Source organism: Sebastes umbrosus, chromosome 14, assembly GCF_015220745.1.
Source record: "Sebastes umbrosus isolate fSebUmb1 chromosome 14, fSebUmb1.pri, whole genome shotgun sequence".
In the NCBI taxonomy this organism is placed as follows: Eukaryota; Metazoa; Chordata; class Actinopteri; order Perciformes; family Sebastidae; genus Sebastes; species Sebastes umbrosus.
The window spans coordinates 1,829,794-1,890,741 of NC_051282.1; the positions used below are offsets into that span (position 1 = coordinate 1,829,794).

A 60,948-nucleotide genomic window follows, 5' to 3' on the forward strand; every position below is an offset into this window, starting at 1 on the left:
TTTCACCACCTCTAATTTCTTAACGCATTAACGCAATAGATCTTTTGGAGGCTGTAGTGGGCTCAGTTTTAAAGCTAGAGTAGAATACGCAGGTATCATGAAACTAGAAATCCCAAGGAAACCATCGGTACCCCACCATGTCACTAGCTTGTCGAGAAGGAGGTTTAACTGACGCTCCAAACTTGCGCTAAATTTTGGTGAGGAAAAACTGTCATGGCCATTTTCCAAAAGGGTCCTTGACCTCTGACCTCAGATCAGTGAATGTAAATGGGTTCTATGGGTACCCACGAGTCTCCCCTTTACAGACGTGCCACTTTATGATAATCACATGCAGTTTGGGGCTAAGTCATAGTCAAGTCAGCACACTGACACACTGACAGCTGTTGTTGAATGTTAGGCTAATTTTAACCATTATTTTTTAAATCGTCTCTTACAAGTTGCACAATTTAATGAAAATGCGAAAGACGAATGAAAGTGCAATGATACATTTTCCTAAAGCTAACTAAGTAGTTTTTGTCACGTAACTTCCTGCGCTTCCAGAGTTATTCTAAACCCAAACCTTGATCTTTTCCTAAACCTAAGTAGTTTTTGTCACGTAAACTTCTGTATTTACGTTTACGTCACTTTTGGTGTTATTTGAATCTAAACCGCGATCTTTTCATAAATATAACTAAGTAGTTTTTCTGCCTAAGCCAAGCTAAAGTCATCTTTTTCCTAAGCCTAACTAAGTAGTTTTTTTTTGTTGCCTAATCCTAACCAAGCCGATCTATTCCTAAACGTAACTAAATGAAGATGCGAAAGAAGAATGAAGAATGAAAGTGCAATGATAAATTGCTGGAGTTTTAAATCAGTTATTTTTGCTAAGGCAACCTCTAAAATGTGGATAATCAAAACTCTACAACTCTAGAACGGGTTTACGTCCCACGACATCCTTGCTTTTTTGTCTCAGAACAAATTCAGCACTACTATCAGCAGCAAAATCACACACAAAAAGAAAAACAAATGTTAAGAATGAATGAGTTGTATGTCTAGAAAACTAACACTCTGAAGATAATAATCCCAATGAAACCCTGCCGACACCCCCTGGCTTTGTGTGTGACGAGTGAGACCACTGCAGACGGAGGAATGCCTCCTTTGCCAGCGATGCCCAGCCCTGTGCCCCTCTCTCTGCCCCCTGTAGCACCCTGTAACCCCCCCACCCTTCCCCCCTGCTCACCCATCTCTGCATCCCCTGCATGGGGCCCCAATGCTGGCTGCCATCCCTCCATTACTCCCCCCTCTCCCTTCCCCATGTCTCTCTCCTCACCCCCCCTCCTCACCCCCTACCATGGCAGAGGGTCCAGCTCTGCCCTACATAGCGGCGAGCGCAGCAGGCTGGCGCTGAGAGGAACCCTCGGGTTTTACAAACCTGTGTCCGGCCTCGAGACGCCTCGTGATCAACACCGAACGCCACATGAGGGGAAATAATAAAGCAACTGATACGCAGAGATCGGAGTGATTGATGTTGTCAATATGTGAGATCTGGAATAAATGAGCTCTCTGATGTGATCCAAACTGTGGCTGTTGTGTCACAAAAAAGCTGAAGGTCAAAAGCGCAGCAGACAGCAGCTACAGCGATAGCTTTTTACGTTAACACAAGTCCAACACAGATGAGATGGTTTGCAGTTATACTGGAATTCAAGTCAAAAATAATCAATAATATATTGCTACATAGAAATGTCTGAATCTGAAGTGAATGCACGACAGGTAAGGATTAATCAATGAGGTTTAAAATAGTGCTAGTCATAAGAAAAAAAACACACACATCTCTGTTGCCCCAGAAGTCTATCATGGCCTTAATAAATTCTGAATCATTTCCTCTGGTGGCAAAAGCAGGTTTTTTAATTTACAAGCCCCCATCCTTTGGGATAAGGTCCTAGATATCTTTTGATGGAGTTCAATCACACAAATTATCTTGTGATTAGAATTTAGGAAGAAAACTATTTGGAGGGAGTGTCTCCGCATGCTTGAAGACATTTGCCAAATGTTCAGCCAGTCAGCACGACAGTTCGAGAAAAATAGTCACGAAATTTAATGTATTGATTTGTGTAAAAAACTAATTGTGATGGTCAGCACAAAATCAAATTCTTATGTAATCCATTGTAATTGTGAACCGGGAAGTATAAAGAGCGGCCTAAACCTTAATAAGTAGTTCTTGTCACGTGACTGCCGTACTTAAGTTACAGCACTTTCTGTGTTATTTTCACCCAAACTGCGATCTTTTCCTAAATCTAACTAATTAGTTTTTGTCACGTAACTTCCTGCACTTCCAGATTTATTTGAACCCAAATTTTGAACCAAACCACATATCTTCTGAACATTACAGTGGGTACGCCACTTCCGGTTTATTTAAACACCGGATAGTGGCGTATATAACACAGGAAGTGGGCGTAACGGTGTTATTTACACCACTTCCGGTGTTATTTAAACCCTACACCATGTTTTTTCCTAAAACTAACTAAGTTAGTTTTGTCACGTAACTTCCTGCACTTCCAGAGTTATTCTAACCCAAACCTCGATTTGTTTCCTAAACCTAAGTAGTTTTGTCACGTAACTTCTGTACTTATGTACGTCACTTCTGGTGTTATTTTAATATAAACCGCGATCTTTTCCTAAACCTAACTAGGTAGTTTTTTCTGCCTAAACCCAACAGGTCACTCTTTCCCTAAACCTAACTAAGTCGTTTTCCTGCCTAAACCAACCAGGCCAATCTTTTCCCTAAACCATAACTAAGTAATTTCTTTTGTTGCCTAATCCTAACAAAGTCAATCTTTTTCCTAAACTAACTAAGTAGTTTTGTTTTGAAAAGACTGGAGCGGAAATCAGCACATGCGTCACATGTTGCTTGCCATTCCACAGGAAAACGCACGAAAATACGTCGTTTGAAAGTCATGTTGAGCGTCACAAAAAAGGGAAATTCGTGTCTATTTACACAAATCAAATAAATTAAATTTTGTGACTATTCAGGAACTGCAGTGAGACTGTGTGAAGTTTTTAAATATATTGTAATATATACCACCATATCACTTCAATCACACATTTTAAATAAGTGAACTGCATCAGAATGTCACAAGGAGGCTCAACTTGCCTAAGACGCTATAGACTCTTTGGCCTTTAGGCACCAAACACCTTGAACACACACTTAGCAAGTGACTTGTCATTTTTAGATGCACAGTGTGGAAACATGCAGCTGGCACGACATGTAAACATTATGCCACATTCTGCAGCAGCGGGACATTTCATCCAAAAAACAAAAACAAGATGGAGAGCAGAAGAATGTGACAAAAAACAGACAGACGGATCGATGGATACAGAAAGAGGGAGAGACGGGGAGCATCCATCTACCATCCACCATGACCTGGCAGAGAAGTCATAACACAGCTGCCACCTGAGCCCGGGGTCACTCTGCCTCTCCCACGCCATTCCACACACTGCCACGCTGCCTCTCCCACGCCAGAATCCTCTTCCTGGGACTGCTGATAAATATATAAATATATAAAAACACACGGATGATGGAGTCACCAATCAGGAGCTATCTGTTACCAGGATGCTGCTGCGGTGTGAGTGATAGAGAGGGGGTGTGTATATGTGGGTATATACTGTATGTATGCTCTGGTGTGTGTGTGTGTGTGTGTGTGTGTGTGTGTTTGGGAGAGGGGGGACACAGACAGAGAAATGCCACGGAGCCCTCTCCAAGCAGCTGTGCCTCTCGCCTCGCCAGTCCAACTGCTCCCCGCTGCTGCTGCCATGTGCAGGCTTTAACTGAGCCACCAACTCTGCACCCAGCACACGAGCTCGAGTGTTTGCACACATTGTAGCGACTTGCGCGGTGTGTGGTATACGGTCATATCTTCGCAGTGTCCTAACCGCTTTATGAGTCACGTCGTCAGTCAAAAGCAATAATGTCAATGGGCTGTGCTGTGTGCTGATATAGATTTTCCAGGAGGCCCCGGGCCAAGCTCAGATGTGTGAGCCAGGTTACTGAAGGGCTTCCACTGCACACTGAAAACAAAGCTTGTTATGTCTACCCTTTTATCAATGTCTGATTTTCTCATTTTCTCAGTTACATCAGCTCAGTCACTATACTATAAAATACTAAAATATACCGCAGGGCCGGCTCTAGCCCTTTTGGTGGCCTTGGCGAAATTTGGATTTGGAGCCTCCCCGCTCTAGGGTTAGGGTTCCATCCCCCAGAACCCTAACCCTAGACCAGGGGTCTGCAACCTGCGTCTCTTCAGCCCCTCTCCAGTGGCTCCTTGTGGATTGTAAAAAAATGGAAATGTTTTTGTTTACATTTTCACTTTTATTTATCATTGTTGTAGGTCTATGGTACGATGGTACGACGGAGATTTAGGGCCACATTGAGGAAAAAAATCGGAGATTTCGTGAATTAAGTCATAATATTATGAGAATAAAGTCAGAAGTTTACGAGAAAAGAAAGTCGGAATATTATGAGAATAAAGTAAATAATAAATAAACATAAATCATTTTACGTGTTATTTTGTTTTATTTTCTCGTAAAGTTATGACTGTATTCTAGTAATATTACGACTTTTTGTCTCGTAAAGTTAGACTTAGTCTCGTAATATTACGACTTTTTTTTGTAAAGTTATGACTTTATTCTCATAATATTACGACTTTTTTCTCGTAAAGTTAGACTGTATTCTCGCAATATTATGACTTTTTTTTCTCGTAAAGTTATGACTGTATTCTCGTAATATTATGACTTTTATTCTCGTAAAGTTAGGACTTTATTCTCGTAATATTACGACTTTTTCTTGTAAAGTTATGACTTTATTTTCTGTAATATTATGACTTTTTTTCTCGTTAAAGTTATGATTTATTCTCTTAATATTATGACTTTTTCTCTTGTAAAGTATGAATTTATTCCCGTAATATTATGATTCTTTTCCCTCAATGTGGCCTAATACTCTGTAGTACATTGTCTCTTTGGCCCTCACTGCATTAGACTTATATTTCTATATACTTAGACTATAAGCTGTGTTACCTTCATCCAATGTTCAAATGTTTTGTGGCTCCAGACAGAATTTTTTTTGTTGTTTTTTTTTTTTTGCCTAAAATGGCTCTTTTGATAGTAAAGGTTGCTGACCCCTGCCTTAGACCCCTTAAACTGCAACACACATTGGACATCACAATGTTTTAAGACAAAAAGTAAGATTTTTATTTTCATAAATAACTAAATTCATTATAATTGGTCCCTGATATTGTCGGCTAAGTGTTTAATACGTTTCACTACGACGAGAGGTGTCTTTCTTTCTTATTATTTATCTATTTATTTCTTTTGTTACCTCAATGCAGAAAATGAGGACGGGTACCACCTGCATTTTTTTAAAATATTACATATATATATATACAGTATAGCACTGTATATATAGAAGGTGGCTCCCTAGGCGACCGCCTGTATCGCCGCCTTAAGCCGGCCCTGATCTATGTCTATTTTAACCTTAGATGCATAGGTCACTGGAACCTACGTCAAAATGACCATATATAGTAGTAGTTTTTGTTAATAATAAATATATCGTGTTTTCATAATATCATAATTAGTTCAATCCTACATTAAGAATTACTGGAGATTTGCTAGCTGCTGCTTTGTAATTTTATCAGCTTGTTAGTGCCACCTTTTTCATTTCACCACAAACTACCCGTTTCTGGCTATGATCAATGCACACATCTAGATTTCATTTTAGTTATTTTTATTTTAATGTTTATTTAAGATTTTTTTCTGGCAATTTTGGTTGAATGTAAAACAGTTATACATGCAAAAGCTACAATGTAGACAGATGAGGTGAAATTAAAGGACATTTTGTAACCAACCAATGTCATACTAGCATGTCTTACGCTAAATTTTGGTGAGGTAAAACTGTCATGTCCTCATTTTCAAAGGGGTCCCTTGACTCTGACCTCCAGATACCTGGGTTACCCACGACTCTCCCCCTTTACTGTTGTTGCATGTTGGGCTGCAGTTTGCCATGTTATGTGCATAGTGTTTATGCTAAATGCAGTACCTGTGAGGGTTTCTGGACAATATCTGTCATTGTTTTGTGTTGTTAACTGATTTCCAATAAAAATATATACATACATTTGCATAAAGCTGGATCATAAAATTGAAATGTTACTGAAATGTTTTTGTTTTTTGTCACCAAAAATATCTGAAAATAAAAGAGTCGTGCATGCACCTCTCTTTTGGTTGCCATGCGTTTTCTGTCCATGTTGCACTAAAAAAAGACTGTTTTATACTGATTAAAAAAAGAAGAAAAATCCCCTCCACCAAATAGTTTTCAGGAGCGTTCACGTCACCGGGCACACGTTTCTCTTCTCCTCGCCTGTCTGCGCATGCAAAACCAGAGGGAAATCTGTTGCTGATGAACGTAATAAAAACAAACGAAAGTCATTTTCTCTGTGGTGTAAACAGTTAGTCATTTCACATGAGGACGGCATTTATTTGGGATTTTATTTAGTCATGCCTATATGGAAAATAAAAAGAAACCGTCTGAGAGTAAAATTGGGTTTGCCCTTTTGTTTGGAGCTCTGAGCGCGATCCAATGGACCGGCAGATTTTAGCTGATGGATGGTATCTGTTGATCGGCCCGCCTGTCTCTGGCTGTCACGCTCGCCACATACGATGCCGTCTTTGCTTATCTGTCTCTCTGCTTTTTATTGTCCGTCCTCGGTGTCTGTCGGAGCTGTCTGTCCCTCCACCTCTCTGTCTGTCTGTCTGTCTGTCTCTACTGTCTGAAGGCAGACAGACCTCTATGTTATGTATGGCTTTCATAACAGGCATTGACAGCTTTGTGAGGAGAGCGCCATTAACATTACGTGTATTCCCAAGTGGTGATCCTGCCGCGAATGCTCTGTGTTTTACATGCGTGGTGGGTGACCACAGTGAAGGAGGGGGGTGGAGGGGGGACGAGTGGCAATTACAGGGCCGGTTATAGCGTGATAGCCTGCTCGACGGGCCACGCTTGGCATGGATCCCTATTTTAAGGGAATTTAAAAGCACTAGACAAGGCTCTATTGTGTGACCCCATCTCTCTGCCTCCTCCTCCTCCCTCCCTCCCTCCATCCATCCATCGCTACCTTACAGTCGTAATTCAACCCTGTTTTAATCTCGCCAGGCCTCAGCGGGGCCTAAAAGCACCGGGACTGGGCGCAATGCCTAGATGACCCCCGGTAATATGGAAATGGATGGAGCAACCCCACTCACAGTCCCTCACGGACCCACTCACACACACTAAAGGTGTTTACTTTATATACAGCCGGTCGACTTCACTTTCCATCAGAGATGCGTCACCTGAAACGTGTCTGCCAGCAGAGCAACACTTGACCCTCTTCGGAGCCCTTTTTGTCCTCTTTGCAGAAAGGTTGATGTTATGTAAATGCACCATGATCCCCCCCCCCACATGCTCACACCGCAGGTCAACAGCTCACACTGATCATCTCCGATGAAGTGCACCACTCAGAAAAGTTTGTCCGGTCAAACATGCACCACATAGACTCTTTACTTTTGCACTCCGGCTGAATAGATCTGCTGCATGTTTGCATTAAAGCTGCAGTAGTCCGTATATTTTTGGCATCATGGGGCAATAATCCCGTAATAACCTATTCAGCATATTGTAATTTCAAGTGTTCTGAGAGATAACTAGACTTCTGCTCCTCCTCATGGCTCTGTTTTTAGGCTTAGAAAATCTAGCCCGTGAAGGGAGACTTTGACCACTCACAGGTCATTTCAGAGAGAGAGAGCATTCCTATTGGCTGTGCCTCTGGTCATGTGACCAGAACCTTGCGTTCCTTCACCAGATTTCACAATGGCGGCGGCGTCACAAACGTCCTCATTTACAGCTAAACCGTGCACTACAAGATGATTCTGAGAACATGTGAGGAGAGAAATAGGCATTAACGTAACAGAATATTGATTCATATTTGATCAGCGTTGCCTAGTTTGACTGTTTGGTCGGACTGTGGCGAGTGATTGACAGCCGGCTCTCATAGACGGCAGCTGGACAGCAGACCTCAGATCAGCTCTTACTGACTTGTTTTTCCTCTGGTCTGTGAAATCTTGCAGATGCCGTTTAGGAGCACCGGAGGAACAGAGGACACAGAGGAACATCATTTTTTCAGGTTACCGTTTCATGTATACTGTCACCATATAGCAACCGTTATAAAAATAACTTTTTTTAATCACATTTGCTCCAATCTCGCCCTCACTCAGCTTTAAAGGAATACTTCACCCACAAAATGACATCTGCTATATCAATTAATCAACCTGTGTTACCTTGAATTCTTGAAGAAAATCGGTTTTTTCTTGCATGGAATCCGCAGTCAACGAAGCATCTGAAAACGGCTGAAAACGGAGAAAATTTGTGATGAATTGTCGTAAATGTGGGCCCCATTTAACAACAGCAAAACTATATCAAAACATCTGTTTACAAACTCTCACACAACTTGTGCAGTATAATCCAAGTCTCATTTACCAAACACATGCATCTTTGACAAAACTATTTATAACACCTCGGACTTGCACGGACTCGCAGCGCGGATACGCAAGTGTGAGATGGTAGTGGTGGAAGTGTTTTAAAGGGCGGGTCCATCTGCGTTCTTTTTCGTTTTTGTTTTTTTCAAATGGAAACGCCCACTCAGCTGTTAGCTAAAAGCAGTGACGTAGGTTCCACAGTAAGCTAATCAATAAGGTTATGAATAATGTGAACGCTAGCACTATCTGAGTCAACGTTAGCTGTGCTAAGTTTGGAAACAACTGAAAGGGTTAGTTCGGAATTTTTTGAGTAGGGTTGTATGTATACTCCCTCGTTTTGTGAGGTAAAATTACTGTTTTTGTGAATGTAGTCTGGTGGCTTTGAAGACAGCGATATAACGGCTTCAGTTCCCCGTTGGAAAGGGCTGTCTGATGGCGAGGTAAGCGGCTGTGGACAGGAGCAGCAGAAAAACATATCATAGCCACCTAAAAAACAATCAATATCAGTTTAAGGGTATGCTATATTCGGAATATTTTTCAACGTTTTACCTCGCCATCAGACAGCCCTTTCTGACGGGGCACTAAGCCGTGATATCGCTGTCGTCAAAGCCACCAGAGTCCATTGGCAAAAACAGTATTTTTACCTCACAGGACACAGGAGTGCTGGTCACTGCTGCCTCCATCGGTTTAGTTTGTTTATGTTATTGTGCGACTTTCAGATCTGAACTAACGTGGCGTCCAAAGCAGTACGTTGCTTCTCCAAACTGGGGAGCATGCCGTTACACTGACCATAAGGATGTACAGTATATATTGCTGTACCATGTAGCAGCGTCATCATGCAGGAACCTACGTCAGGTCACGCGGGGAACAGGTTTTTAGAAGGGCTTGGGAAAACATTTTGACACTAAAACATACATACATAAACATACATTTTAATGTTGGATTTGAATACATAAGGAATACCACTGGGAAGCTACAGAATGATAAGAAAAACTCAACAAAAAAAAACAATGGACCTGCCCTTTATATAGTAAAATTTTGGCAAGATGCATGTGTCTAGGAAGTAGTTATACGACTGGATCAATAAGTCTTGATTATACTGAGAGTTTGAAAACTGATGTTTTTGTATAGTTTTGCTGTTGTTGCCTCCATTTACTTCAATTCTTCAAAGACTTTTATCCGTTATCCGTTTAGGATTCTTCGTTCGCCATGGAGGCATGCAAAGAAAACAAAGTTTTGTTCAAGAATTGGAGGTAACACGGGGTGAAGTATTCCTATAAGTTCTGCTCTAATGAAGTTATACAGCCTTCACTACGCATTTCTGATCAGCCAGCATCATTTTCCACTCAAGGGTTAAATTTATGCTTGAGAAGACAGGATACACTAAAACTCCCAAAGTTGACCCTCTCCCTCCCGCTCTCCTCACACACTCCTGTCGTAATTTGTCTGCCCACTGGTTTTCACTTATTAAGTTTCAAAAGGTTTCTGGGCAACGTGGTTTGAGAAAGAGGAAAAAAAAAAAGGAACCATGGCATTTTTTTGGCACAGCGCTCTGCCCATCTTGCCCAGAACGAGGAGGTTACCATGGCATCAGCGGGCACCTCATAAAGCAGACCATTGTTGGTGCTTGTGTGTGTGCATGTGTGTCTGTGTGTGTGTGTGTGCCACATTGAGTTGCATGGCAACAACCTCTGGCACCACCAGCGCTAGCAAGAAGCTCAAATCTTGCACGGGGGTGTGGGGGGGCAGTGCCAGCCTGCAGCACAACATAAACATGAACTTTCCTCTGTCTTTACAATCGGTTTGATCTCTTCTTTAATCTGTCGCACACATTACTTCACACGCACAATTTCTCCAACCAAACCTGTAAGTCACGCTGCAAAAGAAAGTGAGAGGTCCAGTAATTGTTACTCAGATCATGATTCATCATCCCCCAAACACAAAAGCAACGCGCCGACAAAGGTTAGCGAATCAGGAACGATCTGGAGTGTGTTTTCTTTCCCCTGTGCGGTGGTGTGTGCACATTTTCATTAAAGCTAGAAAATGACCTGGGAACACGCATGCTTAAAGAATGGCCACCATAATTAGAAAATGAGCCCGCAATCTAAAATAACCTGAGGGGGAAAACAGAAACGTTTAATTTTCTTGTCTTTTCTAGTCAGGTCCATTAGCAGGGAGAGGGGGGATAATACAGGTTTGTTTGTAATTGTTTCAGTTCCAAATAGCCCAAAACACTAAGTTACTATGTGTGAAAATCTGGACACAATTGTGGTTCCCTTGGAAAAAAAAAAAAGAAGCGAGTGAGCGGGGGGGAAGGAAAGGAGCTATTTTCAGTTTATAAAAGTTTTGGTGGGAGTTGAAAGGCGTGGGTGACAACAATCTTTGACAGGTGTACGCTCTCTGGCTCTCCGGCTCTCTGGCTCTCTGGATCTCTGTCTGCAGCCTTTGTGTTGGAGTCGAGGCCTCGGTGTGTGCAGAGTTGTGAGCTGCAGACTAAATACTGAATAAAGACCAGGCGGTGTGAAGTGAGACGTGGGTCCTCTGGCTCTCTCTGCTGACGGGTTTGGAGAATTACAAACACTGGAGGAAAGGTTTTAAAGCAGGGAGGTTCGCCACGATTTGTCTGCTCTGAGGGTTGCCAAAATGAGATTTGCACATGTATAACTAAAATCATAATAACACGCTCACTGGATAATTTATAGTAAGTCTGTATATAAAACTATTTAAAAATATAATATACATTTTTAGGACTATCAATCGATTCAAATATTTAATCGCAATTAATCGCATGATTGTCAATAGTTAACCATGATTAATCACAAATTAATCACACATTTTTATCTGTTCAAAATGTACCTTAAAGGGAGATTAGTCAAGCATTTAATCCTCTTATCAACATGGGAGTGGGCAAATATGCTGCTTTATGCAAATGTAGGTATATATTTATTATTGTAAATCAATTAGAACAACACAAAACAATGACAGATATTGATCCAGAAACCCTCACAGGTACTGCATTTAGCATAAAACAATATGCTCAAATCATAACATGGCAAACTGCAGCCCAACAGACAACAACAGTTGTCAGTGTGTCAGTGTGCTGACTTGACTATGACTTGCCCCAAACTGCATGTGGTTATCATAAAGTGGACATGTCTGTAAAGGAGAGACTCGTGGGTACCCAGAGACCCCATTTACATTCACTGATCTGGAGGTCAGAGGTCAAGGGACCCCTTTGAAAATGCCATGTTTTTCCTCGCCAAAATTCATCATACGTTTAGAGCGTTATTTAACCTCCTTCTCGACTACCTAGTATGACATGGTTAGTACCAATGGATTCATCAGGTTTTTTAGTGTCATATGATACCAATATTTTAACTTTTAGCTAGCTTTAAAACTGACCACGCTACAACCTAATAACTGCAAGTGGCGTTAATGTGTTTAAGAAATTAGTGGCGTTAAAACTAATTTGCATTAACGCGTTATTATCGCGTCCTAAAAAAAAAATTTAAAAAATGTTTGCACTACTTGGTAGGCCACATTCTATTCAAACCTGGTATTTGTGCACAGTTGCAGATCAGGCTACACTAATATCATTAGTACTATACTATTTGTAGATTATATTCTAGTGGTGGCTGCGTAGGATTGTTGATGACTTGTGTGATCCAAACATTTCCAATAACTCACAGAACGTTGTAAAGTCTAAAAGTCAACATTATTGAACAAAGTTAGATGCAATCATTTACAAAATCCACAAAATGTTTTCATGTAACAAATATTTTCAGTCCATATTTGTTGGCGTTTAGCCTTTCAAAAATCACATTTTTGCTGTGGTCAAAATCCTATTGCTCTCCCGCTGTATTAACAGGGCGATCTGACAGCAATCAATTTATTTACCCACAATAACAATAAATCTATTTTGGCTCCAACTCTATTAAAGTAGATAAATTAAGTTGTTTAAAAAAAGAGATCATGTTATGTATCTCTATATAGACGTCATCAACTTTACTCATGTTGGACCAAACTGAATTCTATTCATTAAAGAACGTTGATTTACTTGAACTCATTTAATACACTGAATCTCCCTTCAAATTAAGGATTTGGATTTCTTTTCTTTTTTTTCAGCTTTTCTAAGATACAAGTAGGGGGGGCTTCAAGGAAAATAGGTTGGGAAGCGCTGGTTTAAAGCATTCGTGGTAACACTTTAAAACATATGCTTAACTAATGTTTAATCGATGCATGACTCAATGGCTCATGATGATTTAATGCATGAAGGAATGTATCCAGAGATCCTGTTGCTCACCAGTTACAAATTATCCACGTCACTATGAATTCATAAGATTAGGATTACGCTTAATGGCTGTTGATTCAGTACTTCATGCATTTATTTGTATCAGACAAATGATGAGACAAACCTGTGTAGATAGAGTTAACCCGTGGTACTTCCTCGTACCAACATGCACACTGTGTCCTCATAACTCACCCGAGTCGTTTCGTGTTAGCAATGTCCATATGTGATAATTGTTACAGTGACTATATGTCTGCTATACATGCCACCATTTACCCATTTGTTGTGTTATATTATCATCATGTTCCATCAATTAAGGCAACAATATTTGCATCCTACAACCACTTTTAATACAATTAATATAAAAAAAAAACAACACATTCATATTTGTATGAGAACAGGCACTGCTTTCAAAGAGGAGGTCGTGTTCCTGGAGGACAATGGTGGAACAGTGGAATACATCCATGGTGGAAATGCGAGTGCAAGCCGAGCAGTTTGTAGTGTTGGAGTACAGAAAGCGTAGCTTAGTGTTCTCTAAAATATATCTTCAATATCATGGTTGAATATTTAGATGATTTCCACAATGTGGATGAGCTCTTTGAATCCGATGGCCGCCCGTATTTATTTGAGTAGAAGCCAGAGTATACGAATATGATCAGGACTTGGACACAACAACAAACAGAGAAAGGTAAGAAAAAACTTTTATTTCTCTGTCGGGTCCTTTCCATAATGTTGTCAGACATTTAGAATAATAATAATCTGACCCTGTCAGTGGCAAAAAAAAGCTCTTAACGTTACACTGACGCTGCTCACTTGCCCTCGCAGCTCCTTTCACAGCTGCTGGTTACAGCGTTCTCCCTCAATACTGGACCAGTTTCAGAAAGTGTTGTCCCCATTAGTCACTTAGACATAAAACATTTTAACCTTACTTTACTTTAACCAATCCCATAAAAACTACTACAACATCAAATGAATGAATGCATCATGAGTCGTGCATTAGTTATATATTAGTTGAGAATATGTTTTGTACCCTTATTATACTGAGTTATCAAATTTGTTCAGACACTAGTGAGTTCTGGAGGTTTTACTGTTTTTTTTCTTTCAGATTATCAAATGTTTTTATTCTGTATTGCAGGCCATTGCTGGTTTTTCACTCATTCATATGGTTTGAAAATCAACAACTTGCAGATATTGAAATCACAGTTGCAGGCTCCCTGTGGATTTTTAAAAATAGAAATTGAATAACTGTTTTTTGTTTACATTTTCATTTTATTTATCATTGTTGTATGTCCTATGGTACGACGGTAAATAATCTTCGATTTCGAGAATAAAGTCATAATATTATAAAGTAATTTTACGAGTTATTTTCTTTTTTTCTCGTAAAGTTCTGACTTAATTCTCTTAATATTACAACTTTTTTCCCTTAAAGTTCTGACTTTATTCATGTAATATTACGACTTTTTTGTTCTCGTAATATTCTGACTTTATTGTGTAAATCTCAGATGTTTTTTCCCTCATTGTGGCCCTAATACTCCGTAGTACATTGTCTCTTTGGCTTTCCATGCAGTTAGACTTATATACTATATACTTAGACTATAAACTGTGTTATCTTCATCACAATGATCAAATGTTTTGCGGCTCCAAACTGATTTTTTTTTTTTTCTTTGCCTAAAATGTCTCTTCTGATAGTAAAGGTTGCTGACCCCTGGGTCAAACAAACACAGGACTTTCACCTGGGAGACTGTTGTTTGTGTCCCGTGTGAAACCAAAAGTCAACGTTTGTAACTTTTTTTACGTACTTCCATAATTAACTCCATACGTAACTTACATAACAAACGCACCTAGTTTAACCCAAACCACAATCTTTTCCTAAAACCGACCCAAGTAGTTTTGTTGCCGTAACAACAAGGTTCTGAATTTAGAGAGGATGTGCTCCTCTGCTCGGAGCAGAATGGAAGCCTTGCATACCTTGCTTTATGATGACTGTGTAAATGGGATGAAATTAGACATCGGTGTTTACTTGCTGTAGAAGAAACATTCTTATTTAATTTTTACATTTACTGTATATAATTCATTAATGTATTGTATATACTTTAATATATTTATTATTATTTATTTGTTTATTTTTCTTTTTAAAAAAGAAAAATCTATTATAAAATCTCCCAAACGATGGTATGTTTTACATGAGCCCTCAGGGACTAATATTTGTGATTAGCAGTAAATGAGCTCAAACGTATAAAAGCACCAGTATGGTACCTAAGAGAGTTCAAACTGATCACAACTTATATATTCGCCACCTGGAACAGACTTCCTCACTTGCCAAATACATGCCATGTTTAGCCTGGGCAAGCCTAGCTGCTCTGAGTGGTGTGTGTGTGTGTTGTGTGTGTGTGTGTTGTCAGGTCTGTTACTGTGGTGCTTGTTTGCTCCTCTGCTGTTGTGCAGCATGTGGCCCACAGATTAACGCTTTAAATGAGACTCTCTCCTGTTCTGAATGCCCCCTCTGTTTGCTTACAAGGCCCGGGTGAGACGGAGTGGAAGGATTTGAGAGGGGTTTTGTATCTCCTCCTGTTCAGAGGGGGGCATCCTATTATGAGTGAAAAGCTATAGGGAGGGCATGGTCACAAAGGGTTAAAACCTGAGAGTGTCTTTTTTGGCATAATATGCAGAATTGGCTTCTTTTTTTTTTTTAAGACATTGTGGAAAACGGCTCCAAACAGATTTTAGTGTAAGACAGGTGCCAGCTCTGCCATCTGCTTTCAGTTTTACCTCCCTCTCTGTCTGCTCCTCGGACAATCCCCTCCTCTCCCTGCAATCCTGATTCACCCATCCATCTCTCTCTCTCTCTCTCTCTCTCTCTCTCCTTCTCCCCCTTCCAACCAATCCCATCAGTCTGACACCCTCCACCATCATGTGCTGGCACACAACCCTTTAGGTACCTGGAAGACATTCATAGTGGAGAGAAATCAAATCAAGGGAAATTCATTAACTTCAGGTATGACATCTTTGGAAAATATTGGGTATTAAATGTGCAAGTGTGTGCATATACACAGATGGGTGGATTAGGGACTGAGTGTAAATATTAGGGAGGGAAGGGGTTAGAGAAAATGGGAGGGGGGGGGGGGCTTCTAGATTTTCTTTTGGTTGAAGGAAGGCAAGAAGGAAGGAAGGAAACTTTTTATGGGAGAGCAGGGGAGGTTGTTTTTCTTTTTCTTTTTCGCATTCCCTGATTTAATATGTATTTCAACCTTCCCCTGAGATATATGTTGTAAAAAGACACAAGACCTTCACCCATACACCGACAGTTTCAACCAACAGAATTACAGTTAAACTGCATAACGTTGAACTTTGTAAACAAATTTAAAATAGATTAAAGTTATCCACAGGCTCCTCTATTCTAAACTAAACTAAACAGAGTCAAATCTATCCATCAGATATCACCATTATGTGCTCTTTTATTTATATTAATTGGTTTAAATAATTCAGATGATTTTCTAGGGTCAACCAGATTTGTTCTTTTAGGTATTCTGAGATGAAAAAGAGTTTTTCGCTGAGCCTTCAATGAGGATTAATGCTTGGCAGGGTCGAAGCCAAACAATAAAATATTCTTTAGACAGGAAATTATCAGACTTTTCATGTTTAAACAAGATTATTTTCATCATTTAACTTTGAAACACAGTAAACTGTTTTGGTTGTTTGGGGGATCTATTTTTTTTCATCCATTGACTTTATCTTTTTATTTCTATTTTTCTTTTGTATCTTTCCTCCTTGTTTAACTCCTTTTTCTAAATTTTTTATTTATTTTGCTTTTCCTTAATAATGTATATGTTCTTATTTTCCTCACTGTTTCTCTATTACAATCTTTCCTCTTAATTTCTAAAACTAAAGATAAACCTGGGTGTAAATACAATTTTTAACACAAAAATACAAGAAAAGAGTTTTGCAATTTTGATATGACCTGGAAAATTAGCTAACATGATGTAAAAGAATTTAATTCTCCAAAAATGTATTTAACTGTACAACGTGCAAAACTGTTGTAAAAACTAGCAGCATGTAATTGTCTGTGAACAGCTGCTAACTGTTCCATTCAAACCTGCTCCTGCATGATATGTGTTGTAAGCATGTTGGTTCAACTCTAACAGTCTACCGAGTATTCCCAGAGCAACGGGAATTTAATTTTAGCGCAAGCATGTTTCTTTTTTTGGAAAAGATGCAAATTCAGTTGAAAAATATTAACTTAATGGCCAACTAGATGACTTATGAAAATACATAAAAGTGAAAACACATTGTTGGCTCCTCTCTCCGCAGCTTCCCCATGAGAAACGGGGCCAAGCCTCATTTAAAGTGCGGCGCCTGAGCCGTGTCGCTCGGGTTCACAAATGCGAGGCTTTAACCTGGTGGTTTCTTCCTGGAATGAGGCCGCTGCTAATGAGCCCGTCAGGACAAAGGTGAGTTCTAAATGAGCGGAAAGAAGAGTAAACAAGCCAGGTGACAAATTGCAAATAAGCGAACAGCAAGTGGCCTAGATGGAGATTCTGTCCACGAATACAAACTTGCTCAGAAGGAAAACCAGTGACTGTCGGCATTGTAAAGAGTTGTTGAGGCTAGGAGTTTTTGTTTTTGAGACTCTTATAGCATGCAGGTGCTCTTTTCAAAGGCAGCCCTCTCCGCCAGCCACTTCTTGGCCGCCGTTGAATGTTGGGCTCCCAGGGTGTTTGTTTGGGTTCTTTTTTGTATGCTTAGTGTCTATGCCTGCTTGATACCTATTCCTCTTTTCTTCTGTTATTTAAGTGCACATTTTCTCAGAGAACGCTTGCAAGGCTTTCCAAAAACATATAACCTGCTCACAAAGAGTGAGGGTCACTTTTTCCATTCACCAAAAGAAAAAGAAAAGAAGCAACAGGAGTCTTAGTCACAAGTTCCCAAGCCTTATATGGTCATGTAGCCGTCCTGAATGTACAGTTCATTACTATAAATCTACATGTTACTGATTTCATGGCTCGTTCTCTGGACAATATTTCCCTCTACATCCAGCCAGGAAAAAATGTTGGCTTAGTATGGATGTGTTGGATTTGGCCTTTTTTTTGCATTTGGTCAAGTGACGTAATACAACGAACGACAGAGCAGGCGACAAACTATATCAAGCGAGTGTTTTTGAAAGTTATGTATAATAACAGGTATAACAAAAAGAAACTAAGGGGTGGTGGATGGGTCAAACAAACACAGGACTTTCACCCAGTGTGTCCTGTGTGAAACCAAAAGTAGACGTTGACTTCACACTTTGGTAATGTCGTTACGCTTCTTACGCTTGTTACGCAATATTGTTACCCTTCTTACGCTTTTACGTAACGTTGTTATGCTTCTTAAGGTTGTTACGTAACTTTGTTAGTCTTCTTACGCTTGTTACGTTGTTATGCTTCTTACACTTATTATGGAACATTGTTATGTTTTTTATGCTTGTTACGTAATGTTACGTAAGAAAGTCTGCAAAGGGCAGTTGTTATTTATTTGTTTATTTGTTCATGGTAGTTATGTTACATTGTTACATTACGCTATTATTTTAACACAAACCATGACCTTTTTTCTAACCTTAACCAAGTAGTTTAGGTTTAGGTTAGGTTAGGTTTTATAAAAAGATTGTGGTTTGGGTAAAATGATACAAAACGTATTTATGAAACGTACTGTATTTTTGGTTCAGAAACATCAACATTCAATGCATCCCGTGGTTTGCAGAAATGGACAGTGCCAACATTGTTTCAGGTGACTGGGTTGCTACAACCCTGGTGAGTTAAGATCCCAATAAAAATAGGTTTTACAGTTTCACTCTACATGTCTGTGATTGTGGCCCACAAAATCTTTCATTGTGTGTGTTTGTTTGTGTGTGTGTGTGTGTGTGTGTGAAATCATCAGAGAGTCAGATGGAGCCTGTTGTGCCAGGCAGCCGGGCAGCAGCGGTGCCACTCTGTGTGGTCAGGGCACAGTTGTGTCCTCTCAGCTGCTGTTTCGAATTCACAACTAACTCGACAGCAGCATCCTCGCTCACTCGCCACAGCAGATGGCGGCGAGCTCGCTGTTCGCAGTGCGTGCATGTTTGCCCATTTCTTTTGGAGAGGCAGCTGTGGGAGGCAAAAGCTTTGCCCATTGCCGCGTCCAGCTTCCTGTGCAGGCAACAAAAGATGGAGGACAATTGAAAAATAAAACTCTGGAGTCTGAAAGATCAGAGAATCTCATAAAAGGATGCTCCCCAGCCTTCGCTTGTATAAAATCTCCCACATCACTCTGTATCGCCCAGAGAGGCTGGGGCCAGTTTCATCAGAGAGTAATCCTTGAGATTATATCCCTGCGTGGTGGACAATGAGCATATTGTTGTGATCTTGTTGCCGTAATCCAGCTCAGCACCATATGCAATAGACAGCGACGCTCTCTAGAGAGCTGCAGTGGTGAATAATACACTGTCCGGTCTTAACACAGCAATCCATCTGCCAGCGGAAAATATCTCCACTAGAATCAACTCTGAGGAAGCATATTATCTATATTCTCACTCGCATTCTGATCAGGATGAGGGCAGAGTACAAATCCAAATTTTGCTCATAATGGATGGTACAGCCATTCAAGTCTCCTGGAGTCTTTTAATATATGAATATGATTTCAATTTTGGTCATAACCTCGGGTGCGCAGAGAGGAGATAGATTAAAAATGAGGATGGGGGTGAAGCCATCTGTTTTGCGATAGAATCAGAGAGACAGAGGAGGAAAACATGGAGGAGCCGAGCAGGGACGCTGGAAGTCAGTCAGAGTTGGGGGTGCTGAGGGAGAGTCAATAATGACGTCATACTAAATGCTGCGTGACGTTCACGGTCTTTGCATTCATTTCAATGGCCAGGATGATTTATACCTGATGATTGAGTTTTACACCAATTTTAGAAGAAACACACCAACATACCAACACAGTCTCACAGCAGTTCTGGAAATAGTCATGGAATTGAATCTATTTGATTCGTGTACATAGACACCAATTTCCCTTTTTTTCCGTGATGCTCAGCATGACTTTCAACAACGCATTTTTTGCACGTTTTCCTACGAATGGCCAGCAACATGTGGCGCATGTGTCATAAAATTACTTAGATCGATTTGGTTAGGCTTAGGCAACAAAACGACTTAGTTAGGTTTAGGAAAAGATCACATTTTGGGTTAAAATAACTCCAGAAGTGCTGTAACTTAAGTACAGAAGTTACGTGACAAATAAATCAACTTTGACTTGTGGCTTCACACGGGACACGAACACCGGTCTCATGGACGAAAGTCCTTCGTTTTTTTACCAACCCATCCACCCGACCTCCTCCGTACGGCGTTCACCGCTCTTTATTCTTCCCGGTTCACAATTACGTGGATTACATACGAATTGATTTCGTGCTGACCGTCACGGTCTATGTACACAAATCAATACATTCAATTTTGGGACTTTTTCACAAACTGCTGTGTGACTGGGCTGGAACATACTGTGTGTCAAAGCAGCCACAGTAACTACAATGAAGTCATACATGAAAACAAATGAGAGAAAGAGGGAGTGAGAGAGAGTGATGATATATATATGTCGCATATATATATCTATATATATATATAGATATATATACATATAGATATATATATCATCATTTTCTCTGCATTGAGGTAAGAAATGCACAAATAAATAAATAAAGAAAAAAATACACTTTTCACCCCTGTAACTCTCTTTTTCACACTTTTTCATCTGCCCGCATGCAATTATTTGTTAATAAAAGTGTGAATTGTAGTGAAACTGACTAAACATGAAGCACCAAAAGGGCTAGAGCTGGCCCTGGGTCTGTGACAGGAAGTCCAGTGCCTGAACATCTTTGGTTACTTTGATTCACTTGAAAATCTCTTCAAAACACCTCGATGTGTTCCTGAGTAATAGAAAAGCTCCGACCTACATTATAAGTTTAAACTTTTTAATCACCTGATGGTTTTTATTATGCCTGATTTCTTTCGGCATCCGTGGAGCCGAGGCTCATAAAGAAACGGCAAACTCAAGCCAAATTGTCAGTTAGCAGATGAGATGTCATGCTAGCCAGACATGCTAGACAGGCGGGCGGCGTTGCCTGAGGAGGAATCCTACTATTTAATGTGCTTCTGCAACCCAGCTGATTCACCACTACGCCATCCAGTCTAATAGGTTTTGTTCTGGTGAATCACTCCAGGTTCCCTTAATGGAAAAGCCAAACATACTGCTCTAACATTGGGTGACAAGGGCACCTTGGGTTTGCAGATGTTCACGCAGATGACAGATGGCGCCGGCGTAGCTAAGGGAGCAATGGGAACGATGTCTGCGCCGGGCTGGTGCCACATGCACTCCCCCCCCCCCCTCTCCCTCCCTCCCCCTTTACTACAGAGTCCCCCATCCCCAAATCTCCTATAGCTGTGTGCATGTGTCTGTACATGTCTATCTGAATAGATAGACCTGCACATGCAGTGACTCAGCACCCCGCGGTCAGGGCTCAAGGGACGGCACAGCTACAACACAATGTCCTATGTGTCTGGGTCGTGGTGTTCCAGGTTAAATCAGGTGGCAGCTTGGGCTTTGTTCCCTTCAGAATCTCAACGTTCTGACAAGACGAGGTCACAGGAAGGTCATGAGGTCGAATTGACCATTTGCTAAGCCTAACCCCCTTAAGCCGGAGATATACTTGCTTTAACTGTGCGTTTGCTTGATGGTTGTCTCGCGTATCCTGCGTATGTTTGGAGCGTTGGTTGTGCATGTCCTCAGAAATGAATGTTACGTGTCTGCAAGATGCAATATATATGCAATAAATAATGATGTGAGGCACGTCAGCAGCAACAACAATGGTGGAACATTTTTTTAAGACAAGCTAATAGACCAAGTTCGCATTATGCTTGTCAAAATAGCTGGCGACAGATCAGTAGACTACCATTACCATTACAATAGAGGTCACCATGCTTGTTTTAGGGGCCTTACATATCATCTACGATGGCGCCGCTGTTGCTTTTTTTTACACTGGAAACCGTTTCTAGTGATCACGTCTATCCGGGTCAAATTGATCACTATAAGCGGATGATTATTATAACCAAATTGTTGTTGTTGTGATTCATTTCTCATGCAGATTACCATCTATTTGAAATCTGTATATTTATTACATGAAGTTATGAAACGGACCGCTTTGCTATTTACTGGCTCGCTGCCAATTATTCTGCTGATGTCTCACCAAGCGCGAGCGTGCATGCAGATGAACGGCGCCCCTTTGCCAGGACTCTTCGCTCCCTCGCCCGGTAGCGGCATGGAGGGAGACGGGAGCCGGTCTGCATGAGCTGCCAGATTGGCAGAGTTTCACTTTGGGGGCGTTACGTGACCAGGCGTTATCGATCCAACTTGATGAGGGCAGCTTCAACCACATTTCAGTGGATTGTTTAGACGGAATAACAGAGAGTTTACGAGCAGGCCGCCATGTTGTTTCCTGTTTGAAACCAGGCCCCCAGGAAGAGTACCGGCTGTCGATCCCGACTTTCGTAGAGGCCAAACGGCGGTACTGCAACTTCCGTGTTCGTCACGTGATGCCATTGGGCCCAAAAATACTTTTTCCTATAGACTTACATTGAGAGAGAGACGTCTGTAACTCAGCGGATCTTTTTTTTTTAGGTGAATCAACTCCCCAGTACGAACACCTAAATAGCCGTTATTTAAAAAATTTAGTTTTTAAAGTTGTAAAATGCACTAATAGCTGAATCCAGAGTTATTTCCCTTCCTCCGTTCATGTGAGTGAGACCCAGACTGAGGCTGGAGTGCAAGCCGTGACGACGGCATGATGTTAGGACGCCGTGACCGAGTCATGTGACTGAGTCATGTGACCGAGCGGACGCTACTCCGCCAATCATCTCGGACGCTACTCCGCCAACATCCGGGTACTTTTCCAGACGGAAGTCGAGCCATTTAGGCTTCATGCTCCAATGAACAACTCTCCTCCAACGCTGTATCTAGTTCTTTTAATACATCCATGTTTGAAACGGCGAGCAGAAAACCAGGAACCAATCAGGTGCATTCCACGTGAGGGTAAGTCACGGCGTGAACGGCCAGTTGAGAGGAGCAGCGTGTCCCCTAGTGTCCTCGCCAGACCTGGTGGACATGTAGGCCTACCGCTGGATTTAACATAGGGGTGTCGTGGTATTAAAAACATGAAAATAGTAATATTGTGTAAAAAATCCAGCCACAATATATCGTGTTTAATGCACGCAGTAAATAAAAGCTTATAGCAGACATGACGTCATACACGCACGCCACAAACAGACTATAAAGTGAAAAACACCATGAGCAAGTGCACGTCTTGTCTTCATGATTCTGTCAAAATGACGATGAATGGAAAGGAGATACTTTATCGCCCTGCTAAAAACGTTAACTCTGCAGTGTGGGAATTCTTCGGGTTGGTCAAGAAAAACCAAGTCCTTCATGATACTGCTCCAGTGTGCAGGGAATGTGAGGCTACAGTATTAGCCAAAGGAGGGAATACTTCAAACCTGCTGCATAGTCACCTTCACAATCATCATGCTGAACATTTCACCACCGTAGAGCGAGTAAGCTATAATGTTAGCATAACTATAAACATGTCAGTTGAGTTATACGAGTACAACGTTAGCATATCTTGGTTAGTGAATGACTACGTGCGCTAGCTGGCTAATGTTAGCTAGCCAGCTAAAGCTGGGTGGTGTTGGCTGGCTGGCTCGGCTAGATGAAGCCAAGCAATGCTAGCCGACGGAGACCCGCCAGCGATAGTGAACCGGTCGGCTGCCATTGCTTGGCTTTGGCTGGCTGGGTCGTTCGCTATTACTGGCGGGCTCCTGCTGGCCAACACCACCCGGCTCCAACCGGCCGAGCCATCCGTCACCACCGGCAGGTCCCGGCTGGCCAACACCACCCGGCTCCAACCGGCCGAGCCACCCGTCACCACCGGCGGGTCCCGGCTGGCCAACACCACCCGGCTCCAACCGGCCGAGCCATCCGTCACCACCGGCGAGTCCCGGCTGGCCAACACCACCCGGCTCCAACCGGCCGAGACACCCGTCACCACCGGCGGGTCCCGGCTGGCCGGCACTGCCCGGCTTCAACCGGCTGGAGCTGGGCGGTGTTAGCTAGTTCGGACCCCACCGGTGATAGTGAATGACTATGTTAGCTAGCTAGCTAATATATGTGCTAAGTAAAGTTGGATAACTTAATTGAGGTCCGTTCAACAAGACAGTGACAGCTGGTACTTTTCTTGTGGTCGTCAGGCAGCAGCATCCAAGAAATGTGAGAAATCATCAGGGAGAGAAAAAGGAGCAGGTCAGCTCAGCCTGTTTATTATATTCTATATGTTTATTCAGTTCAGACACATTCACTGACATGTAGAACACACTGCTATCTGTTGTTTTGGAAAGAAAACAAACAAACGTTGGACCAAATAAAGATAAAGATGTATTTTAAGTGATTGCATCCTTTTTCTAATGATATCGCGATAATATCGTTATTGTGATATTTTTGCCGTGATAATCGTATTGAGAAAAATGAATATCCCGACAGCACTAATTTAACACTATAGACAAGACCACTGACTATTTGTATAACAATTAAGCCACAGATTCACAGACTGACCGTACAGGGTCCAGACATATACTCGGTGTTGACCGAGTATCTGGAGCTCCGTTGTGCCAAAAGCATCTCTATTTCACTCACTGAGGTGAAAACCAGTAAAGGTGTCTCTGATTGTGCCAACAAGGAAATGAAACTCCATCACTGTAAAGGTTTCTGTCATATTATCCCTAACTGCTCTATCAGTGGTCACTACTCTGGTCATTTGGCAGCTAGAAAGCATATTGAGATTTCATAGAAACCAATGACATTTTACAACAATGCCAACTGGAAGTGCAAACAGTAATAACTCTGTTGACTGAGTGAGGGAGGTAGCACTTACAGCCCGGCAGTATCCAGAGGAGAAAGCCTAGTGATTAGATCATTTGGTACAGAATGAGACATTCAGTGTGGCACTCAGGCATTTTGTGTCAGGCGAGAGCAACAAAGCTGGTGCATTAGTTTAATGTGGAATAATCTCTCACTTCAGACTCGATTGAGATCTATCAGTAAAAAGAGGGATTCGATTTAAGCATTGTCTCTTCATGCAGACAGATTACGAGCCCTGGAACCGCAGGAAGCCGCGGAGAAGAGGAGGACGGCTGTGAACAGGTAAGCCAGATAATTACCTCCATTCATCTTCACTGGACCCCGGCACTGCTTTATGAAGGTGCATCAGAGTGCAGGCCCGCGTTTGATGAATCTCCCCTTAAATTAGCAGTCACTGGTGGATTGAGAGCCTCCGTCACTCCGTATGCTCCCATTCATCATCTCATTAGGACCCTGGGCTGGGCTGCACAGGCCCGACGACTCCCAAAGAGAAAGGAGAAACTATGAGCTCCATCATAACTAAACATTTTGGAGATGCTGTCGTTGTTTACAAATCTGTCATTCTTTTTTAATAAACCGCAATCTGTTCAATTCCCAAGGCCGTTTGATCATTTGTAGGGGAAAAAAAATCTTAATGTATCAGGGGCAGAAAGTGGCACAGTTGTTTACTACCGCGGGAATCCAGTGCCATTACAGACCTGGAACACATGCCAAATCCTTATGTAAACCCAGTGTGTGTGTTTATAGGAATGTGCTCCTCTTCAGGTGTTTACATGAATGTGAGATATAAAGATTTGTGATGCAAGATAATTTAGTTGCAGCCATTATGTGGCAGGAGAGTCGGGGGAATCCCAGCCTGCCGTTTTTAATGCACTCTTTGCTGCAAAGTGACAACACAGTCTCACGGCAGTTTGTAAATAGTCACGAAATTTAATCTATTTGATTTGTGTAAATAAACACGAATTTCCCTTTTCTTTTAGTGACGCTCAGCGTGACTTTCAACAACATATTTTTCTTGTGCTTTTTCCTACGATTGTCCAGCAGCACGTGACGCACGTTTCAATTTCAGCTCCAGTCTTTTCAAAACCAAACTACTTAGTTAGGTTTAGGAATAGATCGACTTGGTTAGGCTTAGGCAACAAACTACCTAGATAGGTTTAGGTTTATGAGATTGTGGTTTGGGTTTAAATAACTCCGGAAGAGGTGTAACTTAAGTACGGAAGTTACGTGACAAAAACTACTAAGTTAGGTTTAGGAATAGATCTACTTGGTTAGGCTTGGGCAACCTTGTTAGGTTTACAAAAAGATCAACTTGGTTAGGCTAAGGCAACAAAACTACTTAGTTAGGTTTAGGAAAAGATTGCGGTTTGGGTTGAAATAACACTGGAAGTGCCGTAATAGTACGGAATTTACGTGAAAAAAACTGCTTAGGTTTAGGAAAAGATTGCCGTTTTGGGTTAAAATATCTCCAGAAGTGCCATAACTTAAGTTACGTGACAAATAAATCAACTCAGACTTGTGACTTCCCACTGGACACGAACACCGGTCTCCTGGTCTCCTGTGGTTTTTGACCCACCCATCCACCCTGAGCTCCTCCATGCACAGTGTTCGCCGCTCTTTATACTTCCCGGTTCACAATTATGTGGATTACATGCAAATTGATTTCGTGCTGACCATCATGAAAAAAATGTGAAATTTGTGTCTATGTACATGAATCAATACATTACATTTCATGACTATTTCACGAACTGTTGTGCGACTGGTCTGATTTATAGGAATGTGCTCCTCTTCAGGTGTTTACATGAACGGGACGTATAAAGATTTGGGACACAAGATCATTTAGTTACAGCCGTTATGTGGCAGGAGATGCGGTGGGGAGCTCGCCATTTTCACTGTACTCTTTGCTGCAAAGTGAGCAGAAATAAAAGCTCTCTGGTGGTTAACGCTGGTCTCTCCATCACCCCTATACTCTGCCCAGGTGGATGAATCTTTCAGAAAGCCACAGCACACCCTTGCATTTTTCCACAAACTCAGTGGAGACTGCAGCAGGACACCGAGACCCCCACCCCCCGCCCCCCACCGCTCTACCCCTCTCAAACCCCCCGTCGCGCTCCAAACGCATCACTAACTGGATCTCCATGTGGTACATCCATTACCGTAAAATACTCTGCTGCTCCCCACTGAAGGCTCACCATCCTCCTCTGCCCTCTGTTTTCCCTCGCACACACGCATCAGCCCCCCCACCACCACCACCCCCCCAACCCCCTTCATAAGACCGCTTACGCTGGCAGTTCTGAATTGGGCTAAGTCCAAGTTTAACATTAGTGGGGGGGGGGGGGTGGTCGGGGTGTTTAAAAAGCAGCCTGCGGAGAGCTGCAAGAGTGATCACAGCCATGACTTATATGCTTTGTTGTGACCATGATGGCCTTTTTGTACCCACAAATTGAGAAATCAGGAAAGCCATACAGACGTTCAACGTTTACATGTTTGATGGGAAACGTATACCCACGTTGCCAAGGACAACATTAGTTACATTATTAATTTCCGTGTGATGTTCCCGCGGAAAGCTGTAATTCATCACCAGCGCTGTGGGGACTCGTCTTTTACCAAGGAGGCTTGGCTTTGTCCTTCCTTCTCGTCTTAGTTTGTGCAGTGAAGCCGCGGTGTTCTGTCATTACCAGGAAATGGAGATATTTTTGGGGCTCAGCTCTCTTTTATTTGGATTTTGTCCTCATCCCTTGTTCTGGGGGAAATGCTGACAAATGGAATTCTCTGTGCCAAAAAATTCAGAGCGAAAACCCCTGTCATTGTTTAAGGCCAACAAAAGAGCGGTTCATTTAGACTCAATTTATTATGATTTCTTCTTTGTGTCAACAAATAGTAACACTGGCTTGGCAAACTGCTTCATAGGAAAGACAACACCAAACCTTGGCTGCCTGTGTGTGTGTGTGTGTGTGTGTGTGTGTGTGCGTGCGTGCATGCGTGCGTGTGTGAGTGCGTGCATGCGTGCGTGCGCGTGTTTGAGAGAGAGAGAGAGAGAGAGAGAGAGTATTTTTTATTATTATTATCTCAATTATTATTATTTAAATAAATAGATATTTATCACATATATTATTAAAAATATGCCCGAGACTTTTTGTTGCAGTCTATTATCAAGTTCACAGAATTAGGCCTGGGACGATACACCTATGTCCCCATTCGATACTATAACGAATCGATACTTGGGTGCCAATTCGATATGTATTCCAATTTTTAAGTATTGCAATTCCATATTACGATTTATTGACATTTTTGTGAACTTTTTTTAACACTAGACCATGTGGAAAAAGTTGAATCATACACTTCTACACAGCTCCATTCTCTTCATCCATCCATGGTCACCTTCATCGGGGCCATTTGAATGCAGAGAGGAGAAATGTCAGTATATGGGTGCTCTACAGTTGTAGCGTCGGACGATTTGACCACGGAGACCGCGATACGATAACGTTTCCCGTTTGTGACAGAGTTAGCATGCAGCTTTAGCCGTGATGTCTAGCTCTGCTTTTCCTGTCAATGTGTGAAACCCAAAGTGTTTCCATCCTTTACTGGATGTGTAGTGCTGGTTTTTGACGGATACAGAACGGATATGATGTCACGTTCGTCAGACTACAACAATAAAAGTGGTAACTTCTTTCTACCTCCAAATAGACTCAAATGAAGCAAACATTTAAAGCATAAAAAAAAAATATTTCAAAATCTTTAAAAAAAAATCACGATACATAGGTGAATCGATTTTTTTCCCACCCCTAGAAGCTGTACGATATCTGGCGTCGCATCCTATTTAAACCACAGCTGCTCGGGGGCACCTCTTGTAAAGTCATGACCTGTTATAACCAGATTAAATGGGTGCAGTGAGGCAAAGGTCAAAGGTCACTGTTACAGTTACAGTATTTAAGCATAGATTTTGCACGTTTATAAAAATGTGTAGACGGTTAAAAGTTTATTGGGATGCCCCACATTGACAGCCACTGATGGCGCTTTCATTTAAAATGTGTCAACAGTTTATATTATGAGAAGGAGTGCATTAAAGCATGCACAACTACACATATGTCAAGGTTGACACTAGGGCTACAATTAACCATTATTTTCATCACTAATAGATTATTCAATTGGTCAATAAAATGTCAGAAAATAGAGGGAAAAAAGCCTTTTACAAGCTCCCAGAGGTGGTTTTAAAGGTGCAGTGTGTAGGATTTGGCAGCATCTAGCGGTGAGGTTGCAGATTGCAACCAACAGAAACTTCTCCCGTGTGCCGAGCACGTAGGAGAACTACGGTGGCCGACGAGAAAAAGCAAAAATGTGAAAATGTGAATGGCCCTATCTAGAGCCAGTGTTTGGTTTGTCCGTTCTGGGCTACTGTAGAAACATGGCGGCCGGCTCTGTGAAGAGGACCCGCTCACTATAGAGATAGAAACGGCTCATTCTAAGGTAGCGAAAACACAACCATTCTTATTTTCAGGTGATTATACACAAAAGAAAACATACTTATTAATATTATATTCCATTTCTGCCAACAGATCCCACTAAATGTTACACACTGTGCCTTTAAATGTCTTGTTTTGTTCTATTTAAATTCAAAGACATTTCAATTTACAGTGATATCCTGTAAAACAGAGTAAAGTGGCAAATCCTCGCATTTCAAAAGCTTGAGAAATATTTTGGGGCATTTTTGCTCAAAAAATAATTCAAATGATTATATATTGAGAATAACATGTTGAACAACTAATGGAATAATCATTTCAGCTCTGGATGACACAATAATGTCTGAGATGTTTTTCAAAAGACGGGGGACTTCAGGTGACTATAGGTGGTATACTACTACCATCAAACCAACATGTTAGATACTCATATCATCATCAATAAAATCACTCAAACATCCAAAACAAACAAATTACTAAAAAAATAACTGTGATTAGTATAGGTTAGTTAGTTAGTTAGCTAATAAGTTAGGGTTGTCTCCAACATCACTTTTTAGTTTAAAAAAACGCTCCATTTTGTGTCACTGCATCCGGGGCGACTTATAGGTACCAATAGAACCCATTTTCATTCAGATATCTGGAGGTCAGAGGTCAAGGGACCCCTTTGAAAATGGCCATGCCAGTTTTTCCTCGCCAAAATGTAGCATATCTTTGGAGCGTTATTTAGCCTCCTTCCCGGCAAGCTAGTATGATGCCTGAAATCTGTGGTTAACACAAGCTGAAGAGATTTTATCGTTTTGTTCCACGACATCAAATACATCAATAAATACCCCACTCGTGAATTTTGAAGCCTTTATGTGTCTTAAAAAAGGTGGTTGCTAACAAGTGGCTAAATGAGACTACTCAACAGCATTACGCCATTACAGACTCATCGCGTGTACTGGCGCTCATGCGACCGTGGTGTAGTTCCTTTATAGCCTAACGTTAGTTTTTTACTTCTGCCGATTGCATTCATGCTTCAAAAACCATAGAAGTGGTGTTGATTTGTGAAGATTATCTTGCTGAACAAAACGTGTCAGTATCATAAACGTGTTTGCCACAGAGCTGATTTTCTGCAATAATCCCAAACCCACTGGAACAACCCCATTGGCCTTTTGTTGAGGGAACCATGGCGATGCTAACTTCCTGATTGGCCCACAAAAATACGTCATCCCTGGAGCTGTTACAACTGGTTCAACACGTGGACCCAAACGCAGCACACAGACAACAGGTAAGTAAAGAACTAAAGGATTTATTGTAAAAATGAATGTTCTTTAAAGGGGCTGGGGCTGGGGTTTGGGCGTCCGTCTTGACACGGCTTGTATCTTCGAGAGGAGGAAGGGGGCAGACGAGGCACGAGGAAGAGGGCTCCAAGAATCCACACCAGGGTGAGTTGAATTGAATTGGGTTCCAAGGAAGAGGAATGGCGCTGGAGCGTGAGCAGGCAGGTAAGTCGCAAAGGGAATAGGACGGAGGCAGCTGGCAGGTAGGCAGACCTGAGCAGAGGAAAAGCAGCGTTACACAGGATCCAAAAACAAGCTAAGTAGGCCTGAATACGTGAAACTACCACGGAGGGTGACGGAACGATCTGGCGACGTCTGGGAGGAAAAGCGGAGTTGATATACTGCAGGGTTGTGGAATGATAGGCTGATTGGAATCAAGTGCACCCGCAGCAACCGCCCGGTAGGAGGAGAGGAGAGACCACGCCCACCTGCTCACAGACGCACAGAAGACAGACAGGGAAAACACACAGGAGACTAAAGGGCAGGGAAACAGAAGGAAACACTGGGGAAAACTAGGCTGGGAGGTGATATCCTAACAGGAGCACTTTATAACCTCTGAAAGACAGGATAGGCCGTCAGATTTTGAAGAGGTTAAACAATTTGGCAGTACCTCTGCGGCCCACCAGTAGGCCCGGATAGAATAGCAGACTTAGAGAACATCAAAATCTCTCAGTAGATACTCTGTACCACTGCATCTACTCATTACATCCAGTACAAATGTACCCTCTATGCAAATTAAACACATCTGTAAAAACAGATGCCATTTAAAGAGTCATAATTCAGGTGTTCTATATAACTTTCCCTAAACAAGTATTAATGCAGCACCCAGCCCTCCTACTCACACTCACTCAGAAATAGACCTGTCATCTTGCCACCGTGCCCTTATCGTCTAACTGCTAACAAGCCTATTTGCCTGTGACTGACGTTGATGTGATCCCCAAAGCCCCGGGCTTGGCACCAGATCGCTCCTAAGCCAAATTAAGCCTCTGTCATGCCCACCCCCACCCCCACCCCCCACCTCCCACCTCCAGCCTGGTGCTACCCCTGCCATGGGAACCCTAAATCTTTAATGACGATGGAGAGCTCCGCGGCGCTCCCACGACACAAAAGCGATGACATCTGTCTCTGTAAGTGCTGCACTCCAGAGCAACCCCATTTGTTCGATCTCCGCTTCTTGAAAAGAAATCAAAACTAAAAGTTGAGGGAGGGTGGAGGCTGCGAAAAGGAGGAAGGAGGAGGTGGAGCTAAGGGTGTTAAAACAAAAGATCCTCTCTTTCAAAGAAGGTATTAAAGAGTATCAGCTCCCCTTCTCGCTCTGGTGCTCTGGCTTCGGCCCACCTGCTCTCAACTACCTCCGAGTCAACGGGGATGTTTAGTGGAAAACATGTTCCCCGCCACCACTGATCTGGACTCCTGAATGTCACTTAAAGAACCTCTGAAAGTGATTAATTTCAAATAAAAATGTCTGAAACTGATGTGATATTAGCAAACTACAAGAATAAAGAGCATATGAAAGATTTGCCCCACATCTGAGAACCTTTATAGTTTTAAAATTTTAGTTCTCAATCTACTTAGACACAAACACTACCTTCCTTTATTTCTGTGTTCATCTCATTCCTTTAATCTGGAGCTACAACTAACAGTAATTTATCAATGATTCATCCGTCAATTATATTTATGATTGATTGTTGATCTATAAATGTATAGCTTTACGATGTCTTGGTTAGGGCTGTCAATAGATTCAAATATTTAATCGCGATTAATCGCACATTTTTTATCTGTTCAAAATGTACCTTAAAGGGAGATTTGTCAAGTATTTAATACTCTTATCAACATGGGAGTGGGCAAATATGCTGCTTTATGCAAATGTATGTATATATTTATTATTGTAAATCAATTAAAATACAAAACAATGACAGATATTGTCCAGAAACCCTCACAGGTACTGCATTTAGCATAAAACAATATACTCAAATCATAACATGGTAAACTGCAGCCCAACAGGCAACAACAGCTGTCAGTGTGTCAGTGTGCTGACTTGACTATGACTTGTCCCCAAACTGCATATGATTGTCATAAAGTGGGCATGTCTGTAAAGGGGAGACTCGTGGGTACCCATAGAACCCATTTACATTCACATATCTGGAGGTCAGAGGTCAAGGGACCCCTTTGAAGATGGCCATGCCAATTTTGTTTCCTTGACTTATATAGAGAAGTAGTGAATCTTCACATTTGAGAAGCTGTAAATAGACAATGGTTGGTATTTTTGTGACAAAAATGACAAACAATATTTTCATCATCAACAACATTTTGGTCGAATAATCTTCTCTTGATTAACTAGGCTAATTGATTAATAGTTTCAACACAACTTTCATTCTGTATTTTTATTTTTATGCCATATGCTCATTTTCTGATGTAATGTCTTTTATGTCTTACTAAAAGCACTCTGAACTACCTTTTTGTAATAAAATGCGCTATATAAATAAATGATCTTGCGTGTCCTAGTAAGATATTACCCAGTCAGCTATATGGCCTAACTGTAGATAAACCTTAATAACTTTTATTTATTTATTTTAGAAAACATATGAACATTAACAGTAGGCCTATTTATACACAAAATTGTCCATACCAGGGGTACATATACAAAGTAAAAAAACAAATAAAGAAAAATATAAATAAAGAAAAAGTTATACAATTTCAAAATAAAGTATCATCAGTCCATATAAATTTATCAAACACATAATTACTATTATTATTATTATTATAGTTCTCGATTTAAATTTTTTTTCTTCCAAAATCTCTTCTTGTGAATGTGGAATTTTCCCAATAATAAAATGATCAGTACAAAAAAAACAAACCTGTATTTTTTTACTTCTCATTTACCTTCAGAACATATCAAAATGTCTTTATCCTGAAATTGAATTGTTTGCCCAGTTTTTCCTGCTTGTTATATAATGTTGAACTCCGGTGTCTGAGAAGTGAAGCCAATGCTGAAGTGCCCTTAAACCTGCATTATTTCTAACAGCCAGCAGGGGGCGACTCCTCTGGTTGCAAAAAGAAGTCTGATTGTATAGAAGTCTATGAGAAAATGAGCCTACTTCTCACTTGATTTATTACCTCAGTAAACAAACGTTTCAAGTCTTCTTCAATACAGCATGATGTTCATTTAGTAAATTATGGTCCCATTTAGAGTCAAATAGACCATAAAGCAGGGGATGCTTTAGGGCGGGGCTACCTTGTGATTGACAGGTCGCTACCACGGCGTTGTCCATTGTGGTTGTCTTACAACTTTAACCCTTTCACAGTGTGCTTTCAGTTCATGAGTTCATTATAACCTTTTTGGTCGCCTAAAAATGTCTTCTTCAGCGTTCAGTTGTATAAACTCCACCCTCTCGTGTCACTTCTGGTTGAAAAAGACCAACATGGCGATGGCCAAATACCAAGATGCCAACGGTATAGAGTAGCCTTTAGAAGGAAAGGGACGAAACTCTGGTATTTGTTGACAAGAGCCGCTGCCACCATTTTGGACTGAAAACACTTTTTCTATTTATAATATTTTATTGATAAACACAGGCCATTTCAGTAGAATAGGACAATAGAATAGAAATAATTTTGTTTTACTTTTGTATGGCACTTTTTATGCGCACGTTTTACTGGCGTCCGGTAGACGCTTTCAGTCCAAAATGCGGGAGTGTAGCTTTGTTGCTGGGTGCTGATGTTGCAATGGAACCAACAATTGACTTTCACTTCTTGGCAACATACGTTCTTTGGCGACGGACAAAATGCGAAACTCAAGGCTTCAAAATGGCAGTCCACAAACCAATGGGTGACGTCCCGGTGACTACATCCACGTGTTATATACACTCTGTGTGTTGAACATCCACCCTAAATATTCTGGTATAAAACAAATCATAGATTGTTTCTCCTTGTAGTTCACAGAATGTGCAAGAATGCTCAATATACATTCTAAATATCTCGAAATTATTTTTTGCTGGATATATTCAATGCAAAAATGTAACTATAAATGTATTACAAAATGTGTCCCCAACAAGCCAAAAAGGCAAAGACCAATAAACATGTCAAACCATCCAAACATCCCAGAGCACATGGAGGACTCACTGAGTTCTGAACAGGCACTGCGGTAGCCACCTCTGTCTTTACTCTGGGGTCCTTGTTGTGGAGGAACAAAGATGGCGGGGTCCGTGCTGTGCAGGAGGACAGTGATGTCCTGGAGGACTTTAAAGCCTCTAAACCTGAACCCTTTAACGGGAATCTGCTGCTCTAAACCGCTTGTGCTGCAGACAGCGTCCTACAACCCGAGACCTCTGAGGCTGAACCTCCGGGAGCCGTTCATCCCGGACAGGGACAGCGAGAAGACACCGGAGTGGCAGAAGACGGCCAAGTACGACCGGAAGCTGTTCGGTCGGTACGGTTCAGCGTCGGGGATCGATCCCGCCTCGCTGTGGCCCAGCCACGAGCAACTGGACCAGATCATAGCGGAGGAGCAGGAGTGGCACCCTCCGTTAGAGGTCATGCTGAAGAACATCGCGGCCAAGGACAAGCTGGAGACGGAGACACGGTCTGCGAAGTGAGTGATGCTAACGGCTAGCGGAGCTAACGACAGTGCGTCAATTATCGGACAGACAGTCAAGCTGCTCTGGTTCCTCTCACTGCAGTTATGTCCTAGCTAGAATAGAATAGAAACCTTCATGTCATTGTATTAAATACAACAAGATTCACAGTTGCCACTTCTGGTCAGTGCTTTAAAACAAATACTTGACAAGACTAAACGAGGCAGATGAAACACACACAGTTCTAAAGCAAATAAAACAGGTCAAGTAGATGTAATAAATACATATAAACACAAGTGTTACACTAGAGGTATAAAATATAAAAGTAGATGTAATGTAAACAGAGGTAATTGCTCTTGTAAAATAGGAGATAGGGTAGATGTAATAAATAAAATGTAAACAAAGGTAGTTTAATTTGAGGTGTATATTGCATCAAAGGATATATTGCACAGTCAAATGTATTTCACATTCAGCCGCACCATTATGAGGGATGTATTATCTCTCTTTATGTAATGCTAAATATATGAGAGGTACAAACAGGGAGAACATAAGCAGCAGCTAATCCACCCACAACACTGAAGCCACTAACAGCACCTGATGGAGGAGGATGGATGATAGATGACAGCTCATCTAGCCAAGGTGAAGTCATTCACAGAACATCAGAGCTTAATCAACACAGATGAATCCTGATGTTTGAGACACCTACTGCTGACAGAATGATTAGAGATATCATGTAGAGCCAGGGCCCTGTGAGGTCGTGTTATTACACCCTCATTCTACCAACGAGGACAACCCACTGAATGAACAACCATCTCAGCAAATGTTCTGCATCTGAAGACAAAACAGATTATTATTTGAATTAAGTGAGTTAATTTGCACATCGTGTGAAACAAAAATAGACACAGCACGTGAGGAAATCTGTGTTGGTGTCCCTCCGAGTGACTGACAGAGTGCCCTTACCCCCCTATGGCAAACATTCGATCCATCTATTCTGCTTGATCTATTTTAACTGCATAGGCTGCAATAGGGTTACATTTAAAGTGGGCTATTATTTAAAAAGCACTAATCAAAACAGGAAACAATGATATGAATTAAGTAGGAATAAAATGATTGACAAAGTCATGAAACATTGGAATGATGCACCTGTAAGAGAGAAATGTAGTGGATGGATGGATGGACTTCCACATAGTTGGGGGAACTCCTAAGAGAGATCAGAGATATTCTGACTTTTAGTCTCCAGTATGGATCAGGCTCCAAAAAAGCTTTATGCTACATTTCCCATAATGCACCTGGATAGTATTTTTAGTATAATTAGCTTGTCAAGAAACTTTCTTATTGCACTGTCACTATGGGTTGGGCTGCACCTGACTATTAGTGTATAAAATGTCAGTTCAGTTAAAACATGTCCATCACAGTTCTACACACTGCTCCTTTATGAGTCTCGTTTTGTTTGACTAAAATTCAAAAGCATTTCAATTTACAAAGATGTACTATAAAACAGAGAAAAGCAGCAAATCCTCACATTTCAAAAGCTTGAACAAGATTTTTAGCATTTTTGCTTGAAAAATAACTCAAGCAATTTAATTATCAAGAATAATTTTTGGTTGAGTAATCATCTCAACTGTAGATGAGACAATACAATAATGTCTGAGACGGATTTCTGAAGACGGGGAGATCAGGTGACTATATACTATATATATATACTACTACCAACAAACCAACATCATAAATACTTATTACACCGCGTTGTTGAATACTCAATTCTGATTGGTTAATCACGGCATTCTATGGTCTGTTATTTCTTTATAGCAGAATGCTACTATGAATAACAGACCGTTGCTATGGACGCAGTTCTGATCTCCATACACAGCGAGAGGACGACTTTTTTATGGAAGCAATAAAATCATTTTTAAATCAATATTTTGTGTCAAATTATTGATCTCTTTTGTAAGTAGCCGTGTATTAAGACGGATAATGTACTGCGAGCCGGTCATTATTGCAAAATGAACCCCTTCAGGGTGACACTGTCACTAGCGGTAGGGCTGCTGCACCTGACTATTAGTGTATAAAATGTTGGGAAATGATGAAGCATGTCCATCACTTTCCCAGCTTGGTGTCTAAATATCTTGGTTTTTTTTCTGACCAACAGTTAGAGACCCAAAGATAATCAGTTTGTTCACATAAAACTCCTCACAAATGAGAAGCTGCAAACAGAGAATGTCATTTTTGCATAAAGAACGAGTTAAACAATTTTCCGACTAGCAAAATAGTTGCCGATTATTTTCTGTCAATCAACTTATCAATTAATCTCCTAATTGCTGATTCTATTTGTGCATGTTATACTGTGTATGTGACTAGGGCTGCAACTAATGATGGTTTTCATTGTCGATTTAATCTGTTGATTATTTTCTGAATTTATCGAACGGTCTATAAAATGTCGATCAGTGTTTCCAAAAGTCCAAGATGACGTCCTCAAATGCTTTTTGGTCCACAACTCAAAGATATTCAGTTTACTGTCATAGAGGAGGAAAGAAACCAGAAAATATTCACATTTAAGAAGCTGCAATCAGAGAATTTAGACTTTTTTTCTTAAAAACTGATTTGTTGCAGCTCTATGTGTGACAGTTGTGTTGTGACTACTGGTGCAAATTAGCAGTCGAGCTAACCCTGACACATTTATTGACATTAATTTCAATAAAGATTAAAGTGCATTGTCCCAAATAAATAAATAATAAACAAACTGAGTGTGTACATACAGGTATTTATAACCATGTTTACATGATGTGTTTGCGTGCATGTATGTGTGCTATGTATTATTTCTGACAGTGCTTTTATTGTGATTTTAATACGGACTTGGCGACTAGTCTTGAGTAAAATGAGATCCAAATAAACCCAAAAGGAAGAGTGAGGGGATCAAAGTTGTTATACCATGAACTGTACCACATTTCATGGCAATCCTTCTCATAGTTGTGGAGACCTAATCTGAACCGACCACCCATTGTACAACTATGCATCATGCAAGACATTAACAGCTGTTATGCTATGCTAATCTCTTTCATTTCCATCGCAGAGAGAGACTCGTATCAGCCAACATGGCCAAAATGCCCAAGATGGTGGCCGACTGGCGCAGAGAAAAGCGTGAAACCAAGCAAAAGCTGAAGGAGGAAAAGTCTCGCCGCGCTAAGTTGCTGGCCGAGGCCAGGGAGCGTTTTGGCCACGCCGTGGACCCCCGCACTCCCAAGTTCTTGGACATGGTTGCCGAAATAGAAAAGGAAGACAAGAAGAAGAAGAAGCTAATGAAACGCAGGCTGAAAGAGGAGCAGGTGGCAGCCCCCGTCACACCTCCTGCTGCCTCCTCCTAGTCTGGGACTGAGTCATTTCAGACACAAATAACTGCTGGGATGAGATGGAAGGTGTGCTGCATAATACAAATGAGTGGGACAATTGTCCTCAGGTTACCTGATGGCATCTGCAATGACCTGGATTAAAGAAAACATCATCCATCATTCAAGCACATGTTGATTTTTCATTACCTCGCTATGTATTTAGCATTCACTGAAATAAATTAATTTCTGTACAGATTGCATGTTGTCTGAAATATTTTTTTAACCTGTTTAGACCCGTTTTTGTCTTTTTTAGGGGGTTCAGGTTTTTTTTTAGGGGGAGATAGCAGGTCAACAGTAGATGTCCCATAGAAGTGGTGAAGATCATCTGATAGCTGGAACCTGAAGATTAATCTGAGATACAGCTCAGCACTGTGTGTCAAGTTGTTCTAGTCATAAATCAGAAATAATCATGAATTAATTATTTAAAATTAAATGTAAAAGTGTGTAAGGGTTTAGAACATTATGATAGAAGTATATGATGTCATCCCCATGCTCTATTATGTCAGAAGTTGTTGCAGCAATTTTCGAGTTGATACCATTTGTTACAAAGATTTTATGCTAAATTTAACCATTTTTTACCACTAAAGAATTGATAAAAAATTATCAATAAGCCCTCCAAAATACCACATTAAGACACCAAGACCTTGAGGAACACTAGAAAAAGCCATGTTGGAATTTGGTAGCAAAAACTTTAAACATTTGGAGATTTCTGCAAGAATTGCATTTTTTGGCGATTGGATGGCGAACACTTCTGTTCTGGAATCTGCTCAGAAACCCACTTATTGTCAATCTAGCTAGGAGAGCCATCCATCCTCTGAATGCTCTAGGTCTCTAGTCTGATCCATCCATCCTCTGAATGCTCTAGGTCTCTAGTTTGATCCATCCATCCTCTGAATGCTCTAGGTCTCTAGTTTGTGGTTGTAAAGTTTCATGAGGCTGTGATTATCCTAGAGGTCACCACAGGTCATTTTATACAGTGAGGTCAATGAAATGTCTCCTATGGGGACTAACATCATCACACATGAATACAGTTGGGCTCATTGGATCCACCAGAGTCTCAGCTTTACAGTGAGACACAATTTATGTGATTCAAGACCATTTAGGGACCCCAGTATGCAGAAATATTCAAACGCCATTTTAGTATAGGCGGAGACTCGTGGGTACCCATAAAACCCATTTTCATTCACATATCTTGAGGTCAGAGGTCAAGGGAACCCTTTGAAAATGGACATGCCAGTTTTTCCTCACCAAAATTTAGCCCATCTTCGGAGTGTTATTTAGCCTCCTTCCCACATAACATGATACCAATGGATTCCTTAGGTTTTCTAGTTTCATATGAAATCTGTACCTTCACTCTAGCTCTACAACTGAACCTGCTACAGCCTCTGAGAGATAGTAAAGGTGATGCACAACAGAATGCCGCCAATTTAAGACCAAACAGACGTTAGTATGTAGAATTTATTTGTGCAAAAATAATTTTTGTACATCCTGAACTTTCTGGAAAGTGCATGCACTGTTAAAGATACACCTAAACACTGAATTTAAAACAACATTTTCATAGCAACCATGCAGAAGGAGTCAAATGAATGACGGTGCATAGAATACCAGCTGCTGACTGTGGCTCAGAAATGTCTACAAGCCAGTTTACCATTTTTCTAAATTTTAAAACTGATTTGTATCAAATGTTTTAGCAGTTGAAATACCATGAACATCTTAACACCTTAAAACAGCACAGTCTGCTGAAGTTACTTCATTATGTAATAATCATGTAGAGCTCTTCATACAGTTAAATAAAGTCATTAATATACCTTTCATTAAGTCATAGAATTTCTGACATTTAATATTCAGTGTCTTTCAATCAGTTGATTAAAATCGAGTGTTCTTTAATTTTCAATGTAAACCATAAAAACATTGTCTAAAAAATTAAATGTCTACTGTATATAGACTCAAATGTCTCCCAGTCTGAGAAGCACAGGCTCTACCTTTGTTCCATGGTAGGTTAGTGTAGACAGTGAAACGAAAGGTATACCTGAACACAGTGATAAAATACCCAGCATTCACTTGTAGAAAATAGATATAGGTTAAAAAAACAACAACTGGGTATGGAGTTAAAACAGCCATAAACCGTGAGGGAAACGGAGAGTCCAGAGTGTGGAGAAATGTCTTCCTACATGTGAGTGTCCTCCTCTTCACCGGGGTCTGCCTTGAGTTTGGCCAGAGCTGCGTGCACCCTGAACAGCGTGCGAGACTCCATCGAGTATTCTTTGTAGTTGTGTCTGAGAGTCAAAACAGTGGAGGGGGTTAAAGTGTGACAGAAAAGAGGCGCCACATCCAAAGTGTTGGTGTTTTATTGTATATTACATTACATTTTTGTGAAGTAATTCTCAACTTAAAGTAGCAATCTGCCCAAATAGTTTGTCTTTTATCCAATGGGAGTCTTCTACAACCCATATTACTACCCCCATCGAGATTGGATAGCATTTGTGTTTTGGACAGCCCTTCAGACCTATATGTAACAGGCAGAGAGCGACCTCTAGTGTTCCTGTAGTGGCTGTACACAGAGTAACCAGAGAGACAGTGCTCCCTGTACATTGTACTACTATCCTGTCCCAACAGTCCTGTAAGAAATACTTTTTTGGTGAATTCATTCTAATTGCAATAAGTAAATGCATATAAGAGGCGATAATATAGTGATAAATTATATTTGTATATACTAGGGCTGTCAATCAATTGACCAATGGATTCCTTAGGTTTTCTAGTTTCTTATGGTACCTCATCTTCACTAGCAAGCTTCAGCTCACCAGCTTTAAAACGGAGCCCGCTACACTCTCCCAAAGATCCATTGCGTTATAGAAATTATTGGGATTAAAACAATTTTACGTTGATGCGTTATTATCGCGTTAACTTCGACAGCCCTAGTATATACATCACATCTACCATACAGCACATTAACTGATTTATACAAGAACAACTGTGTCAATGTACAACTTCAGTAGTAGGAAAAAGAAAAAAAGGACATTTTATAGCGATAGGTAAACGATATGGGAAATACTGGAAGCTTATTTGCTTTCTTGCTCGCTCATGTCTGTGTTATTATTCCAGCAGCTGGTTAGTTTAGCTTAGCATAAAGACTGGACACATGGGGAAACGGCTAGTTTGGATTTATCCAAAGCTAACGACATCTAAATACTAGCACCTCAAAAGCTCACTGTTTAGCATGTTGCATTTCGTTTGTGATACGTACAAAAACGAAAGTGTAAAGACAACAAGTTGTGGTTTTTCAGGGGGTTTATTGTGCCAAACTATTTCATGGCTGTGGTAGGTGGATTTTGTTACCTTTGGACAGAGCCAGGCTAGCTGTTACCCCCCATTTTCCTATTTTTATGCTAAATTAAGCTAACCCACTGCTGCCTTACCTTTACCACACAGACATGAGAGCGGTATTAATCTTTATCTTAGTTAAGCATGAACACTGGACACATGGGGAAGCGGCTAGTTTGGCTCTGTCCAAAGCTAACGATATCTAAACACTAGCATCTCAAAAGCTCACTATTTAGCATGTTGTATTTTGGTTGTGATACGTACAAAAATGAAAGTGTGAAGACAACAAGTTACGTTTTTTCAGCGTCTCAAAGTGCAGCTGCAGGCTACCGGTAAGATACGCTGCGTTGTCTTTGAAGTGTTGTTGTTTTTTTACTTCGGATGCACACAAGTAGGCGTGGGCAAAGAGAAAAAAGAATACTGGGACAATCGCAGATCCTGCTTTTGATTTCGATGGTTGAAATTGGAAGCTCATTTCGATCAATTTTTGACTGGAATCAAAATCATGACACGCCCAGCATTCAGAACCATGTTTTCATTAGTGCATGATCACCTGAAACTACGATTTGTTGTTTTTGTTAGCTTAGAATGAGCCGTTCATATCTCCATAGGGAGCGGATCCTCTTCATGGAGTCCACACCATGTTGCACTGCCATGTTCCTACAGTAGCCCAGAACGGACAAACCAAACACTGGCTCTAGAGAGACTTTCACATTTTTACTCCAACATGGTTGGAAAAGCGGAGGGGTAATCAGTTGGTTGCAATCTGTAACCTCATCACTAGATGTCACTAAATCCTACACACTGTACCTTTAAGTATTTAGTTTAGTTGCACAAATTTTAAAATACACAAACATAATAAAGATAACAAATAATATACAGTGCAAGAAGAGGCAGAAAACTCACTGGGCTTATTTGAAGCCTCCACCTAAATAATGTTAAAGTTTCACTATGTGATTTATTGCAAGGCTGTTGTAATGAATTACATTACACAGGGCCTATTTCTTTGGTCATTCAGGTTTTTGCAAAGTACATTACATTTAGTACTGTTACTCATTACCGCCACTTTATTATACGTGGAGGTACTCATGGTGTCGTTTTTGTTAAGTGTTGGGAAGATTAAACGAGACACGAGAGGAAGCAAATATGTGCTGCTGTGAGGTAGGAAGGCAGCTGAATAAGGGCTTAGATTTCAGCTAACAAAAATATAAATTTATACCCTGACATTAATCTATGCAGGCAGTTTGTGTCCCCAAATGCTGTATGTGCAAGCTTTGCTGGCTGCTGCCACATTTTATAACTTTATTTAAAGTACCGCAAGTCTCTGTTAAATGCATATACAGTATTATGGACACAAAAATGACATATTGGACTTTGTCATCTATGTGGCAGTATTTGACTGTGTCTCTGATGTTGTGTGCATCAATGAAGCCGCTATAAAAGGAGAAACTTACTTGGCCTTGTGCAGTAGCTTAATAGCCTCGTCCCTTCTGCCTTGGTCTATGTAGAGCAGACTGAGCTCCACCAGAGAGTTGGGCACCAGGTAGTGGTCAAACTTGATCTTCTTTTCACTGAGCGACACAAGACAGAAGAATTAACTGCGTCTGTCACAGACAGTTACATTGTACACATAGGTTAAAGGGACTATTTGTAACTTTCAGAAATGCTTCTTAACAGCGACACCTGTGGCCGTGAAATCAACGAAAGTCAGCGTTGGACTCGCGCTTGCTCGCTCTAAATATACCTGTTCGAGCATCGCTCAAAACAGTGAGGCGACACACGTCAGCTAAAACCACAATATCACTCTATATTTCAGCTGCTTGGCAGTAATGTTAGCTGACCAGACGAAGGTCTCTCCATGAACATGATTTAGATCTGATCCTAGTGTTGGCTTTTCCTGCCTAAGTGCAGGCTGAAGCAGCGGGGCTCTGCAGCGTGTCTCCCTGCTCTCTCCGCCCGCAGCCGGAGAGAGCAGAGGAGACACCGGCACCCGGTCGGTAACGAGAAGACTACGTAAATCTCTGTAGAGCTCCGTCACTTCACAAGACACGGAAAACCTCTGTTGGTCTGGAGGAGCTGCAGCAGTTATTTCTGCACAAATGTCCCCTGTGCATTCACTAGATATTCTCAGAGCTAAACTAACTCTTCTGCAGTGTGGAGTGAGCGCGCGTTCACGTCTAGAGGTGGAGCGAGCTGTTCGAGAACGCGTGCTGTCTGAGTGAAGGCGAGCAGGCAGAGGAGGAGGGTACAGCGGCTACACGCGAACGCGCATATGCGAGCGCGCATGTGTGACGACCCGCTACATTTATACGCTTAAAAAGTTACAAACAGTCCCTTTAAGTCAATGTCATGGAATACTGTACAAGAGGTTTGTTTTCCCACGCGGGAAACAGGACCTACTCTCACAGGACCTACTGGAAAACCTCCTTAGTCATTTCAGTCAATGTCAGTGTGATTTGCTATTGTGAAGACTATTTCTTATATGTCAGACATGAGGAAAAGCTTCAATTCAGACTTTGACAAAAGCTAAGCAAACATTAAACTTAAAGAACGGCTCCATTATTTTTATTTTTTTTAGGTTTTTCTATCATTCTGTAGCTTCACAGTGGTGTTCTATATGTAGTCAAATCCGAACATTCAAATTTTGATCCACGTATGTATGTTTTAGTGTCAAATGCTATTTTCCCAAGCCCTTCTAAAAACGTTCTCCCACGTGACCTGATGTTGGTTTCAGGACAGGAGCACGGAAGCTAAGCAATGTACTGCTGTTTGGACGCCACGTTAGTCTGGATCCAAAAGTCACATAATAACACAAACAAACTAACCGATAGAGGCAGCTGTAGACCAGCAGCTCCTGTGTTCTGAGAGGTAAAATAAGTGTTTTTGTGAATGCAGTCTGGTGGCTTTAAAGACGGCGATATAACGGCTTCAGTTCCCCCGTCAGAAAGGGTTGTCTGATAGCGAGGTAAAGCTGTGAAAATATTCTAAATATAGCATACATTTAAACTGATATTGATTTTTTAGGTGGCTAAAATATTTTTTTTCTGCTGCTCCCGTCCACATCAGACAGCCCTTTCTGACGGGGAACTGAAGGCATTATATCGCTCTCTCCCAAGCCACCAGACTCCATTGACGAAAACAGTAATTTTACCTTGCAGAACATTGAAGTTTACATACAACCCCACTTAAAAAAAATCCAAAATTAAAGCCGTTTCACACCAAGCAGGAATTTTCATCCGAAAAATTTGCACTGATATTTATAAAAACTGTTTTTGTGGGTTCTTATGAATGCTTACACACCATTGCGGAACATTCGTGTGAGGGAAAACATTTTTCGGACTGACCTCAACTACAGCGGATTTCTGCCTGTTTAACTAATGAAATCCTTTGTTCCAATTGATCGCCATCACTATCCATAATAATTCTGTACCATGCACCATGCATGTGCCATGTACTTCTGTTTGTATTTTTTGAGCCTTGGAACAATGGCTGTTTGTTTTCGAGGTACCTGTCAGGTAACAGGTACCTGTCGGACAAATGGGCTTTTTTTGGTCCAACGGGACATTTTTCAAACTAATGGTATTAATAACAATGGGCCGTCCCCTTCTCAACACCCAATAAAAGACAATATATGGCTTGAGATCGCCCAGCAGCTGCAAGTAATGTAGCTGATGTGCACTTGCTAACGTTATATGTTGGTCAAGGAACGGGGCTAGCCAAAACCGCTAACGTTAGTGTTAGCATCGCATTTGGGGTCCGATTAGTTAATGTGTTGTGTAGTTAACATTAGCCCCGCAGACATTCTCTCTCTGGATAGATTTTTGTTGTGTGGAGCTAACACTGACACTATCTAGGAGGAAACTCATTGCAAAAATGGAACACGACAACGCGGATAATTAGGAGCCGGTGTGCATAGTTTTTTTCCCAACGAAACGGCCTTAACCCTTTCATTTATTTACAAAGTGAGCACAGCTAACGTTGACTCAGATAGTGCTTGCGTTCTCATTATTCTTAACCTCACTGATTAGCTTACTGTGGTAACCTACGGCACTGCTTCTGCTAACGACTGAGTGGGCGTTTCCATTTGAAAACCCGGAAAAGAACCCAGATGGAGTCGACCTTTAAAGGCCTTTTAAGGATGAGTTTGGAACCGTTTATGATTGAAATTTAAAAAGTTAAGTGGTCTTCTAGCCCCAATTCCACACGACACATGGTCAGCGTGTGTTTATCTATGTTGCCAAAAAGTGCCTCCAGGTTGTTACATGCAGTGCACAAACTGATCACAGAAGATAAACGGTTTGTGGAGTTGCATGCGGTATTTGCTGGGAATAACTTGCTTGTACTTGAATTGAATCCACCGGAGCTCACCTGGACAACACTTTGTTGAAGCACTCCTCAGCAGCCTGGAGGAGACCCTGGTTCTTCAGACACAGACCCTTCAGCAGGTGGATCAAACAGCGGTCATCCACCGAATACTCGTTTTCTGTAGAGGCGGAAGCAGACGTCATCAGCGCAGCAGACATGTGCCAAGTGATCTCATTTAGTCTACAGTTCTACTTTAAAGTGAGCGGGGTTTGTTCTGGCACGTGGGTTTGGGATTAGTTGTATTACCAGGAGACTCCAGCAGGGTGCGCTCTGCCTCCTCCAAAGTCTGCATCATGCCTTCAGTCAGCTCTGGCCGTTTGCTGATCATGCTGAAACCGTTCCACATGTACATCATCTCCTGTAATGAGACAGTGAATACTGTTGGAAGGCTCTGGAAGTCACACATACAGCACATTGTGTGTGTGTGTGTGTGTGTGTGTGTGTGTGTGTGTGTGTGTGTGTGTGTGTGTGAAGCTTTACCAACACTGGCACTGGTAGCCTGATTGGACAGCGAGCCTTGTAGCGTCTGGCTTTACGGATAGCAAACTTCTCAGTCGGGGGAGACTTCCCTGCTATCTTCTGCTTGAAGGTGGGCACTTGTCTAAAGACACAGGAAAATAATAAAGACACATTTGGAAAGAAGGCGTGGGGTTCGGCCTTGCATGAGTTAGTGCAGCGGTTCTCAAACTTTTTTCAATAGTGTACCCACTTTTAAATATTTTTCAGCCAAGTACCCCTGACCAGCGCAAAACGGAACTGAACTATCGTAATCGTAATCGTGATTTGCATTTGTCGCAGCATTTGAAAAATGCGGCAGTTAACGATTGCATTGAAAACTAGAATGGCACTCGGAGAGCGCAGACCTCCGCCAAGGTGCGTGACTTTAAAAACTCTCTCATTCAGCAGCCTTGTTATTTCTGTATAACGTTACACTACGTTGTCTCTCATCCCGTCATCTACCGCCTTTTTTCTTTCTCACGGCGGATGGACCATGGATGTATAAAGAGAACGGGACGTCCAGCAGCTCCCGCACCTCGATGTCTCACCACACATCCACACGCATGTGTCATACCCTGTGGTCTTAATGCTCAGGCTGATTAGAATCCTTCAAAATATTCCTGAATTAACACAGTTGAAGCTGCCAAATGCAGGAAGAACAGCTGGCAAAAGAAAAAACTCCCGATGTATGAATGCGTAAATTAACAGATTTATTAATTTAACAGAATACTCAAAAGTCAGATATAGTCGTCTAGATGGGGCAGTGATATTATAAAAATCTTTCAGAAAGGAATAGACGCACAGATTACACTTCATTATGCCCTTTGTTAATGATGCCTTCTTTCAGCTGCGTCCCCGTCTCCGGCGGTGTGAAACAGACTTGAGAGCAAGTGAAAAAATAAATATAAAAACATAATTCAAAACGGTAAACACCCACAGCATACAGCCAGCTGCATCTGTCAGTTTAAACTGTGTTGTTTTTAGTCTGGATTATGACTGTAACTTCTTCATATGTATGTAATATTATCATACGATCTGCCCGGCGAGCTCTGATTGGTCAGTAGGCGGTGCTTTCATACGAGTTGATCTCTTATCTGGAACATAACCTGCTCCGGAGCAGGATAGCTGTTCTGCATCAGTTACCATGGCGATCTACCCCGATAAGAAGTGAACAACCGTCGTAGGATGGAAAACCCTTAAATTGCCTCGCAAACCCCAAATCCTGCTTCGTAGTAGAGGCCCCAGAACAGTTAAGTTTGGAGTCGTAAAGATGTTTATGACATCCATGTGTGAGCTGGACAAGAATTATTATTCAAAGCAATTTAATTAAGTATTGGGTATTTTCATAAGTCTCAAAAACATGTCTGCAAGGGATCTTTTAGTATTAATTTAGTAATGTCCTGAAGTGTTGTTATGTTTATATTGTACAAAACTGAAAGCTCTCCCAGAAGACATTGCAGCATTGGCCAGAGATGATCCAGCTCTGATCTACCCCCTAGCAAATACACTCTTTAATCCTCCCGGTTCACACAAAGTACACAGACAAGTATGTCGACATTAGGGATGCTCATTTTGAAAAGTTTTCTTAACCGATAACCGACCCTCATTAACCGGTTATTAACCGTTAATCGACAAGATTTGTGCCTCACGCCAGCTGCAGTGTATGATCACAACAGAAAACTGAGTCCCCAGTTCACCGTCCGGGAGCGTTAACTTAGCAGCTACGATGCTGCGTGTAGTGTCACAGACATGCAGCCACTTTCCCAGTAAAAGTCTCCACCGCACATTTAGTTTAGTTTAGCAGGTTGTCAGCTGTGTGTCTGCCAGGCGGAACTTTAGCGAGTGGCCAACAAACAGTGTGTGTATTTGTGCTACGCTAGCAGCCTTAGCATTGCCGGAGGCTTCGTGCTCGCCGCCGCACACATACGCTCTGTCAGTGCAACGCAACTTTGCACACTGTGTGTGTGTTGGCGGTGAGTGTGAGGTTGTTGGTGGCGTTCTAGTTGTGAACGTAGGTATAGCAGTGTGTGTACAGTTTATTTGTCGGTGAATAAATGCTACGAAACTACAACTCCTCCGCTCCGCTCAAGCGAGCCAGAGACCGGAGCCGACTTCCTGTATCCTGCAACTCCGGCCCCGCCTCTTAAGGTGGGCTGTTAAGGTGGATCAGCTTTTCTCCTTAAAGAGACGAGCCGCTCCTCTGAGCCGCTCAGCTTTTTATTAATTATCAATATTTCTTTTAACCGTTTTAACCGATAGCGTTGATCGGTTAAAATGCTTAATGTCGGTTAACGGTTAATTATGAACATCCCTAGTTGACACTTCACACTCCATCTTGTCTATGCATATGCATTGGTAAGTATATCATAAGCCTCAGGACTCGCCGTATGTTCCTGAGATAAATCATGTGTGTGTGTGTGTGCGTGTGTTTACCTAAAGAGCTCGACTTCGTCCTCCCCAAAAGGCCTGGCCTCGTTTTCACCCAGCATGCTGAGGTAAGCAGCCTTCATGAAAACATACATGGCCTGGCAGAGAGAAACACATAGACGAGAGATGTTTGACGAGATCGACGCACAGGTTTATATCGAGAGATCATCCGACTAAATCCACTCTGATCTCTCAGAACCCGTCCCGTGTTCCGTACCTTGGACCAGCGGCTCTCCTGGCTCAGCAGGTCTGCGTAGAAGTACGCCATCTTCCACGCCCGCTTGTAGGTGAAGCACCACATCAGCTCCCAGTAGCACATGTGGTGGAACTGCTTCCACGCCTGCTGGGCCTTGCAGCCATCTTCAAAGAGTGCCACCGCCTGGTGGAACAGTGGCATTCCATCATACAGCACATTAATAAGGATATGGATCAGCGACACTGCGTTGGAGGTATGTTGTGTTTTAAAGGGGACATATCGTGCTCATTTTCAGGTTCATACTTGTATTTGGGGTTTCTACTAGAACATGTTAATATACTTTAATGTTCAAAAAACACATTCTTTTTCTCATCCTGTCTGTCTAAATATACCTGTATTCACCCTCTGTCTGAAACACTCCGTTTTAGCGCCTGTCGAGCCCAGTGTGCTCTGATTGGCTTTAGAGAAAAACATGGTGCACCTTTGCAAAGGTCAGTAAAGTGACTGGGTTGTCCTGTTTCACAGTTTGTGGGTTGGTAGGCACTCCAGATACCCAAATGTATGTGCACAAGCACTGAAAAAGGGAGTTTTTCATTATATAAATGTTAATATTGGCCACTGGTCCTCTATAGCTCAGGGGGCGAAAATATGGCGTCAATATTACCAGAAGTGATTCATGCTTCTTTCGCTCCCAAGAAGGTATGCAATCATTTACAATTATTTACATTTTGTGAGAAGAACATGCTCTATTAAAACCATTAAATATATATGTAATAAAACATGAATCATTCTTTCAAGCCATGTTACTGATACATTTTGTGAAATACAGAGGTTTTGTGTTTCTTTGATATGATATGATATGATGAGGTGAAGTAATATTGTTAATATTATAATTTTCTTTATTTTGTTTTATATATTTATATATATGTACATATACACATATATAGATACAGTACATACTGTATATACATACACATATACATTAACACACACACATATATATACATACATACATACATACACACATACAGTATATACATACAGTATACTGTATATGTATACATATATACATACTGTATATACACGTTTTTGACATTAATTTTGTTAATAAGGAAAAGAAGCATGGCAATACCATGTTTTGTTATCTTTGAAAATTATGCTTCTAGGGATGATAATTTCGAAAAAAAATTCTTAACCGATAACGACCCTCGTTAACCGATTATTAACCGTTAACCAACAAGTTAATGTGTACCAGCTGCAGGAGCACAACAGATATTGGTTGACGGGAGTCTCCAGTTCACCGTCCGGGAGCGTTAACTTAGCAGCTACGATGCTGCGTGTAGTGTCGCGGACATGCAGCCACTTTCCCAGTAAAAGTCTCCACCGCACATTTAGTTTAGTTTAGCAGGTTGTCAGCTGTGTGTCTGCCCGGCGTAACTTTAGCGAGTGGCCAACAAACAGTGTGTGTATTTGTGCTACGTTAGCAGCTCTAGCATTGCCGGAGGCTTCGTGCTCGCCGCCGCACACGTAGTCTGTGTAACTTTAGTGAGTTTCCAACAGACCGTGTGTGTGTGTTGGTGGTGAGTGTGAGGTTGTTGGTGGCGTTCTAGCTGTGAACGTAGGTGCAGCAGTGTGTGTACAGTTTATTTGTCGGTGAATAAATGCTATGAAACTACAACTCCTCCACTCCGCTCATGCGAGCCAGAGACGGGAGCCGACTTCCTGTATCCTGCAGCTCTGGCTCTGCCTCTTAAGGTGGGCTGTTAAGGTGGACCAGCTTTTCTCCTTAAAGAGACGAGCTGCTCCTCTGAGCCGCTCAGCTTTTGACTTAATTATTAACATTTCTTTTAACCGTTTTAACCGATAGCGTTAATCGGTTAAAATGCTTAATGTCGGTTAACGGTTAAACGGTTAGTTATGGACATCCCTAGATGCTTCAAAATAAGAAAAAACATTTGAAACATTCTTTGAAAACACACCTCATCAATGTTCCCCTTGATCTCTTCAGTCCTGCCTGCAAAGAAGAGGAAGATTGCTCCCTGGACAGAAGAGAGAGAAAAAAACTGCTCAGTATTACATGCCAATCGGCTGTGTGTTAAATTCTTATCTATCTGCTCGGCAGACCTGTTGTACAGCAATTACTCTTGACTGTGTTTAACCAAGACATTTCCATTCTGCTTTCGTACACACTGTGTCACAGCTCTGAGTTTGTTCTCTGGGATGGGCAGGCATGTAGTTAAAAGGTGGAGTGGGAACAGGGATTGTGAACTTACAAGAATGTGAGTCAGGTGGAGTGGTAGGAGTGATAGCATGAAAAGGTGAGTGAGTGCATGTAAAATGCAGGAAAGATGGTGTACAATAAGGATTCAGGGTGCAGAAGGGACTGCGTGAGCGGAAGGTGGAGTGAGTATCAGATGAAAGTAATCAGGGTGGGGATGATTCGGAGCGTGTGACCAGACGATAGAAAGAAAAGAGAAACAGTGTGAGTGGAAGGAGGGATTTGAAAGAAAGAGCTGACATACAGACACAATGAACGTTCAAAAATAGAACGAGCACCACTCAAGCTGATTGCTGAGATATGGGAACACGGTGACATCGTTGAAACGAGGTCCGACGGGGCGAGAGAACAATGGTGTTAATCCAGATGATCTGAACCACTTTAATAATCCCTCATTATTGCACAAGGAAACTGTATGCAAGCAAAAAAATTACACATAAGGTAGGTCAAAGTTGTACCAGGAAGTTGACCAGTCGGACTTTGCGATGTCGCCACGTTCCGGAAACTCAGCATTACTTAGGTGAGTACAATGTAATCAATAACCGTCATTAACGGACAGAAATAATGGCCCAAACTACAAAAATAAGATCAACATAAGTTAAAAAAAAAGTAAATAAATACTCTTTAATAGAGTACTTCAGTGATGTAAGAGGGTACTTGTAAGAGACACATTAAAAAAAGAATGGTCAAAACAGATGAAGCAGAGCTGCGATATCCTGACATTTACTCCCTAGTCGGCTTATGGGTGAAGCTCCAAAAACATTGGATCCTACAATTCCCATCATGCAACTCAAAAGCATTTTTTCATTGGAGCCATAGAATGAGGTTACATTGGGATACTCTATCATTTGCCAGAGGGTTAAGAGCAGAAAATATCCCAATTGTTCTAGTAGATATACTGGGAAAGAAAAGTTCGGAAACTTGTGTTTGGTCGATTATTTCTCTGTTGTTACAATGCTAATTGGCATTGAATTTTATTTTAGAGAGTCCAATCATCCAATCCACCAAACAACTCAAAAAAAGAGTCAATACCAACAGGAGAATACACTGTTTACCATCGGCAGAGCATTTTGGCAAATTTTTCTTGGGCGCTCCCCACATAATCAGCTGTGCTGCTCATCCCACAAATGCATGATCCTTACAAGTTGGACATCATTGTGAAGGTAAATAAACAGGCTTTCCAACGATGTAAAATACAATGACAATTAGTAGAGAAATAATCCACCAAACACAAGTTTGCTAACTTTTTTTTCCCAGTTTAGTTGCTACATTAGCTGACGAGCTAACAGCTAACACAATAGTGTTAAAAAATAAGAGTTAAATAAAACTGGTTGCTGACACACGGCTATCTATGATCTCTTGATCCATTTTGGACTCTTTTGCTCTTATCCCCTTCGATAGCTCAGTTGGTAGAGCGGAGGACTGTAGAGTGAATACATAGAAATCCTTAGGTCGCTGGTTCAAATCCGGCTCGAAGGAGGTAGCTTTTGGGTTGGCAGTAGCTCAGTCCACAGGGAGGGTCGCCGGTTCAAGTCCCCGCATGGAAGTATTGACTGTGAACTGGTCGCTGGAGAGATGCCAGTTTGCCTCTTGGACACATCTGAGGTGCCCTTGAGCAAGGCACCAAACCTTGCCTGTCAGGGGCAGCCCCCTCGCTCTGATATCTCTCCATTAATGCATGTATATAGGTCCTGTTTGTGCATGTGTTTGTATTTCAGGCCTGTATTTCAGGCCTGTGTGTACTATGTAAATATAACATAGTGAAAAAAATGAATTTCCCCTCAGGGATTAATAAAGTGCCTTTCTTCTACTTCTTCTTCCTTCCTTCTTTCTTCATTCCCTTAAAGGTCAACAATGTCAAGACGGCTTGCTATTGGTCAACAGTGCAGACTGCCACGTCATAGTTGCTGCAAAATGTTTCCGTTTTTAAATATGTGTTGCAAGATTTTGCCAACTTCTGTTACTGTCATTTGTTAAAAACTAGGGCTGTCAAAGTTAACGCGATGATAGCGTGTTAATGCCAGACACACAGTTTTCAAGCTACAGAGAAGATACTGGTATCATATGAAACTAAAAAACATAAGGAATGTATCGGTGCCAACCATGTCATACTAGCTTGTCGTGAAGGTGGTAAATAAATAACGCTCCAAACGTACGCTAAATTTTGGCGAGGAAAAACCGTCATGGTCATTTTCAAAGGGGTCCCTTGACCTCTGACCTCCAGATCAGTGAATGTAAATGGGTTCTATGGGTACCCACAAGTCTCCCCTTTATGCCCACTTTATGATAATCACATGCAGTTTGGGGGCAAGTCATAGTCAAGTCAGCACACTGACACAGTGACAGCTGTTGTTGCCTGTTGGGCTGCAGTTTGCCATGTTATGATTGGAGCATATTGTTTTATGCTAAATGCAGTACCTGTGAGGGTTTCTGGACAATATCTGTCATTGTTTTGTGTTGTTAATTAATTTCCAATAATAAATATGTACATACATTTGCATAAAGCAGCATATTTGCCCACTCCCATGTTGATAAGAGTATTAAACTTTGTTTAAGGTACATTTTGAACAGATAAAAATTGTATATTAAATTGTAAAATAAAATTATTTTACATATTTTAATCGCTTGACAGCCCTATTCAAAACATAATACCCAACCAAAACTGCTTACATTCAAACATACGTTTGTGTGATGACAAGTTCTTTTGAAAAATACATTTGTTAGAGATAATGAGTAGCTACTCTTATGATATCTGTCTGTGAGGCCACATTTGCAGCTGAATAGCACACATCAGTGTTAACACCTTCATTACCAGTTTGTTCCTAGAAAGTGATTTATCCTGTAAACAGATGAACCTTATTGTCACTCACCCGTGGGTAGCGGAGACGGAAAGGTTTCAGCAGCCTTTCAGCTTCAGTCACCTCTCCCTCGCCTGTACCTGAGAGGATAAAACAGAGACATGATATGGCATGAAATGTGATATGACAGGATATATTGTACAGAAATGTTCAGTGTCAGGTTATCACACAATCAAGAGTGGACAGAGTACATCACTACCTAGTATGAACGTGAGAAAGGTGTAGTAGCAGAGCAGCAGCAGAGCGCACAGCATGGAGCGCAGATTCATCCCTGTTGCACCATCATTCAGCAGAGACAGACCGTATTCCTAAAACAAGATCACACGTGTAGTACTGTAAACATTTATGAGTGTGTCAGTGAACGAGTGAATGCGTAACGTAGGAAATTTATATATCACACCTTGTCTCCAGAGAAGCCCGCAAACTCCAAAACTTTGAGTATCCGTGGAGGAAATAGAGAGAGTGTCTGTGAATAAAGGAAGACCTGATAAACTGGATGGGACAAACACACGATTACCCACAACATATAGTCGATGGTGTTTATACAAAGATACTTTTGTGACGTACCAGATTAAATGCCCCTATTCCAAATGATATTCCTCCCTCTAAGTGAACGTGGCTGGGTCCTTTGAGACAGTTGTGAGATTTTATGAAGGAATGCAGTTCTCTGGATAAAAAAAAGGCATTTATGTCAATTGTTTAATAACACAGCTCAGCATAATAACCCAACGGTGTAAAACATAATGACATGTGACTAAGCAAAAAATAAATAAATAATAATTTAAAGGGGTACTCCAGCGATTTAATGTTGTACTTCCACAAGGTTAGGAATCTTTTGAGATACAAATAAATAAAAGAATGATCAAAATCTGTGCAACAGAGGCCAAGATATCCTGACTTTTAGTCCCTTGTATAGCCCAAGCTCCAAAAAACACCTACATTTCCCATAATGCAACTCAATGCCATCTTTTTTAGAACCTCCCTTCCTGATACTCCGTACAACATCACATCAGGGCCATTGTAGGTATAACCCCCCCCCCCCCCCCCCCCCCCCCCCAAAAAAAAAAAACAGAGCCGGGAAGGGGGGTAATATTCCGTCACAAATTTACGAAACTTTTCTCTGAGATTAAAAAATCATAAATTTGCGAGAAAAAAACTCAGAAATTATCCGGGATTAAAGTCACAAATTTACGAGAATAGTCAAGGAACCACATCGCCTCACTTTGCAAGGTTGGACCAAAATATATTAACTATATTAGTATTTATTTATATTCATGAAAGAACATGAAAGACAACATGTGTATGTATCTTTCAGGACCTTTGCCTTGCTCAGAAGCTTTCCGTCAGAGAGGACATCGGAAACAGCAATCTTTAGGATATATCTGATAACCCATTGGCAAAATAAATCATACAATAGGTCTAACATGAGGATAAAGTACAATGCATACCAGTGTCAGCATTATGTTCATAAAATAACACCAAAAGAACATGAAAGAAAACAAGTATTTGTTTAGGTTCTTTCAGGACCTTCACCTTGCTCAGAGGCCATCCTTACCATAATGACACTAGGTGAAACGAAATTTATATGGTGGCTGTCGTACCAATGGTGTTGCAAAATTTCAGAGTTTTTTCTCGCAAATTTATGACTTTATAACCTCAGAGAATATTAAACATTTTTTCTCATAAATTTGCGAATTTTTCCCCGTCAATTTATGACTTTAGTCCCACCCAAGTTTTTTTTCCACCTCCCCTCCCCCGGCGGCATTTTTTTTTTGAAACCTACAGTGGCCCTAATACGCCGTTATACTCCACACTCCCAGTTTGAAATGGAGACTTTCTATGATTAAATTGAGTTTCCAAATCCAAACTGAGATAACCCTGATGACATCACTATGACATCATTAGGGTTATTCTTTAGAAAGTGGAGTGCTCCTTTAATAATAACCTTACAAATGTGTTTTGCGATGGCATTAAATAGTCAGATAATGTATACAGCCTTGGCGCTCATTACTTACTTGTAAATTAGGTAACTGTTTCGTACTTTGATCCCTCCTTTGATAAAACTCACCATGTTCTCATCCTGCAAAAAAATAAAAATAAATAAATAAATAAGAGGGTATGAATGAATTTGAATTGAGGTGCTTGGATTAGACTTCATTCCACAAATAGAAGATGGCCTAAGTGGAATTTTCACGCCATATATTCACTACACACTATCTAAATGATACACAGTCTTGAAAACCTGGATAATGTGGAAACTGGGGTGTAATGTCACATACATACAAACATATCAGGATATACAGTTAATTTCTGTGTTTTAAAAAAGAAGTTTAGACTACTGCACCTGTAGGAAGGTGAGAGCAGCTCTTTGGAGTTGGCACTCTGCGTAACACACTTCAGCATGAAGCTGCACTGCAAAAACACATCCATAAACACATACACATTTAGTAATAAATAACATTAAATGATCATAGTCAACAAGCAATAAAGCATCAGATCCAGCCAGATGTTACTATACGGTTGATCTATCAGACAAGAGCTTCCAGACTTAATCTTCCATTCGTTTTTGTCTTCCACCTGACTATGCATCGAGTAGATTTAAGGGTATAATGACTTGCACACACACACACATTTGCAAAAGTGTTGCAAAAATAGCATGCCAACACACTAAACTGAGATGGTGAACACGGAAAACATTAAACACCCATATGTTAGCATTGTCATTGTGAGCATGTTAGCATGCTAACTCACTAACCCAAGATGGTGAACATGGTAAACAATATACTGCACCTGCAAAACATCTTTATGTTAGCATTGTCGTTGTGAGCGTGTCAGCATGCTAATGCTAGTATTTAGCTTAAAACAGCGCTGTGCCTAAGTACAGCTTCACAGAGCTGTTTTCTCTATGGACGTTGAATGTCAGTGAACAACTGTAAGACTGCAAAAAAAGTCCTTACTATTGATATGGAGAAGTTGTCAACACCAAGTTAATTAGCATGTACCCTTTTAGATACTGTAGGTTAAACAAATTTGCTATCAAACTGCATTGGAAATGTACTGGATATATGACATAATGAACACTCGGTACACAAACACGTCGCCATTGAAATAAGGAAAATTCAACGTAAATTATACATTTTTTCCGTAACATTTACTAATTTTGGATGGACTTTCCTTAAAAAAAGAAAAAAGAAGAGAGACATTCAAGCCTTTTACCTTCAGTGAGTGATTCCCCGACTGACTTGTTAGCCAAAATTGGGGACTTCCGTCGAAACCTGAAACACCAAAAAAAAAGAAATGGTGTTACTACTCCTGCAAAGCACATATTTGCTGACAACAAGCATGCACTAATTACATCAAGTGTCCCTTTTTCGCTATCTTAGTAGCCGCTATTGGCTTCTCTCATGCAAACATAGTCAAATTGGCCATGTAAATGCACTCATGTAAATTTGCCTCTTATGGCTCATGGACTGGGGAAGAAGAGTTAGCAGCACTTTAGAGAATAATCCCAATCTATGAAATGAGTAAAATGATGATCTGTTTAAACCTGGAGAAAATAATCTACATTCACGAGACATCCTGACCTCTGGCAGACCTCCTGTGCACTCTTCATGGTATTCCCCGCGTTGCTGATGTCATCGGGCTGGAAAGTCATCATGGCCTGCATTTCCAGCACTGTGGCGTAGATAAGAGCGTGGTACATACTCTCATTCACTCTACATAGGAGACATGGAGTCGCAGGATCAACATTGTACACATCATCATACTGTGAGCAAACAGAGGCAATGTAAAGAGGATAGCTACTGTATGACCTACGCATTTTCCTGTTGAGAAATGATAAGAGTAAATATGTGGTTCTCTTTATTCTTCCTATCTCCTCTGCTGTCCCAGTCTGTCTTGTGCCTATTGTTTATTTTGCAGGGCTGCCATTCTGTTGGCTGTTGAATCTGTTAGACCTTGGGCGTCAGCTTCAGCAAACACCTCATATCCTGGAGAATTAACCCCGGGCCACCCTTGTGTCTTGGCTAACAGGAAGTACACTACTTCACAGTTCACACCACAGAAGTTTATTAATATCACACAAGACCAAATACAGCTGACATTATCGTAATTGCGCTAAAACTTAGAATACAGTACATTTCAACCTGATCCTCAGCTGGTTCAAACCTCTGTGGAGCCAAACATGACTCATGGATTATTCGGTTACCTTGGCCGCAGCCTCTCCAGGCTCTCACTGAAGTGGTTGTTAAGGAAGAGATCCAAGGCCTCCATACACTCATCCAGGCACTCCTTCAGAGTCATCTGTGAGGAGCTGCCGCAAAAACACAGACACGGATGAATACAAAGCAAATGTGTAGTATAGGGGGTAGAGGGGAAGTCAGCAGCAGCACGGTGCGCACTGATAAAAACAGGATCCATGTGTGGTGCAGGTAAGAGGTTCACAGGTTCATTTAAAGGGGAACTACGCCCATTTTCAAAATTCATACATGTTATTCCTATGTTCTAAGACAGTCGAAAAATATTAGCAAATATGAAAAACTCTCTCCCAAATCCAAAAACTAGAGTGCTAAAACTGAGAACAAGAGAATAAAGCTCATTTGGGTATAAAAAAGAAAACAAACATTCAATGTCAGCATTTTCATTGTCTATGGAGCAGCTCCAGAATTTAGGTCTTTAAAGGGGAACACCATCTAAATTAAGAATTCCAATATGTTATTACCATGGCCGAGGAAAGTTCAATCAATGTATGTGCAACTCTCTCTCAAAGCCAGAAACCAGAGAAGTCAAACTTGTGATGTCATAGGGTATAAAGTCTGGAGCTGCCCCATAGACAATAAATGGGAGACACTGAATGTTTGTTTTCTTTTTTTATAACAAATTAGGGGTGGGCAATATGGAGAAAATCAGATATCACGATATGTTTGACCAAATACATCGATATCAATATTGTGACGATATTGTAAGGTTGACATCGGTGCTTTTACAAAATATTTACACAATGAGATTTTTGATAAATAAATATCAGTAAATGTTGATAGAATTAATTTAACATATAATACATGTTAATATATATATATTGTCTAAGTGGGTAAAAGCTAGTAATAGAACAGCTAGAACAGTCTGGTAAGTTCAGAAAATGACATCACTTTCCTGTAATGCAGCCTTTAAAACCAGGAAAAGACAACACTTACGCCATATCACCATATTCAAAATCTCAAACGGTATCTAGTCTCATATCACAATATCAATATAACATCTATGTATTGCCCAGCCCTAACCCAGATGAGCTTTATTCTATTGTAGTGTTCTCAGTTGTGAAACAGAAAATGTCCCCATACACCAGCTGCCCTCAGTATCAACATCTTTCCCAATTCATTGTCTATTGAGCTGTTCCACACTTTATACCCAATGACATCACACATTGGAGTTTTAGCACTCTAGTTTTTGGATTTGGGAGAGAGTTGTTCATGTTTGTAATGGTAATATTTTTGAGACTGTCTTAGACCATATAGGAATAACATCAATTTTGAAAATGGCCACTTTAAAGTTGCCAAAGTAAACCGTCTTTCCACTAAACACATGAACACATCATCACCCAACACGCTGCAACACCTGTGTTATGCCATAAATATATTAATCATCAATCATATTGAATTATGATATTATAATTATTCTAATATTATCATAAAAAACAAGTGTCATCAGTCCAGCTGCTTACCAAGACCCTGCTGCTGTCTGGAGTTGGAACTACTTTGTGACAAGAATGAAGTACGTCGACAGACGACAAGGAAACGAGGACTAAACTAGTGTTTCCTTGTGCAGCGGAGGGTGACTTTAATATATTAATCTAATAGTTCCTGTACAGCTTGTTTTTCACAGTTATCCTATTACTGCTGATATACAGGCAGCGAAGAAACGGCCAAGATATCAGAACTTTAGGAAAAGCCAAACTTGTGTAGAGTCAGTGAATGTTATAGTTGGCTGTATACTCACTTTCCCGCAGCATTTGCGTGTTTCCTACTGGACATGTTGTCTCTCCGAGCAGGACGCTTGTCCCAACACCTGTTAGGAGCTCAGCAGTTCTCACAGAAAATGAAGATGCATTCACCGCGTCACCACACCGTGAAACCGAGCTGTTACTCTACACCAGCCGCATAGAAGTTTACCGTGACTTCCCTGTTGGTTAAATGACCGTAAAGCGCTCCAAGTTAGAGGCATGTGTGTGTTCACCTGTGAGGATCCAGCAGTGTGTGTGTGTGTGTGTGTGTGTGAGAGAGAGAGAGAGAGAGCGCAGCGGAGGAGCATCTCACTCCGCCCCTCTGTGTGACGTCACTGCCACGCACTCATTAGACAGCCTGGATGAGGTGCAGCAGCTCCCTGCTAAACGCCCAGACTTCTTATTATTATATGGCTTAGTTTCTTCAATTCATTGTCAAACTTCAAGACTGACAATGTTTAGTAGCAGTAAATTATTATTTGGCTGTGACAGT

At 41.1% G+C, this 60,948-nt stretch overlaps 2 protein-coding genes, 1 long non-coding RNA gene and 1 other non-coding gene across 5 annotated transcripts; 2 read left to right on the forward strand and 2 right to left on the reverse strand.

Moving 5' to 3' along the window:
- Nucleotides 1–25,712: 25,712 nt before the first annotated feature.
- Nucleotides 25,713–26,152, reverse strand: LOC119501136. The gene is made up of 2 exons (XR_005209767.1): nucleotides 26,118–26,152; nucleotides 25,713–25,925 (listed from the first exon to the last, which is right to left on the reverse strand). It is a non-coding gene; the product is annotated as an uncharacterized LOC119501136 (long non-coding RNA).
- An 8,530-nt stretch (nucleotides 26,153–34,682) lies between these two features.
- gadd45gip1 (growth arrest and DNA-damage-inducible, gamma interacting protein 1) lies at nucleotides 34,683–38,712 on the forward strand. Its single transcript, XM_037791266.1, has 2 exons — nucleotides 34,683–35,145; nucleotides 38,199–38,712. The coding sequence occupies exons 1-2, from the start codon at nucleotides 34,748–34,750 to the stop codon at nucleotides 38,488–38,490; spliced, it is 690 nt and encodes a 229-aa protein (XP_037647194.1). The 5' UTR covers nucleotides 34,683–34,747; the 3' UTR covers nucleotides 38,491–38,712.
- Nucleotides 38,713–39,954: 1,242 nt separating this feature from the next.
- Nucleotides 39,955–60,742, reverse strand: zgc:158403 (tetratricopeptide repeat protein 39A). Of its 2 annotated transcripts, none has more exons than XM_037791236.1 (18): nucleotides 60,452–60,742; nucleotides 58,665–58,772; nucleotides 58,042–58,173; nucleotides 57,674–57,732; nucleotides 56,802–56,869; nucleotides 56,473–56,537; nucleotides 55,025–55,124; nucleotides 54,858–54,923; nucleotides 54,657–54,765; nucleotides 54,470–54,537; nucleotides 51,301–51,360; nucleotides 49,343–49,504; nucleotides 49,132–49,223; nucleotides 46,681–46,801; nucleotides 46,447–46,558; nucleotides 46,204–46,318; nucleotides 43,290–43,406; nucleotides 39,955–40,790 (listed from the first exon to the last, which is right to left on the reverse strand). In XM_037791236.1, exons 1-18 carry the CDS (start codon nucleotides 60,484–60,486, stop codon nucleotides 40,682–40,684), a joined length of 1,698 nt encoding a protein of 565 aa, XP_037647164.1. In that variant the 5' UTR covers nucleotides 60,487–60,742; the 3' UTR covers nucleotides 39,955–40,681. The 2 variants fall into 2 exon arrangements, with proteins under 2 accessions (XP_037647164.1, XP_037647165.1); XM_037791237.1 differs by having other exon boundaries at nucleotides 58,665–58,769; nucleotides 60,452–60,741.
- On the forward strand, nucleotides 52,991–53,078 carry trnay-gua. Its single transcript is given in 2 exon segments — nucleotides 52,991–53,027; nucleotides 53,043–53,078. It is a non-coding gene; the product is annotated as a tRNA-Tyr (tRNA).
- Nucleotides 60,743–60,948: the final 206 nt, after the last annotated feature.

Excerpts from the sequence above, each read along its gene's own strand:
- gadd45gip1 (XM_037791266.1), top strand. The coding sequence starts at position 34,748 with ATGGCGGGGTCCGTGCTGTGCAGGAGGACAGTGATGTCCTGGAGGACT. Across the intron at positions 35,146-38,198 it reads ACGGAGACACGGTCTGCGAA|AGAGAGACTCGTATCAGCCA; the intron begins GTGAGTGATGCT and ends TTTCCATCGCAG.
- zgc:158403 (XM_037791236.1), bottom strand. The coding sequence starts at position 60,486 with ATGTCCAGTAGGAAACACGCAAATGCTGCGGGAAA. Across the intron at positions 51,361-54,469 it reads TCCGTCTCCGCTACCCACGG|GGAGCAATCTTCCTCTTCTT; the intron begins GTGAGTGACAAT and ends TCTTCTGTCCAG. Across the intron at positions 43,407-46,203 it reads TTCAACAAAGTGTTGTCCAG|TGAAAAGAAGATCAAGTTTG; the intron begins GTGAGCTCCGGT and ends TGTGTCGCTCAG.